Source organism: Oncorhynchus mykiss, chromosome 29 (genome assembly GCF_057628025.1).
Source record: "Oncorhynchus mykiss isolate SJ-2025 chromosome 29, ASM5762802v1, whole genome shotgun sequence".
NCBI lineage: Eukaryota > Metazoa > Chordata > Actinopteri > Salmoniformes > Salmonidae > Oncorhynchus > Oncorhynchus mykiss.
In genome coordinates this window covers 617778-689866 of record NC_143050.1, presented here as the reverse complement: position 1 = coordinate 689866, position 72089 = coordinate 617778, and the positions used below count along the sequence as shown (strand labels likewise).

The window sequence follows — 72089 nt, the reverse complement described above, 5'->3', positions numbered from 1 at the left end:
CACAGCTAGGATGGAATCCCAGACCCCTCTATAGCACAGCTAGGATGGAATCTCCGACACTTCTATAGCACAGCTAGGATGGAATCCCAGACCCCTCTATAGCACAGCTAGGATGGAATCCCAGACCCCTCTATAGCACAGCTAGGATGGAATCCCAGACCCCTCTATAGCACAGCTAGGATGGAATCCCAGACCCCTCTATAGCACAGCTAGGATGGAATCCCAGACCCCTCTATAGCACCTCTAGGATGGAATCCCAGACCCCTCTATAGCACAGCTAGGATGGAATCCCAGACCCCTCTATAGCACAGCTAGGATGGAATCCCAGACCCCTCTATAGCACAGCTAGGATGGAATCTCGAGCTTATTTTGTACTGTTGTTTTTATGACAGTGTGTGTTGTTCTTATGACAGTGCGTGTTGTTGTTGTTATGACAGTGTGTGTTGTTCTTATGACAGTGCGTGTTGTTGTTGTTATGACAGTGTGTGTTGTTGTTGTTATGCCAGTGTATGTTGTTGTTGTCATGACAGTTTGTACTGTTGTTGTTATGACAGTGTGTGTTGTTGTTGTTATGCCAGTGTATGTTGTTGTTGTCATGACAGTTTGTACTGTTGTTGTTATGACAGTGTGTGTTTTGTTGTTATGACAGTGTGTATTGTCGTTGGTGTTATGACAGTGTGTGTTGTTGCTATGACAATCTGTGTTGTTGTTGTTATGCCAGTGTATGTTGTTGTTGTTATGACAGTTTGTACTGTTGTTGTTATGACAGTGTGTGTTGTTGTTATGACAGTGTGGGTTTTGTTGCTATGATAGTGTGTATTGTCGTTGTTGTTATGACAGTGTGTGTTGTTGCTATGACAGTCTGTGTTGTTGCTATGACAGTGTGTTGTTGTTGTTATGACAGTGTGTCTTGTTATTGCTATGACAGTGTGTGTTGTTGTTGCTATGACAGTGTGTGTTGTTGTTATGACAGTGTGTGGTGTTGTTGTTGCTATGACAGTGTGTGTTGTTGTTATGGCAGTGTGTATTGTTGTTGTTGTTATGACAGTGTGTGTTGTTGCTATGCCAGTGTGAGTTGTTGTTGCTATGACAGTGTGTGTTGTTGTTGCTATGACGGTGTGTGTTGTTGTTATGACAGTGTGTGTTGTTGCTATCACAGTGTGTGTTATTGTTGCTATGACAGTGTGTGTTGTTGTTATGACAGCGTGTGTTGTTGCTATGACAGTGTGTGTTGTTGTTGCTATGACAGTGTGTCGTGTTGTTGCTATGACAGTGTGTCTTGTTGTTGTTATGACAGTGTGTGTTGTTGTTGTTATGACAGTGTGTGTTGTTGCTATGACAGTGTGTCTTGTTGTTATGATAGTGTGTGTTGTTGCTATGACAGTGTGTGTTGTTGCTATGACAGTGTGTCGTGTTGTTGCTATGACAGTGTGTCTTGTTGTTATGACAGTGTGTATTGTTGTTGTTATTACAGTGTGTGTTGTTGCTATGACAGTGTGTCTTGTTGTTATGATATTGTGTGTTGTTGCTATGACAGTGTGTGTTGTTGCTATGACAGTGTTTGTTGTTGTTATGACAGTGTGTGTTGTTGTTATGGCAGTGTTTGTTGTTGTTATGACAGTGTGTGTTGTTATTACGACAGTGTGTGTTGTTGTTATGACAGTGTTTGTTGTTGTTATGACAGTGTGTGTTGTTGCAATGATAGTGTTTGTTGTTGTTATGACAGTGTGTGTTGTTGCTATGACAGTGTGTGTTGTTGCTATGACAGTGTTTGTTGTTGTTATGACAGTGTGTGTTGTTGTTATGACAGTGTGTGTTGTTGTTATGACAGTGTGTGTTGTTGCTATGACAGTGTGTGTTGTTGCTATGACAGTGTGTGTTGTTGCTATGACAGTGCGTTGTTGCTATGACAGTGTGTCTTGTTGTCCAGGCTACAGAGACACTGTTGGCCCACTCTACCATCCTACAAGAGAAAGACCAGGAGATAGACACACTGAGAGAAAAGGTGAGTTAATACACACACACATGTAAAGGACATCACTCTGCTTGTATAGCGAGTACCACTTCCCCCTCTTTCGGCTCATGCCTTACACACCGCCCACCTTGACAACATTCCAACGGGTTGAGACTCCCAAAAGCTACCTCTTGCTATATACTAAGGTATTGGAAATTGTTTTAAAAAGGTCCTATCAGAGATAATTTTGCTATTTGATTTTGAAGACCACTACATGGAGCAACAGATAGTACTCCTAAAGGAAGTTTATTCTGTCTGTCCTTTATCAGAGCGATATAAGAAAGATCAGAAAACATATAGTTTTTTTTAGATGTATTTAACCCCTAATTTTTTGTTACTAAAGTCTCAATATATACTGTACTTCCATTAGTTCTTTCAACTGGTACCTGGGGACATTCAAGCCTGTGGGCATCCTAGAGCAAAACAACCAATATGTACGTGTTTGTGAGAGTCTCACCTTTCCACAGTAGTTCATATTTTAATAGTTTGTAGGACAAACCGTTCAGAAGGTAAAAATAATTTTGTGAGAAGACCGATTTTCGGGATGTCTAATGGTCTGACAAACATCGCTCTAGCTCTGTCACCTTTCACCACAGATGTCTCATGGTCTGACAACCACCCTTCTAGCTCTGTCACCTTTCACCACAGATGTCTCATGGTCTGACAAACATCGCTCTAGCTGTCACCTTTCACCACAGATGTCTCATGGTCTGTCAGACATCGCTCTAGCTTTTTCACCACAGATGTCTCATGGTCTGACAGACATCGCTCTAGCTCTTTCACCACAGATGTCTCATGGTCTGACAAACATCGCTCTAGCTGTCACCTTTCACCACAGATGTCTCATGGTCTGACAAACATCGCTCTAGCTGTCACCTTTCACCACAGATGTCTCATGGTCTGACAGACATCGCTCTAGCTGTCACCTTTCACCACAGATGTCTCATGGTCTGACAGACATCGCTCTAGCTCTTTCACCACAGATGCGGAAGTGTGACATAGGCGGATATGGTGGATTGAGTCACATCCAATGAAAAATAACAGATACTGTGTCTCTATCTTAAATTGAGAGATTTTAATGGGGATTTTTGTTATTATACTAATTAGATTTCCGAGGACATCAACCTTAGGGGATTAATGGAAGCTTCTCTAATGTCAAACATGGAAAGTGTGGTGTACCACAGGGCAGCTCTCTAGGCCCTCTACTATTTTCTATTTTTACCAATGATCTGCCACTGGCATTAAAAAAAGCATGTGGGTTCATGTATGCTGATGATGCCACTAAGCACAAACCAGATGGGATGGCATATCACTGCAGGAATGCTGTGGTATCCATGCTGGTTAAGTGTGCCTAGATGGACTGTCGTTTCTCTTTGCTTATTTAAGCTTATTTAAGTGTGTAATGCTGTCATCATGGCAAAGGGTGGCTACTTTGAAGAATCTCAAATATAAATTATGTTTTTATTTGTTTAACACTTTTTACATGATTCCATGTGTTATTTCATAGTTTTGAAGTCTTCGCTATTATTCTACAATGTAGAAAATAGTAAAACATTTAAAACAGAAAAACACTTGAATGAGTAGGTGTGTCCAAACTTTTGACTGGCACTGTATGTAAATTGTAGTCTTTTGTCTGTAATGTATTTTTAGTTTAATGTTGGAGCCAGGTAAGACTCGCTGTCGCCATTGGCGACGACTATTGAGGATCTTAATAAATCAAATAAAAAACACACTAACCTCCAACACACCTCTCTCAAACACACTAACCTCTCTCTAACACACTAACCTCTCTCGAACCTCTCTCGAACCTCTCTTGACCCTCTCTCTATAACACACTAACCTCTCTCTAATCTCTCTCTAATACACTAACCTCTCTCTAACACACTAACTTCTCTCTAACCTCTCTCTAACACACTAACCTCTCTCTAACACACAAACCTCTCTCTAACCTCTCTCTAACACACTAACCTCTCCCTAACCTCTCTCTAACACACAAACCTCTCTCTAACCTCTCTCTAACACACTAACCTCTCTCTAACCTCTCTCTAACACACTAACCTCTCTCTAACACACTAACTTCTCTCTAACCTCTCTCTAACACACAAACCTCTCTCTAACCTCTCTCTAACACACTAACCTCTCTCTACCTCTCTCTAACACACAAATCTCTCTCTAACACACTAACCTCTCGCTAACCTTTCTCTAACACACAAACCTCTCTGTAACACACTAACCTCTCTCTAACCTCTCTCTAACTTATAACCTCTCTCTAACCTCTCTCTAACCTCTCTCTAACACACTAACCTCTCTCTAACACACTAACCTCTCTCTAAACTCTCTCTAACACACAAACCTCTCTCTAACACACTAACCTCTCGCTAACCTCTCTCTAACAAACTAACCTCTCTCTAACCTCTCTCTAACACACTAACCTCTCTCTAACACACTAACTTCTCTCTAACCTCTCTCTAACACACTAACCTCTCTCTAACCTCTCTCTAACACACAAACCTCTCTCTAACCTCTCTCTAACACACTAACCTCTCTCTACCTCTCTCTAACACACAAATCTCTCTCTAACACACTAACCTCTCGCTAACCTTTCTCTAACACACAAACCTCTCTGTAACACACTAACCTCTCTCTAACCTCTCTCTAACTTATAACCTCTCTCTAACCTCTCTCTAACCTCTCTCTAACACACTAACCTCTCTCTAACACACTAACCTCTCTCTAAACTCTCTCTAACACACAAACCTCTCTCTAACACACTAACCTCTCGCTAACCTCTCTCTAACAAACTAACCTCTCTCTAACCTCTCTCTAACACACTAACCTCTCTCTAACCTCTCTCTAACACACTAACCTCTCTCTAACCTCTCTCTAACCTCTCTCTCTTGTTCTCCTCAGCTATGCTCCAGAGAGGCGGAGCTTGATTCTCTGAGGGAGGAGCTACAGCCATTCAGGAGCTGTCAAGGAAAACCCAGCTACAGGTACACCCGTATGCACTCACACACACTTACACACACACACACACACACACACACACACACACACTCACACACTCACACACACTTACACGCACTCACACACACACACTCACACTCACACTCACACACACACACTCACACTCAGGCTGGTAATGTGAGCCATTACCAGCCTTTCAAAGGACTTCATGTCTACAGACGTGAGTGCTACGGGTCGGTAGTCATTTAGGCAGGTTACCTTGGTGTTCTTGGGCACAGGGTTGGTATTACAGACTCAAACAGGGACAGGTTGGTATTACAGACTCAGACAGGGACAGGTTGGTATTACAGACAGGGACAGGTTGGTACTACAGACTCAGACAGGGACAGATTGATATTACAGACTCAGACAGGGACAGGTTGGTACTACAGACTCAGACAGGGACAGGTTGGTACTACAGACAGGGTCAGGTTGGTATTACAGACTCAGAAAGGGACAGATTGGTACTACAGACTCAGACAGGGACAGGTTGGTATTACAGACTCAGACAGGGACAGGTTGGTACTGCAGACAGGGACAGGTTGGTACTACAGACTCAGACAGGGACAGGTTGGTACTACAGACTCAGACAGGGACAGGTTGGTATTACAGACTCAGACAGGGACAGATTGGTACTACAGACTCAGACAGGGACAGGTTGGTATTACAGACTCAGACAGGGACAGGTTGGTATTACAGACTCAGACAGGGACAGGTTGGTACTGCAGACAGGGACAGGTTGGTACTACAGACTCAGACAGGGACAGGTTGGTACTACAGACTCAGACAGGGACAAATTGGTACTACAGACTCAGACAGGGACAGGTTGGTACTACATACTCAGACAGGGACAGGTTGGTACTACAGACTCAGACAGGGACAGGTTGGTATTACAGACTCAGACAGGGACAGGTTGGTACTACAGACATGGACAGGTTGGTACTACAGACTCAGACAGGGACAGGTTGGTACTACAGACAGGGACAGGTTGGTACTACAGACTCAGACAGGGACAGGTTGGTACTACATACTCAAACAGGGACAGGTTGGTACTACAGACTCAGACAGGGACAGGTTGGTACTACAGACTCAAACAGGGACAGGTTGGTATTACAGACTCAGACAGGGACAGGTTGGTACTACAGACAGGGACAGGTTGGTACTACAGACATGGACAGGTTGGTACTACAGACTCAGACAGGGACAGGTTGGTACTACAGACAGGGACAGGTTGGTACTACAGACTCAGACAGGGACAGGTTGGTACTACATACTCAAACAGGGACAGGTTGGTACTACAGACTCAGACAGGGACAGGTTGGTACTACAGACTCAGACAGGGACAGGTTGGTATTACAGACTCAGACAGGGACAGGTTGGTACTACAGACTCAAACAGGGACAGGTTGGTATTACAGACTCAGACAGGGACAGGTTGGTACTACAGACAGGGACAGGTTGGTACTACAGACATGGACAGGTTGGTACTACAGACTCAGACAGGGACAGGTTGGTACTACAGACAGGGACAGGTTGGTACTACAGACTCAGACAGGGACAGGTTGGTACTACATACTCAAACAGGGACAGGTTGGTACTACAGACTCAGACAGGGACAGGTTGGTACTACAGACTCAGACAGGGACAGGTTGGTATTACAGACTCAGACAGGGACAGGTTGGTACTACAGACTCAGACAGGGACAGGTTGATATTACAGACTCAGACAGGGACAGGTTGATATTACAGACTCAGACAGGGACAGGTTGGTATTACAGACTCAGACAGGGACAGGTTGGTATTACAGACTCAAACAGGGACAGGTTGATATTACAGACTCAGACAGGGACAGGTTGGTATTACAGACTCAGACAGGGACAGGTTGGTACTACAGACAGGGACAGGTTGGTATTACAGACAGGGACAGGTTGGTACTACAGACTCAGACAGGGATAGGTTGGTATTACAGACAGGGACAGGTTGAAAATGTCAGTGAAGACACCTGCCAGATGGTCAACGTGCTCTCAGTTCGTGTCCTGGTCATCCGTCTTGTTCTGTGGTCTTGTGAACGTTGACGTTCCTCACATCGGCTACGGAGAGCGTGACCACACAGTTGTCTAGAATACACACAACCTGTTATTTACCTTACCTCCTCACGCCATTTGCACACACTGTATATAGACTTTCTTTTATTCTACTGTATTATAGACTGTACGCTTGTTTATTCCATGTGTAACTCTGTGTTGTTGTTTGTGTTGCGCTGCTTTGCTTTATCTTGACCAGGTCACAGTTGTAAAATGAGAACTTGTTCTCAACTGGCCTACCAGGTTAAATAATGGGTAAATAAAATTAAATACCGTAGGCCTACTGTAATCATATAAAACACATACTGTAGTCCTATTGTATTTCCTACTGTAATCATATAGAACACATACTGTAGGCCTACTGTAATCATATAAAACACATACTGTAGTCCTATTGTAGTCATAAAACCCATGCTGTTGTCCTACTGTAATTATATAGAATGCATACTGTATTTCCTTCTGTAATCATATAGAACACATACTGTAGGCCTACTGTAATCATATAAAACACATACTGTAGTCCTATTGTAGTCATAAAACCCATGCTGTTGTCCTACTGTAATTATATAGAATGCATACTGTATTTCCTACTGTAATCATATAAAACAAATACTGTAGGCCTACTGTAATCTTATAGAACACATACTGTCAGCCTACTGTAATCATATAGAACACATACTGTAGGCCTAGTGTAATCATATAAAACACATACTGTAGTCCTACTGTATTTCCTACTGTAATCATGTAAAACACATACTGTAGTCCTACTGTAATCATGTAAAACACATACTGTAGTCCTACTGTAATCATGTAAAACACATACTGTTGGCCTACTGTAATCATATAAAACACATACTATAGTCCTAGTGTAATCATATAAAACACATACTGTAGTCCCACTGTAATCACGTAAAACACATACTGTAGGCCTACTGTAATCATATAGAACACATACTGTAATCATATAGAACACATACTGTAGGCCTACTGTAATCATATATAAACACATACTGTAGTCCTACTGTAATCATATAGAACACATACTGTAGTCCTACTGTAATCATATAAACACATACTGTAGTCATACTGTAATCATATAGAACACATACTGTAGTCCTACTGTAATCATATAGAACACATACTGTAGTCCTACTGTAATCATATAAACACATACTGTAGTCCTACTGTAAACATTTAGAACACATACTGTAATCATATAGAACACATACTGTAGTCCTACTGTAATCATATAGAACACATACTGTAGTCCTACTGTAATCATATAAACACATACTGTAGTCCTACTGTAAACATTTAGAACACATACTGTAATCATATAGAACACATACTGTAGTCCTACTGTAATCTTCTAGAACACATACTATAATCATATAAAACACATACTATAGTCCTACTGTAATCTTCTAGAACACATACCGTAGTCCTACTGTAATCTTCTAGTACACATACAGTAATCATATAGAACACATACTGTAGGCCTACTGTAAGTCCAGAGATATGAGACTAGAGACGATGAGGAACCGGTAGTGGCTCCAGACAGTGCTTTGAAAGGCTGGTTGATCTCCCCCTCCAGGATGGAGAAGCTGTCTTGGTTAAAGTACAGGGATTCTAGTGGGGGGATATTGGTGGCACACAGGAGGACATTTGTCTCTGTTGTCCAGGGATTCTAGTGGGGGGATATTGGTAGCACACAGGAGGACATTTGTCTCTGTTGTCCAGGGATTCTAGTGGGGGGATATTGGTAGCACACAGGAGGACATTTGTCTCTGTTGTCCAGGGATTATAGTGGGGGGATATTGGTAGCACACAGGAGGACATTTTTCTCTGTTGTACAGGGATTCTAGTGGGGGGATAGAGGTAGCACACAGGAGGACATTTGTCTCTGTTGAACAGGGATTCTAGTGGGGGGATATAGGTAGCACACAGGAGGACATTTTTCTCTGTTGAACAGGGATTCTAGTGGGGGGATATTGGTAGCACACAGGAGGACATTTGTCTCTGTTGTGATCATTTCATTTGGAATTTCTAGCCAAATATAAACTGTTCCTGTTTTGATTAATTTAATAGAGTGAGTTATGTATGCTCTATACCAAATTACCATTCCCCCTGAGTCCCTTCCCTGTTTCACACCTGGTAGTTTAGTGGATGGGACTACCAGCTCTCTGTAACCTAGAGGGTAACCAGTGTGTCCATCTCCTCTATACCATGTTTCACACCTGGTAGTGTGGTGGATTTGACTACCAGCTCTCTGTAACCTAGAGGGCAACCAGTGGGTCCATCTCCTCTATACCATTTTTCACACCTGGTAGTTTGGTGGATGGGACTACCAGCTCTCTGTAACCTAGAGGGCAACCAGTGGGTCCATCTCCTCTATACCACCCACCTGGTAGTGTGGTGGATGGGACTATCAGCTCTCTGTAGCCTAGAGGACAACCAGTGGGTCCATCTTCTCTATACCATTTTTCACACCTGGTAGTTTGGTGGATGGGACTACCAGCTCTCTGTAACCTAGAGGGCAACCAGTGGGTCCATCTCTTCTATACCACCCACCTGGTAGTGTGGTGGATGGGACTACCAGCTCTCTGTCACCTAGAGGGTAACCAGTGGGTCCATCTCCTCTATACCACCCACCTGGTAGTGTGGTGGATGGGACTACCAGCTCTCTGTAACCTAGAGGGCAACCAGTGGGTCTGTCTCCTCTATACCACCCACCTGGTAGTGTGGTGGATGGGACTACCAGCTCTCTGTAACCTAGAGGACAACCAGTGGGTCCATCTCCTCTATACCATTTTTCACACCTGGTAGTGTGGTGGATGGGACTACCAGCTCTCTGTAACCTAGAGGGTAAACAGTGGATCCATCTCCTCTATACCACCCACCTGGTAGTGTGGTTGATGGGACTACCAGCTCTCTGTAACCTAGAGGACAACCAGTGGGTCCATCTCCTCTATACCACCCACCTGGTAGTGTGGTGGATGGGACTACCAGCTCTCTGTAACCTAGAGGGTAACCAGTGGGTCCATCTCCTCTATACCACCCACCTGGTAGTGTGGTGGATGGGACTACCAGCTCTCTGTAACCTAGGGGGAAACCAGTGGGTTTGTCTCCTCTATACCATGTTTCACACCTGGTAGTGTGGTGGATGGGACTACCAGCTCTCTGTAACTAGGGGGAAACCAGTGGGTTCGTCTCCTCTATACCATGTTTCACACCTGGTAGTGTGGTGGATGGGACTACCAGCTCTCTGTAACTAGGGGGAAACCAGTGGGTCCATCTCCTCTATACCACCCACCTGGTAACCTGTTTGCCCTCTCACTACCTGGGCATATGTGTGACTTCCATGTTGGGGCCCTCTTTGCTGGGGAGGGGTGCATGGGGTGGGCAGGAGGGGCATAGGTCTGATCTGAGGGTGCATAAATGGGGTGTGGGCATGGTTGACTTGGGGGATTGTTGATTGTTTGGGGTGGGGGTGTGCATGTGGCTGATGGTGTTGTGGTCTGGATGTGAGTCCTCTCGGCGTGGGTCCTCTATGTGTAGGTCCAGGGGGGGGTCCCGCAGGTCTGGGAGAGTGTCTCGCTGGTCTGGGCGGGGTGTTTATTGATCTGTTTCTCCTGTGTGAAGTGTTGGGGCTACGTTTGAGAGCGATGTCCTTTAGAGTCCGGGCAAAGGTGGGCACTGCTGCCTTGTAGAGGTGGACCTGGTCATAGAGGCTGTTCAAGTTCAGGGTGGAGTGGTGGGCCAGGAAAACATTTGGTTTTGAAGATCTCTCTCTCTCTCTGTGTGTGTGTAGCTCCCTGGAGAGCGAGGTGTGTACGGTGCGAGCGGAGAGAGACAGTCTGACCCAGCAGCTGCTGAACACCATTCAACACAAGGTGGTGCTGTCGCAGGAGGTCGACGCATGGCAGGTGGGTCTGGGGGGTGACGGTGGACTTGTTTTCTCAGACTGACAGTTACAGTACAAAGAAGAAAACATTTCAATTTACTATTTTATTTTATCGACCCACTTTCAACCCCTTCTATCGCTCTCTCTCGCTCTCTCCCCTCCTTCTCCCACTCCCTCCCTCTCTCCTCCCTCTCTCTCTCCCTACCTCTCTCTCCCCCCTCCCTCTCGCTCTCTCCTACACTCTCGCTCTCTTCCCCCCCTCTTGGCCTCTTCCCCCTCACTCTCCTCTCCCCCTCTCGCTCTCTCCACTCCACTCTGCTCTCTCTCCCTTCTCTCTCTCTCCTCTCCCCTTGCTCTCCCCCTTCTCTCTCTCCCGCTCCCCCCTCTCTCTCTCTTTCTTTCAGGAGGACATGCGGCTGCTGATAAGTCAGCAGGTGCAACAGCAGGCAGAGGAGAAAGAGAGAGAAAAGGAACGAGAGAAAGAGAGCAAGAGGAAGGGGCTGCAGAGAACCCGGTCCATGAGAGTCAGAGGAGAGAGAGGGAAAGGAGGATTCTTCTCTTCTCTCTTTAAAGGGGATGAATAGAGAGATGGAGGGACAGAGAAATGGGGGAGAGGGGGAAAGAGAGGACAGGTATTTGATGTAAATATCGAAATATAGATCACATGGTTAAACATTAAGATATTTAGTTTATACTGTAATGTTTTACACATTCGAAAGTCTCTCAGTCTCTCACAATGTTATGCAAATTAGTTCCTGTATGTGAGGATACTGGGGGTAGTTTTTGGTGAGGCGTTTGTGCAGCGGGTCAATGCTGGTGTGCACTGTCTGTGTTCATCCAAATAAATTATAACTTGATTATTTTATGGGAAATCAGTGTCCTAGACTGTTTACGCTAGTCAACAAACTACATGCGCTTGTCGGTGGCCTTACAGGCTCATTACAATACTATACCACGCCCATGTAATGTTGAGAATGTTCTACTGTGTATATTTAGAATGTTCTCCTGTGCATATTTAGAATGTTCTACTGTGTATATTTAGAATGTTCTACTGTGTATATTTAGAATGTTCTACTGTGTATATTTAGAATGTTCTACTGTGTATATTTAGAATGTTCTACTGTGTATATTTAGAATGTTCTACTGTGTATATTTAGAATGTTCTACTGTGTATATTTAGAATGTTCTACTGTGTATATACAGTGCCTTGCAAAATGATTCAGCCCTTTATGGATTTATGACAATGAAATACATTTTTTCATCCCACATTTTCATAACACAATCAAATATGAAGGGGTCTGAAAACATTATGCAAGGAGCTGTATATACAGTATATTCATGATACTATTGTGTTTATATACAGTATATTCATGATACTATTGTGTTTATATACAGTATATTCATGATACTATTGTGTTTATATACAGTATATTCATGATACTATTGTGTTTATAAACAGTATATTCATGATACTATTATGTTTATATACAGTATATACATTCATGATACTATTGTGTTTATATACAGTATATTCATGATACTATTGTGTTTATATACAGTATATACATTCATGATACTACTGTGTTTATATACAGTATATTCATGATACTATTGTGTTTATATACAGTATATTCATGATACTGTAATTATATACAGTATATTCATGATACTATTGTGTTTATATACAGTATATACATTCATGATACTATTGTGTTTATATACATATATACACTACCATTCAAAAGTCACTTAGAAATGACCTTGTTTTTGAAAGAAAATAAAAAAAATTGTCCATTAAAATAACATCAAATTGATCAGAAATACAGTGTAGACATTGTTAATGTTGTCAGTGACTATTTAAATGGAAACAGCTGATTTTTAATGGAATATCTATATTGGCGTACAGAGGCCCATTATCAGCAACCATCACTCCTGTGTACAGCTGAAAACTGTTAAACTGTAAAGAAGAGATTAAACTGGCCTTTAGACTAGTTGAGTATCTGGAGCATCAGCATTTTTGTGTTCGATTACAGAAACAAAACAAAGACCTTTCTTCTGAAACTCATCAGTCTATTCTTGTTCTGAGAAATGAAGGCAATTCCATGTGAGAAATTGCTAAGAAACTGAAGATCTCGTACAACGCTGTGTACTACTCCCTTCACAGAACAGCGCAAACTGGCCCTAACCAGAATAGAAAGAGGAGTGGGAGGCCCCGGTGCACAACTGAGCAGGAGGACAAGTACATTAAATAGTACCCGCAAAACACCAGTCTCAACACCAACAGTTCCTCTGTTGACGTTGAGGCTGGTGTTTTGAGGGTACTATTCCTTTGTCCAGTGTCTGTGTTCTTTTGCCCATCTTAATCTTTTCTTTTTATTGGCCAGTCTGAGATGTGGCTTTTTCTTTGCAACTCTGCCTAGAAGGCCAGCCTCCCTTCACTGTTGACGTTGAGACCCCAGAGAAGCTTAAATTATCTAACCATATGGACACCGTGGTGAAGAAGGCATGACAGCGACTCTTCATCCTCTCAGGTTGCCGAAGAAATTCGGCATGTCCCGAGGGCCCTCACAGTGTTCTTCGAGAGCATGTGGTCGGGCTGCATCACAGATTGGTACGGCAAATCCCCCGCCGTGGACTGCAAGGTGCTTCAGAGGGTGATACGTGCAGCCGAACGCACCATTGAGTACGCACTGCCTGCCCTCCAGTACAGCTACACCACCAGGTGTCGCAGGAAGGCCAAGAAGATCATCAGGGACCCCATTCTTCTTTACAATATCGACCTACCCTGGCCAAACCCGGACGACGCTGGGCCAATTGTACGCCGCCGTATGGGACTCCCCATCACGGCCGGATGTGATACAGCCTGGATATTAAACACTGTACCCTGCAGTCACACCTCAACCCTGTACATGTGACTATTGAACACTCTGAACATGAATCTGATTTGTTTATTTTTTAATAGAAACATGGTAGAGAACATCTGATTGGTTTATTTTGAATAAAAACATTGTACAGAGAACCGACAACAGAGTACAAAAACACATGACAGCAACAACACTTATTTCCAACTGAAGTGACTGACACGTCAGATCGAGGAAAGGGGTTCCCATGCTCATTCCAAAGGACAAGTTCTGGGTGTGTGCCTTTATTAGTCAATCATAAATGTAAGATTTGGGCCCCAACACCAATTGGTCCTTGGTGGGAAAGACAGGCAGGACTAAAACAATCAACTCAAAATAAACAGGTAAATATGTGCATCAGAAATACAAGTAGCCCTGCCATCCTTAACCATACATAGTTAGGAGTCAGGGGTTAGAGGTCAGGGTAGGTTTAGGGTTGGGTCAGGACGAGGTTCATATGTACTGAAGGAGCATAGACTAGCTCCGGGAGAATGCACATCTAAGCACGACCCCTGACCCCTGACCTCTAACTCGGGAGAATACAGTTTACAGTCAGATAGTCTATCCTGAGACTGCTGGGACCTCCTGTCCCATCTGTCAGTTGTTCCGTCTGTCGTTCTGTCAGTAGTTATGTCAGTAGTTCTGTCAGTAGTTCTGTCAGTTGTTCTGTCAGTAGTTCTGTCAGTAGTTCTGTCAGTAGTTCTGTCAGTTGTTCTGTCAGTAGTTCTGTCAGTAGTTCTGTCAGTAGTTCTGTCAGTAGTTATGTCAGTAGTTCTGTCAGTAGTTATGTCAGTAGTTATGTCAGTAGTTCTGTCAGTAGTTATGTCAGTAGTTCTGTCAGTAGTTATGTCAGTAGTTATGTCCGTAGTTATGTCAGTAGTTCTGTCAGTAGTTATGTCAGTAGTTCTGTCAGTAGTTATGTCAGTAGTTATGTCAGTTGTTATGTCAGTAGTTCTGTCAGTAGTTCTGTCAGTAGTTATGTCAGTAGTTATGTCAGTTGTTCTGTCAGTAGTTCCGTCTGCAGTTCTGTCGGCGGTTCTGTCAGTAGTTATGTCAGTAGTTCTGTCTGTGTGTGTCTCTGTGTCGCTCTGGCTGGATACACTGTCCCAGGCCAGAGCATAGCCAGAGGAGAGAGTGGAGGAGGGAGAGGAGAGAGGGGGGGAGAGAGACGAGGAAGACAAGGGAGAGGGGGAGGTAGACAGGGATAGTAGGGTGTGAGGTGAAGTTGCCCCTAGACGCTGATCTTGGGTCCATTTTGTATTTCCTCCACTAATGGTTAAGGTAAAGACTGTGAGAGGGGAAGCTGATCCTATATCTGTATGTAGGGAACAGGGCAGGAGGGTCTCTGTCTCCAGGTGGTCGTCAAGTGAACAGGGTAGGAGTGTCTCTGTCTCCAGGTGGTTGTCAAGGGAACAGGGAAGGAGAGTCTCTGTCTCCAGGCGGATGTCAAGGTGAAAAGTCATGACAGCTCTCAGGTAACCAGAGGGGGCAGTCCCACACATCACTGGGTGACACACCACCTGTTCCGGAGTCACCATGCACCCTGCTGAACGCACACACACAGACTGCACACACACACACCGAGACAGAGTTAACACCCAAACACACACAAGCACACACCAGGGAGATCACTAAATTTGGACTTCAATATTAGATGTTTGTCCATGTTCCCCAAACATTAAAAACTGATCTATTTTGCACTCACCCCAAAAATGAAGAAAGACTTCTGAACACTGGGGTCAAACCCACAAACCTCAGAGCCATAGGCAACAGCTTACTGCTTAGCACTGGGGTCAAACCCACGAACCTCAGAGCCATAGGCAACAGCTTACTGCTTAGCACTGGGGTCAAACCCACGAACCTCAGAGCCATAGGCAACAGCTTACTGCTTAGCACTGGGGTCAAACCCACGAACTGCAGAGCCATAGGCAACAGCTTACTGCTTAGCACTGGGGTCAAACCCACGGACCTCAGAGCCATAGGCAACAGCTTACTGCTTAGCACTAGGGTCAAACCCACAAACCTCAGAGCCATAGGCAACAGCTTACTGCTTAGCACTGGGGTCAAACCCACAAACCTCAGAGCCATAGGCAACAGCTTACTGCTTAGCACTGGGGTCAAACCCACGAACCTCAGAGCCATAGGCAACAGCTTACTGCTTAGCACTGGGGTCAAACCCACGAACCTCAGAGCCATAGGCAACAGCTTACTGCTTAGCACTGGGGTCAAACCCACGAACCTCAGAGCCATAGGCAACAGCTTACTGCTTAGCACTGGGGTCAAACCCACGAACCTCAGAGCCATAGGCAACAGCTTACTGCTTAGCACTGGGGTCAAACCCACGAACCTCAGAGCCATAGGCAACAGCTTACTGCTTAGCACTGGGGTCAAACCCACGAACCTCAGAGCCATAGGCAACAGCTTACTGCTTAGCACTGGGGTCAAACCCACGAACCTCAGAGCCATAGGCAACAGCTTACTGCTTAGCACTGGGGTCAAACCCACGAACCTCAGAGCCATAGGCAACAGCTTACTGCTTAGCACTGGGGTCAAACCCACGAACCTCAGAGCCATAGGCAACAGCTTACTGCTTAGCACTGGGGTCAAACCCACGAACCTCAGAGCCATAGGCAACAGCTTACTGCTTAGCACTGGGGTCAAACCCACGAACTGCAGAGCCATAGGCAACAGCTTACTGCTTAGCACTGGGGTCAAACCCACGAACCTCAGAGCCATAGGCAACAGCTTACTCCACGAAGCTATCACCATAATATATATATATATTTAACATCATCACAAACCTTAGTCATATTCTTAACCAGTCTGAATGAATGTCTTAACTGTTACCTGTCAAGGTGTTTCTGATTCAACCCTGTTGTAAAACCTCTAAACACATGGAATGAAAGCAGTCCTAAACAGGTTCAAAAAAATGACTTTTGTCAATAATGCGTCACCTTCACAGTGATCTTGTTGCAAACACACATATATTATTATTATTGTTATTATTATGATTATTATTATGGTTTAGTGGGTGGGTACCAGAGCTGTGGGGGTGGGGTCTGTGCTCTTCAGGACATAGCGTGTCACAGCGATCAGACCAATTAGAACAGCCAGAAGCAGGAACACGCCCACAGCCATGCCCACCAATCTCTGATGACCTGGAAAGACACACACACACACACACACACAAACACACATACACACAAAGTAAAAAGGATCTATCTAACCTGTAACAGAAACAAGGAAGGAAACAGTTGGATCTAATGAAGCTCTGTTCAGTCTGAAACAGTTGGATCTAATGAAGCTCTGTTCAGTCTGAAACAGTTGGATCTAATGAAGCTCTGTTCAGTCTGAAACAGTTGGATCTAATGAAGCTCTGTTCAGTCTGAAACAGTTGGATCTAATGAAGCTCTGTTCAGTCTGAAACAGTTGGATCTAATGAAGCTCTGTTCAGTCTGAAACAGTTGGATCTAATGGGCCTGAGTAACAGGCAGTTTACTTTGGACATGCATTTCATCCGGAGGTGAAAATAGTGCCCCCTACCCTAATGAAGTTAATCAGACTTTGCAAAGCAATGTCAGAGACCAGTAGTACTGTGAAGAGTGCAAAGAGAGTAATGCAACAAGGTCCCTGAGAGGCAGTACTAAGATGTGGTCGGGTGGATATGGCTAGTCCCGTGCCACAGAGTTCAGCAGGGTTACAGTAGCTGGAAAGAAACTGTTCTTGAGCCTGCTAGTGAGGGAACGTAAAGACCTGCACCGCCTGCCTGATGGTAGGAGGGCAAACAGTTTGTGGCATGGATGTGAAGGGTTCCTGATGATGCCGCGCCCTACGCAGACAACGCTTGCGCTGGAGGTTTACGACGGCACCAGTGATGTGCTGGGTGGTTTTCACCACCTGTTGCAGGGCCTTCCGGTCGGCCACGGAGCATCCGCCAAACCACACAGTGGGCAGTTAGTCAGAATGCTCTCGACCGTGCAGCATTAACCTCTTTGGGATATGTGCTAGCGTCCCACCTGGCCAAAAGCCAGGGAAAATGCAGTGCGCCAAATTCAAATAAATTACTATAAAAATCTAACTTTCATTAAATCACACATGCAAGATAGCAAATTAAAGCTACACTTGTTGGGAATCCAGCCAACGTGTCAGATTTCAAAATGACTTTTCGGCGAAAGCAAACAATGGTATTATCTGAGGATAGCACCTCCGTAAACAAAGAGAGAATAGCATATTTCAACCCTGCAGATGCGACACAAAACGTAGAAATAAAAATATAATTTATGCCTTACCTTTGACGAGCTTCTTTTGTTGGCACTCCAATATGTCCCATAAACATCACAAATGGTCCTTTTGTTCGATTAATTCCGTCCATATATATCCAAAATGTCCATGTATTTGGTGAGTTTGATCCAGAAAAACACCGGTTCCAACTTGCGCAACGTGACAAAATATCTCAAAAGTTACAGTGCCTTGCGAAAGTATTCGGCCCCCTTGAACTTTGCGACCTTTTGCCACATTTCAGGCTTCAAACATAAAGATATAAAACTGTATTTTTTTGTGAAGAATCAACAACAAGTGGGACACAATCATGAAGTGGAACGACATTTATTGGATATTTCAAACTTTTTTAACAAATCAAAAACTGAAAAATTGGGCGTGCAAAATTATTCGGCCCCTTTACTTTCAGTGCAGCAAACTCTCTCCAGAAGTTCAGTGAGGATCTCTGAATTATCCAATGTTGACCTAAATGACTAATGATGATAAATACAATCCACCTGTGTGTAATCAAGTCTCTGTATAAATGCACCTGCACTGTGATAGTCTCAGAGGTCCGTTAAAAGCGCAGAGAGCATCATGAAGAACAAGGAACACACCAGGCAGGTCCGAGATACTGTTGTGAAGAAGTTTAAAGCCGGATTTGGATACAAAAAGATTTCCCAAGCTTTAAACATCCCAAGGAGCACTGTGCAAGCGATAATATTGAAATGGAAGGAGTATCAGACCACTGCAAATCTACCAAGACCTGGCCGTCCCTCTAAACTTTCAGCTCATACAAGGAGAAGACTGATCAGAGATGCAGCCAAGAGGCCCATGATCACTCTGGATGAACTGCAGAGATCTACAGCTGAGGTGGGAGACTCTGTCCATAGGACAACAATCAGTCGTATATTGCACAAATCTGGCCTTTATGGCAGAGTGGCAAAAAGAAAGCCATTTCTTAAAGATATCCATAAAAAGTGTTGTTTAAAGTTTGCCACAAGCCACCTGGGAGACACACCAAACATGTGGAAGAAGGTGCTCTGGTCAGATGAAACCAAAATTGAACTTTTTGGCAACAATGCAAAACGATATGTTTGGCGTAAAAGCAACACAGCTGAACACACCATCCCCACTGTCAAACATGGTGGTGGCAGCATCATGGTTTGGGCCTGCTTTTCTTCAGCAGGGACAGGGAAGATGGTTAAAATTGATGGGAAGATGGATGGAGCCAAATACAGGACCATTCTGGAAGAAAACCTGATGGAGTCTGCAAAAGACCTGAGACTGGGATGGAGATTTGTCTTCCAACAAGACAATGATCCAAAACATAAAGCAAAATCTACAATGGAATGGTTCAAAAATAAACATATCCAGGTGTTAGAATGGCCAAGTCAAAGTCCAGACCTGAATCCAATCGAGAATCTGTGGAAAGAACTGAAAACTGCTGTTCACAAATGCTCTCCATCCAACCTCACTGAGCTCGAGCTGTTTTGCAAGGAGGAATGGGAAAAAATTTCAGTCTCTCGATGTGCAAAACTGATAGAGACATACCCCAAGCGACTTACAGCTGTAATCGCAGCAAAAGGTGGCGCTACAAAGTATTAACTTAAGGGGGCTGAATAATTTTGCACGCCCAATTTTTCAGTTTTTGATTTGTTAAAAAAGTTTGAAATATCCAATAAATGTCGTTCCACTTCATGATTGTGTCCCACTTGTTGTTGATTCTTCACAAAAAAATACAGTTTTATATCTTTATGTTTGAAGCCTGAAATGTGGCAAAAGGTCGCAAAGTTCAAGGGGGCCGAATACTTTCGCAAGGCACTGTACCTGTAAACTTTACCAAAACATTTCAAACTACTTTTGTAATACAACTTTAGGTATTTTTTAATGTAAATAATCGATGAAATTGAAGACGGGATGATCTGTTTTCAATACAGGAGGAAAACAAACTGTAGCTAGCTTTCTGGTCACACGCCTTTATCTAACAGTACACTTGAAGTGACCCTCGTTTTGAGCAGGGCTACTTCTTTATTACACAAAGGAAAAACCTCAACCAATTTATAAAGACTGGTGACATCTAGTGGAAGCGGTAGGAACTGCAAGAAGGTCCCGTAGAACTCTGGATTCCCAATGAAAACCCATTGAAAAGAGAGTGACCTCGTCGGGGTTTCGCCTGCTAAATAAGTTCTGTTATAGTCACAGACATGATTCAAACAGTTTCAGAAACGTCAGAGTGTTTTCTATCCACATCTACTAATAATATGCATATCTTATATTCTGGGGATAAGTAGCAGGCAGTTGAATCTGGGCATGCATTTCATCCGGACGTGAAAATACTGCCCCTGTCACCAAGAAGTTAAAAGTTCACCAGGATCTTGGGAGACAGGCCTTCTTCAGCCTCCTCAAAAAGGCGCTGCTGTGCCTCTTTGACCAGGGTTGACATGTTGAGGGTCCAGGAGAGGTAGTCGGAGATGTAGACACTAGGAATTTGAAGCTGGGCACACGCGCAATCTCAGAGCCATCAATGAAAACTGGGGCGTGGCTGCAGCTTTTAGACTTCCTGTAATCCACAATGAGCTCCTTGGTTTTCTTTGTCATAGGTGAAGAGGGAGTGGAGGGGGCTCAGCACGCAGCTGGAGTTCAGGTTCAGGGTTGAGGAGGTGAAGTTGTCTGACAGACTGGGGTCCAAAGTCCAGTTACACAGAGATGATGGTCATGGAGTTTGGTGACCAGCCTAGAGGGATGCTGAGAGTGTGTGTAGAGGTGGGCTGTGTGTGTAGAGGTGGGCTGTGTGTGTGTATAGAGAGTGCTGATGGTCATGGAGTTTGGTGACCAGCCTAGAGGGATGCTGAGCTAAAGTCTATGAACAGCATTTTCACATATAGTTGAAGTCGGATCATCACTTTATTTCAGGGCTTTGTGATGGACTTTGTTGTCCTTAAGCCATTTTGCCACAACTTTGGAAGTATTGTCCATTTGGAAGGCCCATTTGCGACCAAGTTTTAACTTCCTGACTGATGTCTTGAGATGTTGCTTCAATATATCCACATAATTTTTCTACCTCATGATGCCATATATTTTGTGAAGTGCACCAGTCCCTCCTGCAGCAACGCACACCCACAACATGATGCTGCCACCCCCGTGCTTCACGGTCTGGATGGTGTTCTTCGGCTTGCAAGCGTCCCTCTTTTTCCTCCAATCATAACGATGGGCATTATGGCCAAACAGTTCTATTTTTGTTTCATCAGACCAGAGGACATTTCTCCAAAAAGTACAATCTTTGTCCCCATGTGCAGTTGCAAACCGTAGTCTTGCTTTTTTTATGGCGGTTTTGGAGCAGTGGCTTCTTCCTTGCTGAGCGGCCTTTCAGGTTATGTCGATATAGGATTTGTTTTACTGTGGATATAGATAGTTTTGTACCTGTTTCCTCCAGCATCTTCACAAGGTCCTTTGCTGTTGTTCTGGGATTGATTTGCACATTTCGCACCAAAGTATGTTCATCTCTAGGAGACAGAACGCGTCTCCTTCCTGAGCGGTATGACGGCTGCATGGTCCCATGGTGTTTATACTTGCATACTATTGTAGAGATTAACGTGGTACCTTCAGGCATTGGAAATTGCTCCCAAGGATGAACCAGACTTGTGGAGGTCTACAATTTATTTTCTGAGGTCTTGGCTGATTTCTTTTGATTTTCCCATGATGTCAAGCAAAGAGGCACTGAGTTTGAAGGTTGACCTTGAAATACATCTCCAATTGACTCAAATTCACTCAAATAGCCTATCAGAAGCTTCTAAAGCCATGACATAATTTTTGTTAACTTCTTCTTTTTTCTTTGTTAATTTCTTTTGGATCATTGGGACGCTAGCTACCTCGACAACATCCTGTGAAATTGCACAAAATTAAAAAAACAAAAGTAGTAATATTAAACATTCATAAAAATACAAGTGTTATACACCATTCTTTAGCTTAGAATCTTGGTAATCGAACCGCTTTGTCCGATTTACAATAGGCTTTACGGTGAAAGCATAGCATTTGATTGACTGAGGACAGCGCCTCACCCACTTCTGCATTAACATGAATTCATAACCTGCACAGGTGTCACAAAACTCAAAAACAGCGATAAAATGAATCACTTACCTTTGAAGATCTTCATCTTTTTGCAATCCAAAGGGTCCCAGTTACACAATGAATGGTTGTTTTGTTCGATAAAGTCCTTCTTTATATCCCAAAAATGTCAGTTTATTTGGCGCGTTTGATTCAGAATCCACCTGTTCCAACTTTCCCAACATGCCTACAAAGGAATCTAAAAAGTTGGTTCTCTCGTGCATGCTTCAGTGTTGCTTGACTCGAAGCGAGCATAAACGGCAGTAGGCTCGTGTCACTGGGCAGCTCACGCCTGGGTTTCCCTTTATAGTCTGTAGTTTTCAAGCCTCATCCAACGAGCATCAGAACCGGTGTAGTAGGATTCAACCTTAATCCTGTATTGACGCTTTGCTTGTTTGATGGTTCATCTGAGGGCAGAGCGGGATTTCTTAAAAGCATCCGGATTAGTCTCCTGCTCTTTAGCTCGATGCAGATGTTGCCTGTAACCCAAGGCTTCTGGTTGGGATATGTACGTACAGTCACTGTGGGGACAATGTTGTCAATGCACTTATTGATGAAGTCGATGACTCCTCAATGCCATTGGATGAATCCCGGAACATATTCTAGTCTGTGCTAGCAAAACAGTCCTGTAGCGTAGCACCCGCATCATCTGACCACTTCCGTATTGAGTCACCGGTACTTCCTGCTTTAGTTGTTTTTTTCTCTGGTTGCACGTGACATGCTGGTAAAAATGTTGTAAAACTGATTTAAGTTTGTCTGCATTAAAGTCCCCGGCCACTAGGAGCGCTGCTTCTAGGTGAGCATTTTCTTCTTTGCTTATGGCTTTATAGAGTTGGTCTTAGTGCTTCGTTCTGTGGTGGTAAATTTGCGACTGCTTTTGAAAAAACTTTCAAAGTTCTTGACTGACCTTCATGTCACAAAGTAATGATGGACTGTCATTTATCTTTGCTTATCTGAGCTGTTCTTGCCATAGTATGGAGGACTTGTCTTTTACCAAATAGGGCTATCTTCTGTATACCAACCCTACCTTGTCACAACTGATTGGCTCAAACGCATTAAGCCAGAAACAAAGCCCTTTCTTTGGAAACTCGTCAGTCTATTCTTGTTCTGAGAAATGAAGGCTATTCCATGCGAGAAAAGAACTCGTACAATGCTGTTTACTACTCCCTTCACTGACCACGCAAACTGTCCCTAACCAGAATAGAACGAGTGAGAGGCCCCGGTGCGCAACTGAGCACAAGGACAAGTACATTAGAGTGTCTAGTTTTAGAAACAGGCGCCTCACAAGTCCTCAACTGGCAGCTTCATTAAATAGTACCCGCAAAACACCAGTCTCAACGTCAACAGTGAAGAGGCAACTCTGGGATGCTGGCCTTCTACAAGTAACTTTTGATCACGTTGGCGTTGCATCATAACCTGTTTCTAAATTTGTGTTGTAGATCAGCTTCTTCAAATATGGCATTGAGTTCCTTTGTCTAAGGGTAGTTATGTGGTTTGGTATTGAGATCCTTTGTCTGAGGGTAGTTTGTGTCTGTGTATAGAGGTGAGCTGTGTGTGTAGAGGTGGGATGTGTGTATAGAGGTGGGCTGTGTGTAGAGGTGGGCTGTGTGTAGAGGTGGGCTGTGTGTATAGAGGTGGGCTGTGTGTATAGAGGTGGGCTGTGTGTAGAGGTGGGCTGTGTGTAGAGGTGAGCTGTGTGTAGAGGTGGGCTGTGTGTATAGAGGTGGGATGTGTGTATAGAGGTGGGCTGTGTGTATAGAGGTGAGCTGTGTGTGTAGAGGTGGGCTGTGTGTGTAGAGGTGGGCTGTGTGTAGAGATGGGCTGTGTGTATAGAGGTGGGCTGTGTGTAGAGGTGGGCTGTGTGTAGAGTTGGGCTGTGTGTAGAGGTGGGCTGTGTGTATAGAGGTGGGCTGTGTGTAGAGGTGGGCTGTGTGTAGAGGTGGGCTGTGTGTAGAGGTGGGCTGTGTGTAGAGGTGGGCTGTGTGTATAGAGGTGGGATGTGTGTATAGAGGTGGGCTGTGTGTAGAGGTGGGCTGTGTGTAGAGGTGGGATGTGTGTAGAGTTGGGCTGTGTGTAGAGGTGGGCTGTGTGTATAGAGGTGGGCTGTGTGTAGAGGTGGGCTGTGTGTAGAGGTGGGCTGTGTGTAGAGGTGGGCTGTGTGTAGAGGTGGGCTGTGTGTATAGAGGTGGGATGTGTGTATAGAGGTGGGCTGTGTGTAGAGGTGGGCTGTGTGTAGAGGTGGGATGTGTGTAAAGGTGGGCTGTGTGTAGAGGTGGGCTGTGTGTAGAGGTGGGATGTGTGTATAGAGGTGGGCTGTGTGTGTAGAGGTGGGCTGTGTGTAGAGGTGGGCTGTGTGTATAGAGTTGGGCTGTGTGTATAGAGGTGGGCTGTGTGTAGAGGTGGGCTGTGTGTAGAGGTGGGCTGTGTGTAGAGGTGGGCTGTGTGTAGAGGTGGGCTGTGTGTATAGAGGTGGGCTGTGTGTAGAGGTGGGCTGTGTGTATAGAGGTGGGCTGTGTGTAGAGGTGGGCTGTGTGTATAGAGGTGGGATGTGTGTATAGAGGTGGGCTGTGTGTAGAGGTGGGCTGTGTGTATAGAGGTGGGCTGTGTGTAGAGGTGGGCTGTGTGTATAGAGGTGGGATGTGTGTATAGAGGTGGGCTGTGTATATAGAGGTGGGCTGTGTATAGAGGTGGGCTGTGTGTAGAGGTGGGCTGTGTATAGAGGTGGGCTGTGTGTATAGAGGTGGGCTGTGTGTATAGAGGTGGGATGTGTGTATAGAGGTGGGCTGTGTGTAGAGGTGGGCTGTGTGTAGAGGTGGGATGTGTGTAAAGGTGGGCTGTGTGTAGAGGTGGGCTGTGTGTAGAGGTGGGATGTGTGTATAGAGGTGGGCTGTGTGTAGAGGTGGGCTGTGTGTAGAGGTGGGCTGTGTGTATAGAGTTGGGCTGTGTGTATAGAGGTGGGCTGTGTGTAGAGGTGGGCTGTGTGTAGAGGTGGGCTGTGTGTAGAGGTGGGCTGTGTGTATAGAGGTGGGATGTGTGTATAGAGGTGGGCTGTGTATAGAGGTGGGCTGTGTGTGGAGGTGGGCTGTGTATAGAGGTGGGCTGTGTGTATAGAGGTGGGCTGTGTGTATAGAGGTGGGATGTGTGTATAGAGGTGGGCTGTGTGTAGAGGTGGGCTGTGTGTAGAGGTGGGCTGTGTGTATAGAGGTGGGATGTGTGTATAGAGGTGGGCTGTGTGTATAGAGGTGGACTGTGTGTGTAGAGGTGGGCTGTGTGTATAGAGGTGGACTGTGTGTAGAGGTGGGATGTGTGTAAAGGTGGGCTGTGTGTAGAGGTGGGCTGTGTGTAGAGGTGGGATGTGTGTATAGAGGTGGGCTGTGTGTGTAGAGGTGGGCTGTGTGTAGAGGTGGGCTGTGTGTATAGAGTTGGGTTGTGTGTATAGAGGTGGGCTGTGTGTAGAGGTGGGCTGTGTGTAGAGTTGGGCTGTGTGTAGAGGTGGGCTGTGTGTATAGAGGTGGGATGTGTGTATAGAGGTGGGCTGTGTATATAGAGGTGGGCTGTGTATAGAGGTGGGCTGTGTGTAGAGGTAGGCTGTGTATAGAGGTGGGCTGTGTGTATAGAGGTGGGCTGTGTGTATAGAGGTGGGATGTGTGTATAGAGGTGGGCTGTGTGTAGAGGTGGGCTGTGTGTAGAGGTGGGCTGTGTGTATAGAGGTGGGATGTGTGTATAGAGATGGGCTGTGTGTATAGAGGTGGACTGTGTGTGTAGAGGTGGGCTGTGTGTATAGATGTGGACTGTGTGTGTAGAGGTGGGCTATTTTTATAGAGGTGGGCTGTGTGTATAGAGTTGGACTGTGTGCTGTACAGTACCTTGTGTATCTGGTCTGTGTCTCGTCAGGTTGACACACCCCTGAGCAGTCATGTGACGGCGTAGGCTGTAGTGATTGGCTGAGGCCAAGAGGCAGTAGGTGTGGTCTGGACTGAGATGGTAGAACACTCTCTTTGAGCCCGACTCAATGTCTGACATAACCTACAGACACAAATCAATGAGAACTCTGTTGAAAACGTGATTTTGGTGTGTGTGTGTGTGTTCTCACCGTGGCGTTGTGTTCCTGAACATTCTTCAGCAGTGTGATGTTGTATAATTTGAAGATGTTCTGAGCAGGATGGTGAAGCTGGACACATAGACTCTGGTTCTCCACCCACAACTCCAGACCTGGGGCACTCAACACTGCTGCAGAAAACACACACACACACACACACACACACACACACACACACACACACACACACACACACACACACGTTTGTGTACTGTGTCTTACTGTCTGAGTAGGGCTGTACTGTGTCTCACTGTCTGAGTAGGGCTGTACTGTGTCTTACTGTCTGAGTAGGGCTGTACTGTGTGTTACTGTCTGAGTAGGGCCGTACTGTGTCTCACTGTCTGAGTAGGGCTGTACTGTGTCTCACTGTCTGAGTAGGACTGTACTGTGTGTGTCACTGTCTGAGTAGGGCTGTACTGTGTGTTACTGTCTGAGTAGGACTGTACTGTGTGTGTCACTGTCTGAGTAGGGCTGTACTGGGTGTGTCACTGTCTGAGTAGGGCTGTACTGTGTCTCCCTGTCTGAGTAGGGCTGTACTGTGTCTCACTGTCTGAGTAGGGCTGTACTGTGTCTCACTGTCTGAGTAGGACTGTACTGTGTGTGTCACTGTCTGAGTAGGACTGTACTGTGTGTGTCACTGTCTGAGTAGGGCTGTACTGTGTGTCTCACTGTCTGAGTAGGGCTGTACTGTGTCTCACTGTCTGAGTAGGGCTGTACTGTGTCTCACTGTCTGAGTAGGGCTGTACTGTGTCTCACTGTCTGAGTAGGACTGTACTGTGTCTTACTGTCTGAGTAGGGCTGTACTGTGTGTGTCACTGTCTGAGTGGGGCTGTACTGTGTCTCACTGTCTGAGTAGGGCTGTACTGTGTGTCTCACTGTCTGAGTAGGGCTGTACTGTGTCTCACTGTCTGAGTAGGGCTGTACTGTGTCTCACTGTCTGAGTAGGGCTGTACTGTGTCTCACTGTCTGAGTAGGACTGTACTGTGTCTTACTGTCTGAGTAGGGCTGTACTGTGTGTGTCACTGTCTGAGTGGGGCTGTACTGTGTCTCACTGTCTGAGTAGGGCTGTACTGTGTTCTCCAGGTATTTCCAGTCTGACGTCTGCTCTTCCAGCTCCGCCCTCACTCTGACGTTGTAATTCTTTAAAAGGTCCTCCAGCGGAATGTCCAGGGGGCACGCCATGGCAACGGGGTTGCTGCAGTTACAGGGTTGCCACCATGACTCACTACATCACAAGAGGACACATCATCACTTCTCCCTTCTCTCTCTCTCCTTCTCTCCTTCACTCTCTCTCTTTTTCTCTCTCCTTCACTCTCTCTTTCCTTCTCTCCTTCACTCTCTCTCTCCTTCTCTCCTTCACTCTCCTTCACTCTCTCTCTCCTTCTCTCCTTCACTCTCTCTCTCCTTCTCTCCTTCACTCTCTCTCTCCTTCTCTCCTTCACTCTCCTTCACTCTCTGTCTCTTTTTCTCTCTCCTTCACTCTCTCTCTCCTTCTCTCCTTCACTCTCTCTCTCCTTCTCTCCTTCACTCTCTCTCTCCTTCTCTCCTTCACTCTCTCTCTCCTTCTCTCCTTCACTCTCGCTCTCCTTCTTTCTTTCACGCTCTCTCCCCTTCACTCTTTCTGCTTCACTCTCTTTCACACTTTCTTTCAATCCCTCCACCTCATCCTGCTTTTGCTCTCACATTCTCTTCTTATCCCTGTACCCCATCCAGCCAACCATCCATCCAGTCATCCAGCCATCCAACCATCCATCCATCCATCGATCCAACCATCCATCCATCCAGTCATCCAGCCATCCAACCATCCATCCAGTCATCCAGTCATCCAACCATCCATCCAGTCATCCAGTCATCCAGTCATCCAGTCATCCAGCCATCCAGTCATCTAGTCATCCAGTCATCCAGCCATCCAGTCATCCAGTCATCCAGCCATCCAGTCATCCAGCCATCCAGTCATCCAGTCATCCAGCCATCCTTCCAGTCATCCAGTCATCCAGTCATCCAGCCATCCATCCAGTCATCCAGTCATCCAGCCATCTAGTCATCCAGTCATCCAGCCATCTAGTCATCCAGTCATCTAGTCATCCAGTCATCCAGCCATCCAGCCATCCAGCCATCCAGCCATCCATCGAACCATCCAGTCATCCAGATATCTAGTCATCTAGTCATCCAGCCATCTAGTCATCTAGTCATCCAGTCATCCAACCATCCAACCATCCAACCATCCAGTCATCCATCCATCCAGCCATCCAGCCATCTAGTCATCTAGTCATCCAGTCATCCAACCATCCAGTCATCCAGCCATCTAGTCATCCAGTCATCCAGTCATCCAGTCATCCAGCCATCTAGTCATTCAGTCATCCAACCATCCAGTCATCCAGCCATCTAGTCATCTAGTCATCCAGTCATCCAGCCATCCAGTCATCTAGTCATCTAGTCATCTAGTAATCCAGTCATCCAGCCATCCAGATCTAGCCATCTAGTCATCCAACCATCCAGCCATCCAACCATCCAGCCATCCAGCCATCTAGTCATCTAGTCATCTAGTCATCCAGTCATCCAACCATCCAGTCATCCAGCCATCTAGTCATCCAGTCATCCAGTCATCCAGCCATCTAGTCATCCAGTCATCCAACCATGCAGTCATCCAGCCATCTAGTCATCTAGTCATCCAGTCATCCAGCCATCCAGTCATCTAGCCATCTAGTCATCCAGTCATCCAGCCATCCAGTCATCCAGTCATCCAACCATCCAGTCATCTAGTCATCCAGTCATCCAACCATCCAGTCATCCAGCCATCCAACCATCCATCATCTAGTCATCCAGTCATCCAGCCATCCAGTCATCTAGTCATCCAGCCATCCAGTCATCTAGTCATCTAGTCATCCAGTCATCCAGTCATCCAGCCATCCAGTCATCCAGCCATCTAGTCATCTAGTCATCCAGCCATCCAACCATCCAGCCATCCAGCCATCTAGTCATCTAGTCATCTAGTCATCCAGTCATCCAACCATCCAGTCATCCAGTCATCCAGTCATCCAGCCATCTAGTCATCCAGTCATCCAACCATCCAGTCATCCAGCCATCTAGTCATCTAGTCATCCAGTCATCCAGCCATCCAGTCATCTAGCCATCTAGTCATCCAGTCATCCAGCCATCCAGTCATCCAGTCATCCAACCATCCAGTCATCTAGTCATCCAGTCATCCAACCATCCAGTCATCCAGTCATCCAGCCATCCAGTCATCTAGTCATCCAGCCATCTAGTCATCTAGTCATCCAGTCATCCAGTCATCCAGCCATCCAGTCATCCAGCCATCTAGTCATCTAGTCATCCAGTCATGCAACCATCCAGTCATCTAGCCATCTAGCCATCTAGTCATCCAGTCATCCAGCCATCTAGTAATCTAGTCATCTAGTCATCCAGTCATCCATCCATCCAGCCATCCAGCCATCCTTCCAGTCATCCAGCCATCCAGTCATCCAGCCATCCATCCAGTCATCCAGCCATCTAGCCATCCATCCAGTCATCCATCCATCCAGCCATCCAGTCATCCAGCCATCCAGTCATCCAGCCATCTAGTCATCCAGGCATCCAGCCATCTAGCCATCTAGCCATCCAGCCATCCATCCAACCATCCAGTCATCCAGCCATCTTGTCATCTAGTCATCCAGCCATCTAGTCATCTAGTCATCCAGTCATCCAACCATCCAGTCATCCAGTCATCTAGTCATCCAGCCATCTAGTCATCCAGTCATCCAGTCATCCAGCCATCCAGTCATCTAGTCATCCAGTAATCCAGTCATCCAGCCATCTAGCCATCCAGTCATCCAGTCATCCAACCATCCAGTCATCTAGTCATCCAGCCATCCAGTCATCCAGCTATCTAGTCATCCAGTCATCCAGTCATCCAGCCATCCAGTCATCCAGTCATCTAGTCATCCAGCCATCCAGTCATCAGGTCATCCAGCCATCCAGTCATCTAGTCATCTAGTCATCTAGCCATCCAGTCATCCAGTCATCCAGCCATCCAGTCATTCAACGATCCAGTCATCCAACCATCCAGCCATCTAGTCATCCAGTCATCCAGTCATTCAACCATCCAGTCATCCAACCATCCAGTCATCGAGTAATCTAGTCATCCAGTCATCTAGTCATCTAGTCATCCATTCATCTAGTCATCCAGTCATCTAGTCATCCAATCATGCAGTCATCCAACCAGCCAGTCATCCAACCATCCAGTCATTTAACCATCCAGTCATCCAGTCATCTAGTCATCCAGTCATCCATTCATCCAGTCATCCAACCATCCAGTCATCCGGCCATCTTGTCATCTAGTCATCCAGTCATCCATCCATCCAGCCATCCATCCATCCAGTCATCCAGCCATCCAGTCATCCAGTCATCTAGTCATCCAGTCATCTGACCATCCAGTCATCCAGCCATCTAGTCATCCAGTCATCCAGTCATCCAACCATCCTGTCATCTAGTCATCCAGTCATCCACTCATCCAACCATCCAGTCATCCAGTCATCTAGTCATCCAGTCATCCAACCATCCAGTCATCTAGTGATCTAGTCATCCAGTCATCTAGTCATCTAGTCATCTGTCCATCCAGTCATCCAGTCATCCAACCACACGCAGAAAGGCACATACTGAACCCCCCCCACTAACCTGAGTGCTCCAATCTCTACAGAGTAGTGGGTATGGTTGGTGTTGCCAGCTCCGGCCAGCCAGTGGACTCTCCCTTGGAAGTCCAGAAACTCTACAGTCACATTCTGAGGGGGGGAGAGACACCCTGACACACACACACACACACACACACACACACACACACACACACACACACACACACACACACACACACACACACACACACACACACACACAATTAGTGAGAGTGTGAATAAGTGAGTGAATCTTTGTTAATCAGGGTGTTAATCAGGGTTCGATTAGTGTGTGTGTAGTCAGGTTTTACCTGCTGAAGGCCAGAGGAAGATCCAGAGACAGATGGAACACTGAAGCCACATCACCATGGAGACACCTCCCTCTCAATCTCACCTGGTCAATTTGTACAGCATGGACACTGCAGCCCTGTGGTGGCATAAACCCAGGATTAAGTTAAGGTTGGCCAACAGATTAACCCAGGGTTAGGTTAGGGTTGGCCAACAAATGAATTCAGGGTTAGGTTAGGGTTGGTCAACAGATTAACCCAGGGTTAGGTTAGGGTTGGCCAACATTTTCACCCAGGGTTAGCCAACAGATTTAACCCAGGGTTAGGTTAGGGTTGGCCAACCAATTAATTCAGGGTTAGGTTAGGGTTGGCCAACAGATTAACCCAGGGTTAGGATTTGCATGATGTATTGTTGTCTCTACCTTTTTGCCCCTCGTGCTGTTGTCCGTGCCTTACAATGTTTGTACCATGTTTCTGATGCTACCATGACGTGCTGATGCCATATTGTGTTGCTACCATGCTGTGTTGTCATGTTGTTGTTGTTGTCATATTGTGTTGCTACCATGCTGTGTTGTCATGTTGTCATGTTGTCATATTGTGTTGCTACCATGCTGTGTTGTCATGTTGTTGTTGTCATGTTGTCATGTTGTGTTCTTACCATGCTGTGTTGTCATGTTGTTGTTGTCATGTTGTTGTTGTCATGTTGTTGTTGTCGTCATTTTGTGTTGTCATGTTGTGTTGTTACCACGCTGTGGTCATGTTGTTGTTGTTATGTTGTGTTGTTACATGCTGTGTTGTCATGTTGTTGTTGTCATGTTGTGTTGTTACCATGCTGTGTTGTCATGTTGTGTTGCTACCATGCTGTGTTGTCATGTGTTGTTACCATGTTGTTTTTGTCATGTGTTGTTACCATGTTGTGTTGTCATGTGTTGTTACCATGCTGTGTTGTCATGTGCTGTTACCATGCTGTGTTGTCATGTGTTGTTACCATGTTGTGTTGTCATGTGTTGTTACCATGTTGTGTTGTCATGTGTTGTTACCATGTTGTGTTGTCATGTGTTGTTACCATGCTGTGTTGTCATGTGTTGTTACCATGTTGTGATGTCACGTGTTGTTACCATGCTGTGTTGTCATGTGTTGTTGTCATGTTGTTGTTGTCATGTTGTTGTTGTCGTCATGTTGTGTTGTCATGTTGTGTTGTTACCACGCTGTGGTCATGTTGTTGTTGTTATGTTGTGTTGTTACATGCTGTGCTGTCATGTTGTTGTTGTCATGTTGTGTTGTCATGTGCTCCGAATACAACAGGTGTAGTAGACCTTACAGTGAAATGCTGACTTACAGGCTCTAACCAATAGTGCAAAAAATGTATTAGGTGAACAATAGGTAAGTAAAGAAATAAAACAACAGTATAAAGACAGACTATATACAGTAGCGAGGCTATAAAAGTAGCGAGGCTCTATACAGACACCGGTTAGTCATGCTGATTGAGGTAGTAAGTACATGAATGTATAGTTAAAATGACAATGCATATATGATAAACAGAGAGTAGCAGCAGCGTAGAACGAGGGGTTGGGGGGCGGGACAATGCAAGTAGTCTGGGTAGCCATTTGATTTCCTGTTCAGGAGTCTTGTGTCTTGGGGGTAAAAACTGTTGGCTTTTGGTCCTAGACTTGGCACTCCGGTACCGCTTGCCATGCAGTAGTAGAGAAAACAGTCTATGACTGGGGTGGCTGGGGTCTTTGACAATTTTTAGGGCCTTCTTCTGACACCGCCAGCTGTAGAACCTTTTGACGATCTCAGGACCCATGCCAAATCTTTTTAGTTTCCTGGGGGGAATAGGTTTTGTCGTGCCCTCTTCACGACTGTCTTGGTGTGTTTGGACCATTCTAGTTTGATGTTGATGGTGACACCAAGGAATTTGAAGCTCTCAACCTGCTCCACTGCAGCCCCGTCGATGAGAATGGGGACGTGCTCAGTCCCCCTTTTCCTGTAGTCCACAATCATCTCCTTAGTCTTGGTGACGTGGAGGGACAGGATGGTTTTCTGGCACCACTCGGCCAGGTCTCTGACTTCCTCTCCATAGTCTGTCTCGTCGTTGTCGGTGATCAGGGGAATAGGTTTTGTCGTGCCCTCTTCACGACTGTCTTGGTGTGTTTGGACCATTCTAGTTTGATGTTGATGGTGACACCAAGGAATTTGAAGCTCTCAACCTGCTCCACTGCAGCCCCGTCGATGAGAATGGGGGCGTGCTCAGTCCCCCTTTTCCTGTAGTCCACAATCATCTCCTTAGTCTTGGTGACGTGGAGGGACAGGATGGTATTCTGGCACCACTCGGCCAGGTCTCTGACTTCCTCTCCATAGTCTGTCTCGTCGTTGTCGGTGATCAGACTCGTTGTCGGTTACCATGCTGTGTTGTCATGTGTTGTGTTACCACTGTTGTGTCGTCTGCAAACTTAATGATGGTGTTAGAATCGTGCCTGGCCATGCAGTCGTGAAGCCATTCTTGTGATTATTGTGACTTTGCCATTGTAATTGTTTGTAAACTTGTATAGTCAAATGAATCTATGATCGTATGCTGTCCATTTGTTGTTTGTATGCTGTTCTTTGTATGACATTTTAATATTTGATTATTAACCAATGATATTAGGCCACTCTTGGCCATGATTACAGACACCTGTGTCTTTTGACACTATATAAACGAGTCATCCCGCAGTGTTTGTGATTATACCCTGATGAAGACAGCTTGGCTGTCGAAACGTTGGTAATTACATTTTTGCATCTGAGCTCCTAGAGTGGGCGGCTCTCTTTTATTTTCAAGTTTAAATAGGTTTTAAACATTAGCTATGTCGACTAAGTTAACGTTATCTAGCTAGGTTCACTAGCTACTTTAATGGTAGCTAGGTTAAAAAATGTTCACGTGTAAACAAACATGCAGTGGACGGGCTATTTTGAAAATATGAATATATTAAATTAATGCACAATTCTGGGAATATTTATTTGTAGATTACAATTTTAATGGTTTGGCATTATAAGTGGTGTGAAAATATATTTAGACATTTTCCTGGATAACATTAGCATAATGTTTTCTGTTAGAGTGGAGAGGAGGAAGACTGGATAGGAAGAAGAGTGAGATAGAGGAGGAAAGATAAATGATTGCAGCGCCTGCCAATTTATTTTTCCAAACAATGTTTTTGAGATAAAGTACAAAAATGAGGCAAGCAATGGGAATCTGTTAACCAAAGTATTTTATATAATAGTGTACTATTTATTATTAAAGATTGGAGAGGAAGGAGAAGGAAAAATTAAGGGAGTAAAAAGAGTGAAGCAAGGAGAGTGTGGAAGAGTGAGGTGGAAAGGTGAAGAGAAGGAAAGGAAGACGAGTGAAGAAAAGAGGAGAAAGACTGGAGAAGAAGAAAAAGTTAAGAGAGTAAGAAGAGTGACCCAAAGAGAGTGAAGAAGAGCAAACAGAGGAGGCACAATGGCTCTTTCCCAGAAACGGAAATGCCATTTTAATGACAACATGATGAGAGAATTTCCATGTATACGCTCAGGTCAAGACGATAGAATGGTTCACTGCACCCTTTGTAATTCCTCTCTTTCAAATGGCAGAGGGGGAAGAACAGCAGTGGTAGAACATCAGCAGACAAAAACGCATAAAGCCTCTTTGATTGGCTGTGTTGGTTTGCCCTCTGTCACCACATTCTTCAAGAAGGTAGAGCCTTCCCAAGAACAATATGATTTAGCTGTGCAGGAGGGTGTCTTTGCATACCACACTATGTGACACAATCATAGTTACAGATCTATGAACTGCACAGCACAACTCACACGGAAGCTTTATGAGCCTAAGTTTACATGTGCTAGGACAAAATGTGAAGCCATAGTGAGTAACGTGTTAGCACCATGTGCTAGGACACAATGTAAAGCCATAGTCAGTAACGTGTTAGCATTATGTGCTAGGACACAATGTGAAGCCCTAGTGAGTAACGTGTTAGCATCATGTGCTAGGACACAATGTGAAGCCATAGTCAGTAACGTGTTAGCACCATGTGCTAGGACACAATGTGAAGCCATAGTGAGTAACGTGTTAGCATCATGTGCTAGGACACAATGTGAAGCCATAGTCAGTAACGTGTTAGCACCATGTGCTAGGACACAATATGACGCCATAGTGAGTAACTTGTTAGCACCATGTGCTAGGACACAATGTGAAGCCATAGTGAGTAACGTGTTAGCACCATGTGCTAGGACACAATGTGAAGCCATAGTCAGTAACGTGTTAGCACCATGTGCTAGGACACAATGTGAAGCCCTAGTGAGTAACGTGTTAGCACCATGTGCTAGGACACAATGTGAAGCCATAGTGAGTAATGTGTTAGCACCATGTGCTAGGACACAATGTGAAGCCATAGTGAGTAACGTGTTAGCACCATGTGCTAGGACACAATGTGAAGCCATAGTGAGTAACGTGTTAGCACCATGTGCTAGGACACAATGTGAAGCCCTAGTGAGTAACGTGTTAGCACCATGTGCTAGGACACAATGTGAAGCCATAGTCAGTAGCGTGTTAGCACCATGTGCTAGGACACAATGTGAAGCCATAGTCAGTAACGTGTTCGCACCATGTGCTAGGACACAATGTGAAGCCATAGTCAGTAACGTGTTCGCACCATGTGCTAGGACACAATGTGAAGCCATAGTCAGTAGCGTGTTAGCACCACGGGCAACTACTTTGGTAACACAGGACCTAGACCAGGTTGAATATGTGTCCCTGTCCATTGATGTGTCCAATCATGGACATGTAAAGCTGCTGCCAGTAGTGGTCAGATATTGTCAGATATATGGCAGAGGAGATTGCAGCTGAGGTCCTGGTGGTCATCCCAAAATGTAACCTGCAAAACAAAGTCGTGGCATTCTCTGCCGACAACACAAATACCAACTTTGGACTGAATAGGCTGGGGAGGGTCAATGTCCATACCAACCTTGGAGGACTGAATAGGCTGGGGAGGGTCAATGTCCATACCAAAGTTAAAAATGCTCTGTAGTGGGAGGTGATTGGCTGAGGTTGTCCTGCCCACATCATTCATAACACGCCCAGAACAGCTTTGGATATGATTCCCCTTGATGTTGAGTACCTGCTCACCAAGATATTTTCATATTTTCACCGTCAGAGTAGAAAGACTGAAGAGCTTTTGCGATTTTGTTGGCCAGGAGTACTGTCGTGGCTGATTCAGAATTAGTGAGGTAACATAGATAAATAAGATGTTTCATATTTTTCTTGTCATTAGAATGTCTTCTTTTGGACTATACTGTTGGCAGTTGCAGTTATTCCTTCTCAGCTCGGGCTTAGTCACTAGGGGCCCAGAGAGCTGAGAGGTTAGGCTTGTCTTCATATGTCAATGTATCTGTTAAACCATGTGATGCTATGAAGAATATCAGAAGGGGAGGAGGACAGAATGGAGGCTTGTCTTCTTATGGGAATGTGTCTGGAACTATGGTATGTCCCCTCTGAGGGGAACACTAAAATAACACATCCTAGATCTGAATGAATGAAATATTCTTATTAAATACTTTTTTCTTTACATAATTGAATGTGCTGACAACAAAAATCACACAAAAATTATCAATGGAAATCAAATGTATCAACCCATGGAGTCACACTCAAAATTAAAGTGGAAAACCACAAATTTTTGTCAGTTATCACCAACTCAGAGAGAGAGAGAGGAAGAGAGAGAGAGATAGATGGAGAGAGAGAGGAAGAGAGATGTATTTCTCAGTTTCTTTGTTTTTAGAATTTCATTTTTTAAAAACCTTTATTTAACTAGGCAAGTCAGTTAAGAACAAATTCTTATTTTCAATGACGGCCTAAGAACAGTGGGTTAACTGCCTGTTCAGGGGCAGAACGACAGATTTGTACCTTGTCAGCTCGGGGATATGAACTTGGAACCTTTTGGTTACTAGTCCAACGCTCTAACCACTAGGCTACCCTGCCGCCCCGAATGAGATAAACACAAGAATCTAAAAAGAATAGATGAAAAAGTAACTTTTCACCTCAAATTAAGAGGTGACAAAGTTTAGATTAAGTTTTGACTCTCGCTAGCTAGCTACACAAGGAAAACCTAGCAAGCGGGCTAACAAGCTAGCCAGAAAAATTGAGCTAGAACAAACCTACTAGCAAGGGGAGTTAATAAAACGACATCAAACGACCAAACTGAGTGAGTAAACCAGAAAGGAGCAGAGACTCTAATGTTGAACATATCTTCAGTTTTTTGTGTGAAGATTTTTCACTCTTTTTGCTGTTTTTTTTGTGCTAAATTAGAGCTAGCTAGCATTAGCAGCAGACAAACATAAACAGTTGCTATGATAACGGTGCAGCAGCACCATGTCCCCACTCCCCCTTGGCGCTGACTCCATTCTCTACCCTCCAGAGGCCCAAAATAACACAAAGAGGAAAGCTTTTAAACAGAAACTACTAAAGGGGAGGCCAGAACCCCTTTTTGCAGACCTCTACAAATACGGTGACGTGAGTAATCTCATCTTCCTCACTGACCAGCCAAATGCCTGGCGCTCAGCAGTCTGCTCTCACTACCCATCCATAAAGAAATAGGGAATCTGTAATGGGTGGAAGCTGAAAGTCAAATAGACAGATTACAGCACCATGATAACAATCAACCTCTACAAGACTGGGACTGTCAGGGTGTAAGGTAACAGACTGGGACTGTCATGGTGTCAGGTAACAGACGGGGACTGTCATGGTGTTAGGTAACAGACTGTTTATAACAGACTGGGACTGTCATGGTGTAAGGTAACAGACTGTTTATAACAGACTGGGACTGTCATGGTGTCAGGTAACAGACGGGGACTGTCATGGTGTTAGGTAACAGACTGGGACTGTCATGGTGTCAGGTAACAGACTGGGACTGTCATGGTGTAAGGTAACAGACTGTTTATAACAGACTGGGACTGTCATGGTGTAAGGTAACAGACTGTTTATAACAGACTGGGACTGTCATGGTGTCAGGTAACAGACTGTTTATAACAGACTGGGACTGTCAGGGTGTAAGGTAACAGACTGGGACTGTCATGGTGTAAGGTAACAGACTGTTTATAACAGACTGGGACTGTCATGGTGTCAGGTAACAGACTGTTGATAACAGACTGGGACTGTCATGGTGTCAGGTAATAGACTGGGACTGTCAGGGTGTAAGGTAACAGACTGGGACTGTCATGGTGTAAGGTAACAGACTGTTTATAACAGACTGGGACTGTCATGGTGTCAGGTAACAGACTGTTTATAACAGACTGGGACTGTCAGGGTGTAAGGTAACAGACTGGGACTGTCATTGTGTCAGGTAACAGACTGTTTATAACAAACTGGGACTGTCATGGTGTCAGGTAACAGGCTGGGACTGTCAGGGTGTAAGGTAACAGACTGTTTATAACAGACTGGGATTGTCATGGTGTCAGGTAACAGACTGTTTATAACAGACTGGGACTGTCAAGGTGTAAGGTAACAGACTGGGACTGTCATGGTGTCAGGTAACAGACTGTTTATAACAGACTGGGACTGTCAGGGTGTAAGGTAAAAGACTGGGACTGTCATGGTGTCAGGTAACAGATTGGGACTGTCAGGGTGTAAGGTAACAGACTGGGACTGTCATGGTGTAAGGTAACAGACTGTTTATAACAGACTGGGACTGTCATGGTGTAAGGTAACAGACTGGGACTGTCATGGTGTCAGGTAACAGACTGTTTATAACAGACTGGGACTGTCATGGTGTAAGGTAACAGACTGTTTATAACAGACTGGGACTGTCATGGTGTAAGGTAACAGACTGTTTATAACAGACTGGGACTGTCATGGTGTAAGGTAACAGACTGTTTATAACAGACTGGGACTGTCAGGGTGTAAGGTAACAGACTGGGACTGTCATGGTGTCAGGTAACAGACTGTTTATAACAGACTGGGACTGTCAAGGTGTAAGGTAACAGACTGGGACTGTCATGGTGTCAGGTAACAGACTGTTTATAACAGACTGGGACTGTCAGGGTGTAAGGTAAAAGACTGGGACTGTCATGTGTCAGGTAACAGACTGGGACTGTCAGGGTGTAAGGTAACAGACTGGGACTGTCATCGTGTAAGGTAACAGACTGTTTATAACAGACTGGGACTGTCATGGTGTAAGGTAACAGACTGGGACTGTCATGGTGTCAGGTAACAGACTGGGACTGTCATGGTGTCAGGTAACAGACTGTTTATAACAGACTGGGACTGTCATGGTGTCAGGTAACAGACTGTTTATAACAGACTGGGACTGTCATGGTGTAAGGTAACATACTGGGACTGTCATGGTGTAAGGTAACAGACTGTTTATAACAGACTGGGACTGTCAGGGTGTAAGGTAACAGACTGGGACTGTCATGGTGTCAGGTAACATACTGTTTATAACAGACTGGGACTGTCATGGTGTAAGGTAACAGACTGGGACTGTCATGGTGTCAGGTAACAGACTGGGACTGTCATGGTGTCAGGTAACAGACTGTTTATAACAGACTGGGACTGTCATGGTGTAAGGTAACAGACTGTTTATAACAGACTGGGACTGTCATGGTGTAAGGTAACAGACTGGGACTGTCATGGTGTAAGGTAACAGACTGTTTATAACAGACCGGGACTGTCATGGTGTCAGGTAACAGACTGGGACTGTCATGGTGTCAGGTAAAAGACTGGGACTGTCATGGTGTCAGGTAACAGACTGGGACTGTCATGGTGTCAGGTAACAGACTGTTTATAACAGACTGGGACTGTCATGGTGTAAGGTAACAGACTGTTTATAACAGACTGGGACTGTCATGTGTCAGGTAACAGACTGTTTATAACAGACTGGGACTGTCATGGTGTAAGGTAACAGACTGGGACTGTCATGGTGTAAGGTAACAGACTGTTTATAACAGACTGGGACTGTCAGGGTGTAAGGTAACAGACTGGGACTGTCATGGTGTCAGGTAACAGACTGTTTATAACAGACTGGGACTGTCATGGTGTAAGGTAACAGACTGGGACTGTCATGGTGTCAGGTAACAGACTGTTTATAACAGACTGGGACTGTCATGGTGTAAGGTAACAGACTGTTTATAACAGACTGGGACTGTCATGGTGTAAGGTAACAGACTGGGACTGTCATGGTGTAAGGTAACAGACTGTTTATAACAGACTGGGACTGTCATGGTGTAAGGTAACAGACTGTTTATAACAGACTGGGACTGTCATGGTGTAAGGTAACAGACTGGGACTGTCATGGTGTAAGGTAACAGACTGTTTATAACAGACTGGGACTGTCATGGTGTAAGGTAACAGACTGGGACTGTCATGGTGTAAGGTAACAGACTGTTTATAACAGACTGGGACTGTCAGGGTGTAAGGTAACAGACTGGGACTGTCATGGTGTCAGGTAACAGACTGTTTATAACAGACTGGGACTGTCATGGTGTAAGGTAACAGACTGGGACTGTCAGGGTGTCAGGTAACAGACTGTTTATAACAGACTGGGACTGTCATGGTGTCAGGTAACAGACTGTTTATAACAGACTGGGACTGTCATGGTGTAAGGTAACAGACTGGGACTGTCATGGTGTCAGGTAACAGACTGTTTATAACAGACTGGGACTGTCATGGTGTAAGGTAACAGACTGGGACTGTCATGGTGTAAGGTAACAGACTGGGACTGTCATGGTGCAAGGTAACATTAGGCTGTTTGAAACTGACTTTCAGACCATTAAGGAGAGAGCAGAGATAGAAGGACACCACCAGTGACATTCCCTCCCACAAGACAAACTCCACCAGCACCACCCTCACCCCTACTCTCCCCACCCAAAAAGGCACATCCTGCACCACCCTCACCCCTACTCCTCCCACCCAAAAAGGCACATCCAGCACCTCTCTTCCCACCATAGTGGAGGACACACCCCAGGAGGAGAGCAACCCCCTCAGTGCAAAGCAGGCCCTGGCCCTCCTCACCACCATGGCTGCCATGAGGGATGAGTTCACCAGACTGGAGGGGGAGGTGCATCTGCTGAGGTAATGCGTGAGCAAACTGCAACTAGATAACCACACCTTAGAGGAGCTCCTAACCAAGGTGTAAACAGCAACCAGACAACCACACCTTAGAGGAGCTCCTAACCAAGGTGTAAACAGCAACCAGACATCCACACCTTAGAGGAGCTCCTAACCAAGGTGCAAACAGCAACCAGACATCCACACCTTAGAGGAGCTCCTAACCAAGTTGCAAACAGCAACCAGACAACCACACCTTAGAGGAGTTCCTCACCAAGGTGTAAACTGCAACCAGACATCCTTAGAGGAGCTCCTAACCAAGGTGTAAACAGCAACCAGACATCCTTAGAGGAGCTCCTAACCAAGGTGTAAACAGCCACCAGACATTAGAGGAGCTCCTAACCAAGGTGTAAACAGCCACCAGACATCCTTAGAGGAGCTCCTAACCAAGGTGTAAACATCAACCAGACATCCTTAGAGAAGCTCCTAACCAAGGTGTAAACAGCCACCAGACATCCTTAGAGGAGCTCCTAATCAAGGTGTAAACAGCAACCAGACATCCTTATAGGAGCTCCTAACCAAGGTGTAAACAGCAACCAGACATCCTTAGAGGAGCTCCTAACCAAGGTGTAAACAGCAACCAGACATCCTTAGAGGAGCTCCTAACCAATGTGTAAACAGCAACCAGACATTCACACCTTAGAGGAGCTCCTAAACCAGATGTAAACAGCAACCAGACATTCACACCTTAGAGGAGCTCCTAACCAAGGTGTAAACAGCAACCAGACATCCACACCTTAGAGGAGTTCCTAACCAAGGTGTAAACAGCAACCAGACATCCTTAGAGGAGCTCCTAACCAAGGTTTAAACAGGAACCAGACATTCACACCTTAGAGGAGCTCCTAACCAAGGTGTAAACAGGAACCAGACATCCACACCTGAGAGGAGCTCCTAACCAAGGTGTAAACAGCAACCAGACATCCTTAGAGGAGCTCCTAACCAAGGTGAGGACAGAGCAGGACAGCAGCCTTGCAACACAACATCCACCAGCCCCCCCTCTACCCCCTCCAGTCCATAACTATTAGAAAGTGTTATTGGAGGGAAAACAAATTACGTTTTTAAATCAATGTACACTAAAAACAAATGTGTGGTTAACATTGGTATCAAGCCAACAGACTTCTTCTCTCAGGGACGGGGAGTGAAACAGGGCTGTCCAATAACTTAAACACTATTTAACATCTACATTAATGAATGGGCAAACACATCAGAGGAATCGGCAGCACCTGGTCTCACCCTACACAACACTGTCTACTGTATGCAGATGACCTGGTGCTACTGTCTCCCACTAAGGAGGGTATGCTGTAGACAGATGACCTGGTGCTGCTGTCTCCCACTAAGGAGGGTCTGCTGTAGACAGATGACCTGGTGCTGCTGTCTCCCACTAAGGAGGGTCTGCTGTCTCCCATTAAGGAGGGTCTGCTGTAGACAGATGACCTGGTGCTGCTGTCTCCCACTAAGGAGGGTCTACTGTCTCCCACTAAGGAGGGTCTGCTGTAGACAGATGACCTGGTGCTGCTGTCTCCCACTAAGGAGGGTCTGCTGTAGACAGATGACCTGGTGCTACTGTCTCCCACTAAGGAGGGTCTGCTGTAGACAGATTACCTGGTGGTGCTGTCAAACATGGCTGCCCAGAGAGGACAGTCTGGCTATAGAGACCGGTCGTCACAGACAAACCTGGCTGCCCAGAGAGGACAGTCTGGCTATAGAGACCGGTCGTCACAGACAAACCTGGCTGCCCAGAGAGGACAGGCTGTGCTCACTCTGCTCCAGGGGAGAGGTAGAGACAGAGCTGCATTTCCTATTACACTGTGACAAATACTGAGACATAAGAGAATCATTCAATACAACGAATTTCAAACTATAAAAGATGAACAAAAATCTGATATTTATTGGGAGAAAAGCCAAATATGTGTCCTCCTGCCGTAACCTGAGGGACAGCCAGTGAAAAGTACAATGTAATGTCAATAATATTTCCCATTTAGTTTTGTTTTGTCTTTCATACCATGTCATGTGTCTTCTCAGTCAGGTTGAGACTGGTCTACTACCAGGTCATGTGTCTTCTCAGTCAGGTTGAGACTGGTCTACTACCAGGTCATGTGTCTTCTCAGTCAGGTTGAGACTGGTCTACTACCAGGTCATGTGTCTTCTCAGTCAGGTTGAGACTGGTCTACTACCAGGTCATGTGTCTTCACAGTCATAATAAACCCCAGGAAGAGTAGCTACTGCCTTGGCAGGAACTAATGGGGATCCATAATAAACCCCAGGAAGAGTAGCTGCTGCCTTGGCAGGAACTAATGGGGATCCATAATAAACCCCAGGAAGAGTAGCTGCTGCCTTGGCAGGAACTAATGGGGATCCATAATAAACCCCAGGAAGAGTAGTTGCTGCCTTGGCAGGAACTAGTGGGGATCCATAATAAACCCCAGGAAGAGTAGCTGCTGCCTTGGCAGGAACTAATGGGGATCCATAATAAACCCCAGGAAGAGTAGCTGCTGCCTTGGCAGGAACTAATGGGGATCCATAATAAACCCCAGGAAGAGTAACTGCTGCCTTGGCAGGAACTAATGGGGATCCATAATAAACCCCAGGAAGAGTAGCTGCTGCCTTGGCAGGAACTAATGGGGATCCATAATAAACCCCAGGAAGAGTAGCTGCTGCCTTGGCAGGAACTAATGGGGTTCCATAATAAACCCCAGGAAGAGTAGCTGCTGCCTTGGCAGGAACTAATGGGGATCCATAATAAACCACAGGAAGAGTAGCTGCTGCCTTGGCAGGAACAAATGGGGATCCATAATAAACCCCAGGAAGAGTAGCTGCTGCCTTGGCAGGAACTAATGGGGATCCATAATAAACCCCAGGAAGAGTAATTGCTGCCTTGGCAGGAACTAATGGGGATCCATAATAAACCCCAGGAAGAGTAGCTGCTGCCTTGGCAGGAACTAATGGGGGTCCATAATAAACCCCAGGAAGAGTAGCTGCTGCCTTGGCAGGAACTAATGGGGATCCACAATAAACCCCAGGAAGAGTAGTTGCTGCCTTGGCAGGAACTAATGGGGATCCATAATAAGCCCCAGGAAGAGTAGCTGCTGCCTTGGCAGGAACTAATGGGGATCCATAATAAACCCCAGGAAGAGTAGCTGCTGCCTTGGCAGGAACTAATGGGGATCCAAAACAAATACCAATACAAATACAGTGTGACATCACAGCAGCAAGATTTGTGACCTGTTGCCACAAGAAAAGGTCAACAAACATCATTTTAAATACAACCCACATTTATGTTTATTTATTTTCCCTTTTGTACTTTAACTATGTGTACGTCATTACAACACTGTATATATTATTATGTATATATTTTTTACTATTTGCACATCGTTACAACACTGTATATAGACATAATATGACATTTGTAATGTCTTTATTCTTTTGGAACTTATGTGAGTGTCATGTTCACTGTAAAACGTTTTTTTACTTTGTTACTTTTGTTTAGAATCTACTTGACTTGGCAACATAAACATGTTTCCCATGCCAATAAAGCCCTTTGAATTGAAATTGAGCGAGAGAGGAAGAGAGAGGAAGAGAGATAAAGACAGAGACAAAGGTAGAGAGAGAGAGAGAGAGAGAGAGAGAGAGAGAGAGAGGGGATGCCTGAGGTGCGTTCTTCAAGTGAAATAGTTTGCAAACGTTAGCTAGCACAGTCCATGTGGTTTGTTACTCTGTCAAACTGAAGCCTTGTTGATCTCTTGTGAGGTGTGGTTGTACCTCACCTGTCTCGGAGCAGGGCAGCATCTCATTGGCCATTTCTGACCCTGTTACGGTCATAACAGGGTTGTCATGGTGATGTCATACAGGTCCCCGGAAGTACACAATGTCCATGAAGTTGATTGATTTCTAATTTTCCCAGGTCAGAAGCGTCCCAGTCCAGGTGTGTATGTTTCTCTAGTTGCTAGTGTCTGGATCTCCCAGTCCAGGTGTGTATGTTTCTCTAGTTGCTAGTGTCTGGATCTCCCAGTCCAGGTGTGTCTGTTTCTCTAGTTGCTAGTGTCTGTATCTCGCAGTCCAGGTCTGTTTCTCTGCGTTATATACTTCCTATCTTCATAACAAACCTGTCGGGCCATGTTCCTTCAGACATCCTGTTCTACCTGTTCAAGCACACGCTAACACACACACCACAAGCACTGGGTCTGACCTACCACTCTGCATTCCACAGACAAACCAGAAACCAATTCTATAGGACCCACCCACACACACACACACACACACACACACACACACACACACACACACACACACACACACACACACACACACACACACACACACACACACACACACACACACACACAGTGGGGCAAAACAGTATTTAGTCAGCCACCAATTGTGCAAGTTCTCCCACTTAAAAAAATGAGAGGGGCCTGTAATTTTAATCATAGGTACACTTCAACTATGACAGACCAAATGAGAAGAAAACAAATCCAGAAAATCACATTGTAGGACTTTTAATGAATTTATTCGCAAATTATGGTGGAAAATAAGTATAAATAACACTCTCTCTCCATCAGGTAGAGTTCCTGTATCACAACTAAAAGGTGTAATAAAAAGCATGATTCAGTAGTTACATTACATTCATAAACATTATATAACTGTATATACATCACTATTATTGTTATTACAAATAAAATAAAAGGCAGTCAAAAAGTTAAGAATGGAAATACTATAGAGAGAGAGAGACAGAGTGACAGAGAGAGAGAGAGAGAGAGAGAGAGAGACACAGACTGACAGAGAGAGAGAGAGAGAGAGAGAGAGAGAGAGAGAGAGACAGACTGACAAAGAGAGAGAGAGAACAGTAACCTTGGGAAAATCCTCTGCATTATCATTAAGCAGACTCATTCATTTCCTCAATGAAAACAATGTACTGAGCAAATGTCAAATTGGCTTTTTACCAAATTACCGTACAACAGACCATGTATTCACCCTGCACACCCTAATTGACAACCAAACAAACCAAAACAAAGGCAAAGTCTTCTCATGCTTTGTTGATTTCAAAAAAGCCTTCGACTCAATTTGGCATGAGGGTCTGCTATACAAACTGATGGAAAGTGGTGTTGGGGGTAAAACATACGACATTATAAAATCCATGTATACAAACAACAAGTGTGCAGTTAAAATTGGCAAAAAACACACACATTTCTTCACACAGGGTCGTGGGGTGAGACAGGGATGCAGCTTAAGCCCCACCCTCTTCAACATATATATTAACGAATTGGCGCGGGCACTAGAAAAGTCTGCAGCACCCGGCCTCACCCTACTAGAATCCGAAGTCAAATGTCTGCTGTTTGCTGATGATCTGGTGCTTCTGTCACCAACCAAGGAGGGCCTACAGCAGCACCTAGATCTTATGTACAGATTCTGTCAGACCTGGGCCCTGACAGTAAATCTCAGTAAGACCAAAATAATGGTGTTCCAAAAAAGGTCCAGTCGCCAGGACCACAAATACAAATTCCATCTAGACACTGTTGCCCTAGAGCACACAAAAAACTATACATGCCTTGGCCTAAACATCAGCGCCACAGGTAACTTCCACAAAGCTGTGAACGATCTGAGAGACAAGGCAAGAAGGGCATTCTATGCCATCAAAAGGAACATAAATTTCAACATACCAATTAGGATCTAGCTAAAAATACTTGAATCAGTCATAGAGCCCATTGCCCTTTACGGTTGTGAGGTCTGGGGTCCGCTCACCAACCAAGACTTCACAAAATGGGACAAACACCAAATTGAGACTCTGCATACAGAATTCTGCAAAAATATCCTCCGTGTACAACGTAAAACACCAAATAATGCATGCAGAGCAGAATTAGGCCGATACCCACTAATTATCAAAATCCAGAAAAGAGCTGTTAAATTCTACAACCACCTAAAAGGAAGCGATTCCAAAACCTTCCATAACAAAGCCATCACCTACAGAGAGATGAACCTGGAGAAGAGTCCCCTAAGCAAGCTGGTCCTGGGGCTCTGTTCACAAACACAAACACACCCCACAGAGCCCCAGGACAACAGCACAATTAGACCCAACCAAATCATGAGAAAACAAAAAGATAATTACTTGACACATTGGAAAGAATTAACAAAAAAACAGAGCAAACTAGAATGCTATTTGGCCCTAAACAGAGAGTACACAGTGGCAGAATACCTGTCCACTGTGACTGACCCAAACTTAAGGAAAGATTTGACTATGTACAGACTTAGTGAGCATAGCCTTGCTATTGAGAAAGGCCGCCGTAGACAGACCTGGCTCTCAAGAGAAGACAGGCTATGTGCACACTGCCCACAAAATGAGGTGGAAACTGAGCTGCACTTCCTAACCTCCTGTCCAACGTATGACCATATTAGAGATACATATTTCCCTCAGATTACACAGATCCACAAAAAATTTGAAAACAAATCCAATTTTGATAAACTCCCATATCTACTGGGGGAAATTCCACAGTATGCCATCACAGCAGCAAGATTTGTGACCTGTTGCCACAAGAAAAGGGCAACCAGTGAAGAACAATATTTATTATTATTATTATTTATTTATTTTCCCTTGTGTTCTTTAACCATTTGTACATCGTTGCAACACTGTATATATATATATATATATATGTATAATATGAAATTTGTAATGTTTTTATTGTTTTGAAATTTCTGTATGTGTAATGTTTACTGTAAATTTTTATTGTTTACTTCACTTTTGTATATTATCTACCTCACTTGCTTTGGCAATAACACATGTTTCCCATGCCAATAAAGCCCCTTGGATTGAATTGAATTGAGAGAGACAGACAGACAGAGAGAGAGAGAGAGAGAGAGAGAGAGAGAGACAGAGAGAGACAGAGACACAGAGAGAGAGAGACTGACTGACTGACTGAAAGAGAGAGAGAGACTGAATGACAGAGAGACAGAGAAAGAGAGAGAGAGAGAGAGAGACTGACTGACTGACTGACTGACTGACTGACTGACTGACTGACTGACTGACTGACTGACTGACTGACTGACAGACAGACAGACAGACAGAGAGAGAGAGAGAGAGAGAGAGAGAGAGACAGATACACAGAGAGAGAGAGACTGACTGACTGACTGAAAGAGAGAGAGAGAGAGACTGAATGACAGAGAGACAGAGAAAGAGAGAGAGAGAGAGAGAGACTGACTGACTGATTGACTGACTGACTGACAGAGACAGAGAGAGAGAGAGACATATAGGGGGGAGAGAGGGAGATAAACAGACATGATGAGCTCCTGCATTTTTCAGCATTTTCTTAAAAAAAGATAGATTAGGAGTTAGATAAACTTGGATTTTTTGTCAGGAACACATACTGAATTCTACCCTCTACAACATAACCCCTACTTCAAATCAAAACTTAAAACCTACAACCTGATTTTGGACGGAATTACGGAATCACCTGGAAGGTTCACAACTACCAAGATGTATTACTTTATACAGCAAACTCTCTGGAAAACAACAGAAACCTGAAAACACCATCCAACCTGGAACTGATTGAGTAATGTTTAGTCTGAAACTATATTTTATTTCCAAAAGCCAAGAAGAAAAATACACAACATTACTTTATAAGGACTGAATTCTAACATAATTCTACCAAGCTTGATACAGCTTCAACTAGCACTGACGTGTCAAGTGAGAGGTGTCAAAGCCCATTAGCCCAACAATGGCAGGAGAGTCACACAGTCTACCCCAACCAAATGGAGAGGCCTTAGAAGCTCCCTCCCGCTGTTCAGAGGTAATTAAAATACAGTACCCTGTGCATGTAAAGAATGATAAGGCAAGAAAAGATGACATAATGAAGCTTCTTATGGAAAATCAAGAGACACTTTTTGCTGACTATTACAAAAATGGGAACATCAGCAACCTTATCTTCCACACAAACCTGGCATGGCACAGTGCTATATTAGCACACTACCCCTTTGTTAAGAGAAGGGGGGTTAACGAGGGGTGGAAACTCAGAATACTTGACAACGAGGACTCTGAGTCAGCTAATATAAACCTCTATAAGTCCGAAACAGTACTTGTACAGGGTAACCCCAAACAGTTTCAGCTGGACTTTCACCAAATTAAAGAATCAGCCCAGCAGGAGAAGCTCTCCCTTGATAAAGATACCCCCACCCCGAGCGGGTCAGACCAGACTTCTTCATTATGTAACCCCACAGACGAGCAACCCCCAGCGGAGAGTCAACCTCCCAGCACAGATTACTACTCCCTCATTGAAATGAAGGATAAATTCACCCAGCTGGAGGTAAGGCAGGTGGGAGCTGGAACAGCAGGTGATTACACTTCAGTCAGCACAGACCCAGACAACAGTCCAGCACAACAACACCCCCTTAACCAGACCCGGAGAGCTGGAGGTGGACAGAGACATATCTGCACTCTGGACAGTGGTGAGACAACATCAACAGGAGAAAGAGCAGGATCAGGAGAAGAACAGAGCACTAGAGGAGAGGATCAGACTGCTGCAGACTACCAGATCCTGACCACAGCGTTGACATCACAGCAGAACAGACAAATGAAGAACCCCAAGCCCACCATGATAGCCCTCCTTCTGTCTGAGGACCAACTAGCTTCACCCAGCGCACCCTAGACCTTTTGTCTGAGAACCAACTAGCTTCACCCAGCACGCCCTAGACCTTCTGTCTGAGGACCAACTAGCTTCACCCAGCGCGCCCTAGACCTTCTGTCTGAGGACCAACTAGCTTCACCCAGCGCGCGCCCTAGACCTTCTGTCTGAGAACCAGCTAGGTTCCCCCAGCCACATAATAATACACCCAGCGTGCCCTAGACCTTCTGTCTGAGAACCAACTAGGTTCACCCAGCGTGCCCTATACATTCTGTCTGAGGACAAACAAGGTTCACCCAGCGCGCCCAATACATTTTGTCTGAGGACCAACTAGCTTCACCCAGCGCGCCCTAGACCTTCTGTCTGAGGACCAACTAGGTTCACCCAGCCACATAATAATACACACAGGCACAAACCACCCGAGAACACAGCAGGAAAGGGTGGCCACAGCAATGAAGGGAGTGACTGAAAAAGCTTCTTCTACTTTCCCCAATGCACAAGTGGCTATCTCCACCCTGCTACCACGAAAAGACTTCCACCCTGCTACCATACAACAGGTAAATGCAAGAATTTCCCGTGAAAACCAAATGTTTACCTGGCCCACCACTCCACCCTGGCCCACCACTCCACCCTGGCCCACCACTCCACCCTGGCCCACCACTCCACCCTGAACTTGACCAGCCTCTATGACCAGGTCCACCTCTACAAGGCAGCAGTGCCCACCTTCGCCCGGACTCTAAAGGACATCGCTCTCAAATGTAGCCCCTACACTTCACACAGGAGAAACAGATCAATAAACACCCCGCCCAGACCAGCGAGACACTCTCCCAGACCTGCGGGACCTCCCCCTGGACCTACACATAGAGGACCCACACCGAGAGGACTCACATCCAGACCACAACACCACCAGTCACATACACATCCCCACTCCAAACAATCAACAATCCCCCAAGTCAACCATGCCCACACCCCATTTATGCCCCCTCAGATCAGACCTATGCCCCTCCTGACCACCCCATGCACCCCTCCCCAGCAAAAAGGGCCTCAACATGGAAGTCACACATACGCCCAGGCCGTAAGCAAGCAAACAGGCCCAACCCACACCCACACATGGAATGTACCAGATGCTCAGCAGGCTCTGCTGGTCTGAGGCCAAACCACACAACCAACAACATTGGACACTTTATGGAACACAAAGCCTTCACTATCTCATCCTGGAATATCCCAGGCCTGAGGTCATCTGCCTTTGGCCTAAAGAGCAGGAACCTGGACTTCAAAGAAATACAGACATTGTCATCCTACAAGAAACCTGGTATAGAGGAGACGAACCCACTGGTTCCCCCCTAGGTTACAGAGAGCTGGTAGTCCCATCCACCACACTACCAGGTGGGTGGTATAGAGGAGACGAACCCACTGGTTTCCCCCTAGGTTACAGAGAGCTGGTAGTCCCATCCACCACACTACCAGGTGGGTGGTATAGAGGAGACGAACCCACTGGTTCCCCTCTAGGTTACAGAGAGCTGGTAGTCCCATCCACTAAACTACCAGGTGGGTGGTATAGAGGAGACGAACCCACTGGTTTCCCCCTAGGTTACAGAGAGCTGGTAGTCCCATCCACCACACTACCAGGTGGGTGGTATAGAGGAGATGGACCCACTGGTTTCCCCCTAGGTTACAGAGAGCTGGTAGTCCCATCCACCACACTACCAGGTGTGAAACAGGGAAGGGACTAATGCTAATTTGGTATAGAGCAGACCTAACTCATCTTAACAGAGAAAAAATTTCCTCCTGTGTGCTACCTATATCCCCCCACTATAATCCCCAAACTTTAATGAAGACAGCGTCTCCATCCTGGAGGAGGAAATCAATCATTTCCAGGCCCAGGGACATGTACTAGTCTGTGGCGACCTAAATGCCAGAACTGGACAAGAACCTGACACCCTCAGCACACAGGCGGACAAACACCTGCCTGGAGGTGACAGTATTCCCTCCCCCATATGCCCCCCTAGGCTCAACTATGACAACATAATCAACAAAAAACTGGTCACAACTCCTGCAGCTCTGTCGCACGCTGGGTATGTACATAGTCAAAGATAGGCTTCGAGGGAACTCCTATGGTAAGTACACCTATAGCTCATGTCTTGGCAGTAGTACTGTAGACTACTTTATCACTGACCTCAACCCAGAGTCTCTCAGAGCGTTCACAGTCAGCCCACTGACACCCCTATCAGACCACATCAAAATCACAGTCTACTTGAACAGAGCAATACTCAATCATGAGGCATCAAAGCCAAAGGAACTGAGTAACAATAAGAAATGCTATAGATGGAAGGAATGCAGTTTGGAAATCTACCAAAAAGCTATTGGGCAACAACAAATTCAATCCCTTCTAGACAATTTCCTGGACAAAATGTTCCACTGTAATTGTGAATGTGTAAACTAGGCAGTAGAAAACCTAAACAGTATATTTGAGCTTTCAGCTTCCCTATCAAATCAAAAAATCTCAAATAGAAAACTGAAGAAAATAAACAACAATGACAAATGGTTTGATGAAGAATGCAAAAACCTAAGAAAGAAATTGATAAACCTGTCCAACCAAAAACATAGAGACCCGGAAAACCTGAGTCTACGCCTTCACTATGGTGAATCACTAAAACAATACAGAAATACACTACGGAAAAAGAAGGACCAGCACGTCAGAAATCAGCTCAATGTAATTGAAGAATCCATAGACTCTAACCACTTCTGGGAAAATTGGAAAACACTAAACAAACAACAACACGAATAATTATCTATCCAAAATGGAGATGTATGGGTAAACCACTTCTCCAATCTTATTGGCTCTATAACAATGAACAACCAGCAAAAACATATACATGATCAAATACAAATCTTAGAATCAACTATTAACTGAAGACACACTGTTGTCAACATAACTGAAGACACACTGTTGTCAACATAACTGAAAACACACTGTTGTCAACATAACTGAAAACACACTGTTGTCAACATAACTGAAAACACACTGTTGTCAACATAACTGAAGACACACTGTTGTCAACATAACTGAAGACACACTGTTGTCAACATAACTGAAAACACACTGTTGTCAACATAACTGAAGACACACTGTTGTCAACATAACTGAAGACACACTGTTGTCAACATAACTGAAAACACACTGTTGTCAACATAACTGAAGACACACTGTTGTCAACATAACTGAAAACACACTGTTGTCAACATAACTGAAGACACACTGTTGTCAACATAACTGAAGACACACTGTTGTCAACATAACTGAAGACACACTGTTGTCAACATAACTGAAAACACACTGTTGTCAACATAACTGAAAACACACTGTTGTCAACATAACTGAAAACACACTGTTGTCAACATAACTGAAGACACACTGTTGTCAACATAACTGAAAACACACTGTTGTCAACATAACTGAAAACACACTGTTGTCAACATAACTGAAGACACACTGTTGTCAACATAACTGAAAACACACTGTTGTCAACATAACTGAAGACACACTGTTGTCAACATATCTGAAAACTGTGCGGTTCATATGTATAATATTGATTCAGAGGCCCGAGGACCTCTGCAAAATTGTTTTCTTTTTCACTACTTTTATTTATCTCCATGTCCAGCCCTTATATTTAGCTTCACAATTAAGTGTTTTACAATTTTCATATCAGGAAAATCAGGGCTACAAGTCGAACACAAAACATAAATAATTGACATAAACAGTTGCATTCATGAGTTTTATTGACAAATAAGGCCCGCCAAGCAAAAATCGGATAAAAAATGAATGTATAAGAATCCTGTAAGTACAGAAATAGTTTGCTCAGTGGGAAATAAATATCCAACTACCCAGTGACAACTGTGGGGAGTTTCTGACAGTAACTATGTGAGCTTATTACACTATGTCCTGGGATTTCCTGTGGTCTATGTAGAACCCCTTACAGTATTATAGACACTATGTCCTGGGATTTCCTGTGGTCTATGTAGAACCCCTTGCAGTATTATAGACACTATGTCCTGGGATTTCCTGGGGTCTATGTAGAACCCCTTACAGTATTATAGACACTATGTCCTGGGATTTCCTGGGGTCTATGTAGAACCCCTTACAGTATTATAGACACTATGACCTGGGATTTCCTGTGGTCTATGTAGAACCCCTTACAGTATTATAGACACTATGACCTGGGATTTCCTGGGGTCTATGTAGAACCCCTTACAGTATTATAGACACTATGTCCTGGGATTTCCTGTGGTCTATGTAGAACCCCTTACAGTATTATAGACACTGTGACCTGGGATTTTCTGTGGTCTATGTAGAACCCCTTACAGTATTATAGACACTATGACCTGGGATTTCCTGGGGTCTATGTAGAACCCCTTACAGTATTATAGACACTATGTCCTGGGATTTCCTGTGGTCTATGTAGAACCCCTTACAGTATTATAGACACTATGTCCTGGGATTTCCTGGGGTCTATGTGCCTTCCATCTTCTCCTGCCTGGCTTGTGAGCGTCATAGAGCAAAACAGATTGCATGTACAGTTGAAGTCGGAAGTTAACATACACTTAGGTTGGAGTCATTAAAACACGTTTTTCAACCACTCCACAAATGTCTTGATAACAAACTACAGCTTTGGCAAGTCGGGTAGGACATCTACTTTGTGCAGGACACAAGTAATTTTACCAACAATTGTTTACAGACAGATTATTTAACTTATAATTCACTGTATCACAATTCCAGTGGGTCAGAAGTTTACATACACTAAGTTGACTGTGCCTTTAAACAGTTTGGAAAATTCCAGAAAATGATGTCATGGCTTTAGAAGCTTCTTATAGGCTAATTGACATCATTTGAGTCAATTGGAGGTGAACCTGTGGATGTATTTCAAAGCCTACTTTCAAACTCAGTGCCTCTTTGCTTGACATCATGGGAAAATCAAAATAAATCAGCCAAGACCTCAGAAAACAAATTGTAGACCTCCACAAGTCTGGTTCATCCTCGGGAGCAATTTCCAAACGCCTGAAGGTACCACATTCATCTGTACAAACAATAGTATGCAAGTATAAACACCATGGGACCACGCAGCCGTCATACCGCTCAGGAAGGAGGCGCGTTCTGTCTCCTAGAGATGAACGTACTTTGGTGTGAAAAGTGCAAATCAATCCCAGAACAACAGCAAAGGACCTTGTGAAGATGCTAGAGGAAACGGGTACAAAAGTATCTATATCCACAGTAAAACGAGTCCTATATCAACATAACCTGAAAGGCCACTCAGCAAGGAAGAAGCCACTGCTCCAAAACTGCCATAAAAAAGCCAGACTACGGTTTGCAACTGCACATGGGGACAAATATCGTACTTTTTGGAGAAATGTCCTCTGGTCTGATGAAACAAAAATAGAACTGTTTGGCAATAATGACCATCGTTGTGTTTGGAGGATAAAGGGGGACGCTTGCAAGCCGAAGAACACCATCCCAACCGTGAAGCACGGGGGTGGCAGCATCATGTTGTGGGGGTGCTTTGCTGCAGGAGGGACTGGTGCACTTCGCAAAATAGATGGTACCATGAGGATGGAAAATGATGTGGATATATTGAAGAAACATCTCAAGACATCAGTCAGGAAGTTAAAGCTTGGTCTTCCAAATGGACAATGACCCCAAGCATACTTCCAAAGTTGTGGCAAAATGGCTTAAGGACAACCAAGTCAAGGTATTGGAGTGGCCATCACAAAGCCCTGACCTCAATCCTATAGAAAATGTGGGCAGAACTGAAAAAGCGTGTGCAAGCAAGGAGGCCTACAAACCTGACTCAGTTACACCAGCTCTGTCAGGAGGAATGGGCCAAAATTCACCCAACTTATTGTGGAAAGGAGGGAAGGCTACCCGAAACATTTGACCCAAGTTAAACAATTTAAAGGCAATGTTACGAAACACTAATTGACTGTATGTAAACTTCTGACCCACTGTGAATGTGATGAAAGAAATAAAAGCTGAAATAAATAATTATCTCTACTATTATTCTGACATTTCACATTATTAAAATAAAGTGGTGAACCTAACTGACCTAAGACAGGGAATTTTTACCAAGATTAAATGTCAGGAATTTTGTTTAAATGTATTTGGCTAAGGTGTATCTAAACTTCAGCCGTCAACTGTACATGGTCATGGGTGTCTCAGCTTTGATGCATATATCTTAAACGGAGCCCCAACATGTATTATTTTGAACATTAAGTATAAATACATTATGGTATTACAGTATATAGTATAAATACAGTAAATTATGGGGAATGGAAGGTGTGGTGCATTACAGGGGGTGGAATGGGAGGTGCATTTTAGGGGATGGGAGGTGCATTTTAGGGGATGGGAGAGGCATTTTAGGGGATGGGAGGTGCATTTTAGGGGTTGGGAGGTGCATTTTAGGGGATGGGAGATGCATTTTGGGGGATAGAAGGTGCATTATGGGGATGGGAGGTGCATTATGGGGATGGGAGGTGAATTTTAGGGGATGGGAGGTGCATTTTAGGGGATGGGAGATGCATTATGGGGATGGGAGGTGCATTATGGGGGAGGTGAGCTGCATTATGGGGATGGGAGGTGCATTATGGGGATGGGAGGTGCATTATGGGGGAGGTGAGCTGCATTATGGGGATGGGAGGTGCATTATGGGGATGGGAGGTGCATTTTAGGGGATGGGAGGTGCATTATGGGGATGGGAGGTGCATTATGGGGGAGGTGAGATGCATTATGGGGGAGGTGAGATGCATTATGGGGGATGGGAGATGCATTATGGGGATGGGAGGTGCATTATGGGGATGGGAGATGCATTATGGGGATGGGAGGTGCATTATGGGGGATGGAAGATGCATTATGGGGATGGGAGATGCATTATGGGGATGGGAGGTGCATTTTAGGGGATGGGAGGTGCATTATGGGGATGGGAGGTGCATTTTAGGGGATGGGAGGTGCATTTTAGGGGATGGGAGGTGCATTTTAGGGGATGGAAGGTGCATTTTAGGGGATGGGAGGTGCATTATGGGGATGGGAGGTGCATTATGGGGGATGGGAGGTGAGGTGCATTATGGGGATGGGAGATGCATTATGGGGATGGGAGGTGCATTATGGGGGAGGTGAGCTGCATTATGGGGGAGGTTAATTTTGGGAGCTGGGAGGTGCATTATGGGGGAGGTGAGCTGCATTATGGGGGAGGTGAGCTGCATTATGGGGGAGGTTCATTTTGGGAGCTGGGAGGTGCATTGTGGGGGAGGTGAGCTGCATTATGGGGGAGGTGCATTATGGGGATGGGAGGTGCATTATGCATCAAGATATTTTATATTTTACCCCCAACAATATCTTGAAATAAGATAAATCACTTGTATTATTCATGTTGGGGGGTTAAAATAAGACAAAACGTTCTGCCAATGAGGTTAGCCAATTTATCTTGGTAAGAAAACAAAACACATTTGAAGTGATTTATCCCTCAATATAAGGAAAAAACCTTGATGCAAGATATTTAGGCTTGATTAGAAATCACTTTTTGCAGTGTAACTTCAATGTTTTTGAGGTTTTTACATGGCATTGCAGATTTTAGCTGTATATATATGTGATGTATTTGTAGACAAAACATCGTGGACAAAACATTAACAAAACATTAAGAACACCTGCTCTTTTCCATGACAAACTGACCAGGTGAATCCAGGTGAACGCTATGATTCCCTTATTGATGTCACTTGTTAAATCCACTTCAATCAGTGTAAATGAAGGGGAGGAGACAGGTTAAAGGAGGATTTTTAAGCCTCGAGTCAACTGAGACATTCAGAGGGTGAATGGGCAAGACAAAATATTTAAGTGCCTTTGAACAGAGTTTGGTAGTAGGTGTCAGGCGCACCGACTTGTTTCAAGAATTGCAAAGATGCTGGGTTTTTAAAGCTCAACAGTTTCCAGTGTGTATCAATAATGTTCCACTACCCAAAGGATATCCAGCCAACTTGACATAACTGGGAATTATTTGAATCAACATTGGCCAGCATCCATTGGAATGCTTTTGACACCTTAAGTCCATGCCCCAACGAATTGAGGCTCTTATTACTCAATATTAGGAAGGTGTTCTTAATATTTGGTACATTCAGTGTATAATATAGTAATATCTCCTGCTCCTGGGCTTGTGGAGGATGAGATCATTCTGTCTGGCCGTTATCTCTAGAGATCATACTGTCTGGCCGTTATCTCTAGAGATCATTCTGTCTGGCCGATATCTCTAGAGATCATTCTGTCTGGCCGTTATCTCTAGAGATCATTCTGTCTGGCCGATATCTCTAGAGATCATACTGCCTGGCCGTTATCTCTAGAGATCATTCTGTCTGGCCGTTATCTCTAGAGATCATTCTGTCTGGCCGTTATCTCTAGAGATCATTCTGTCTGGCCGTTATCTTTAGAGATCATACTGTCTGGCCGTTATCTTTAGAGATCATACTGTCTGGCCGTTATCTCTAGAGACCATTCTGGCGGGCCGTTATCTCTAGAGACCATTCTGTCTGGCCGTTATCTCTAGAGATCATACTGTCTGGCCGTTATCTCTAGAGATCATTCTGTCTGGCCGTTATCTCGAGACCATTCTGTCTGGCCGTTATTTCTAGAGATCATTCTGTCTGGGTGCTATCTCTAAAGATAATTCTGTCTGGCCGTTAACTCAAGAGGACCCCACAGTCTCAACATCAGTTTAATCTCTAGAGGGTCCCAGTCTCAACATCAATTTAATCTCTAGAGGGTCCCAGTCTCAACATCTGTTTAATCTCTAGATGGTCCCAGTCTCAACATCTGTATAATCTCTAGAGGGTCCCAGTCACAACATCAGTTTAATCTCTAGAGGGGCCCAGTCTCAACATCTGTATAATCTCTAGAGGGGCCCAGTCTCAACATCAGTTTAATCTCTAGATGGTCCCAGTCTCAACATCAGTTTAATCTCTAGAGGGTCCCACATAGAGTACAAATATATTATGATATTACAATATATAGTATACATAGAGTACGTTATGTGGGAAGGGAGGTGCATTATGGGTGATGGAGTGTGAGATACATTATGGGGGATGGGAGGTGAGGTGCATTATGGGTGATGAAGGGTCAGGTGCCTTATGGGGGGTGGGAGGTGGGGTGCATTGTGGGTGATGGAGGGTGAAGTGCATTATGGGGGATGTGAGGTGCATTATGGCGGAGGTGAGGTGCATTATGGGGGAGGTGAGGTGCATCATGGGGGAGGTGAGATGCATTATGGGGGATGGGAGGTGAGGTGCATTATGGGGGATGGGAGGTGAGGTGCCTTATGGGGAATGGGAGGTGAGGTGCATTATGGGGGATGTGAGGTGAGCACAGGAGGTTGGTGGTACCTTACTTGGGGAGGATGGGTTCGTGGTAATGGCTGGAGCGGAATCATTGGAATGGTATCAAACACATGGTTTGATTCCAGCTATTACTATGAGCTGTCCATTATGCATTATGAGGTGTGGGGGAGTCATAGAGAATGATAGAGACCTCTAGTGGCCAAAAGGCTATATTAGCATGGACAGCGCCATTGATGGATTCCACCATTTTAATGTAGTCAACTGGGTGGGACTTCCAACTTTATTGGCTGATCCTTCCTGATGAACCTATTGGAGCCATGTTTAACTGAGTCATCAAGATTGATCAGCCAATCGTTTAAGAAGAGAATGTACTACTTCAAAATGCCCATGCTGTGTCAGATGATATAATGTCACAGATACTAAATTTAGTCCTCTATCGCTCTCCATGTGTGGAGCTGACATCTCGTGAGTCTGTCCAGTTCAGGTTTTTCAACAGGAAGTGATGTAACAGTTGCCATGTGGTCGCTAGGGGGGGAATTCTTGCTGCACCATTTTCTTCCTCCAAAAACAGGAACGCCGTTTCCCACGAGGCCACAAGGCTGGGGGAGGGGCATGTGAGGGAGTCCCTTCTGTAGAGGGTTGTGGGTGTTGTAGTCTAGCCCACATTGATTCCCAGCCCCACCTGCACACAGATACGCTACGGTAAGTACACACTACCACCACCGCCATAACCAAAACAACAACACCATCCCCCACCTGCAGTTTGTCACCACGGTGATTAACGAAGGCTCCCATCAGCAGTGTAGCAGGGAGAGGAGACAGACTCTTCTCCAGTACTCCTCCAATTATACACCTACTGTTAACCATGCCTACACACACACACACACACACACACACACACACACACACACACACACACACACACACACAGGCTGCAGTCAACATTTGTCATCAGGAATACATATTTGCCAGTGGAGGCTGCTGAGGGGAGGAGAGCTTATAATACTGTCTGGAACAAAACGAATGGAATGGCATCAAGTATTTGATACCTTTCCACTCATTCTGCTCATTACAACGAGACCGTCCTCCCCAATTAAGGTACCACCAACCTCCTGTGATATTTACATAATAACCCCACCACCCCTCCACACCTCTGAACACCATGTTAGCCTCAGGTAGTTCCATCTGGTACCCGAAGGAGGCCGTCGTCTCCTGAGTCCTGGTACTGGCCTCAAACTCTACCCCCACCTGGATCTATATACACACATATATATATATATACATACACACACACACACACACACACACACACACACACAAGTTGTTGGACGGTATTGACAACAGCCCCTCCTAGTGGTAGTCTGGTAGAAATGGTCTGGTCTGGTGTAGTGGGGTCTGGTCTGGTGTAGTGGGGTCTGGTCTGGTGTAGTGGGGTCTGGTCTGGTGTAGTGGGGTCTGGTCTGGTGTAGTGGGGTCTGGTCTGGTGTAGTGGGGTCTAGTCTGGTGTAGTGGGGTCTGGTCTGGTGTAGTGGAGTCTGGTCTGGTGTAGTGGGGTCTGGTCTGGTGTAGTGGGGTCTGGTCTGGTGTAGTGGGGTCTGGTCTGGTGTAATGTAGTCTGGTGTAGTGGGGTCTGGTCTGGTGTAGTGTAGTCTGGTGTAGTGGGGTCTGGTCTGGTCTGGTGTAGTGGGGTCTGGTCTGGTGTAGTGGGGTCTGGTCTGGTGTAATGGGGTCTGGTGTAGTAGGGTCTGGTTTGGTGTGTTGAGTGTTTCTAGTGTGTGTGTGAGTGAGTGTGTATTGTGTTTGTCAATGTGTACCTGTTTGTTAGCTCTATGGTAGTAGCTGGCGTGAGCTCCTCCTTTCCCAGCATTCAGTGTCGCCACCCAGTTAGGACCTGACGTAGAATCACAAAGAATCTACTAGATCAGACTGATGTAGAATAACACAGGATAAACTAGATCATACCGTCTGACGTAGAATAACACAGCATAAACTAGATCATACCGTCTGACGTAGAATCCCAGAGAATATATTAGATTAGACATTCTGACGTAGAATCACAGAGAATATACTGTGTATATATAAAATGTGTATATATATATATATATATATATATAACATGTGTATATATAATGTGTATATATATATATATAATGTGCATATATAATGTGTGTATATATAATGTGTGTATATATATAATGTGTGTATATATATATATATGTGTGTATATATATAATGTGTGTATATACAGTGCCTTGCGAAAGTATTCGGCCCCCTTGAACTTTGCGACCTTTTGCCACATTTCAGGCTTCAAACATAAAGATATAAAACTGTATTTTTTTGTGAAGAATCAACAACAAGTGGGACACAATCATGAAGTGGAAGGACATTTATTGGATATTTCAAAGTTTTTTAACAAATCAAAAACTGAAAAATTGGGCGTGCAAAATTATTCAGCCCCCTTAAGTTAATACTTTGTAGCGCCACCTTTTGCTGCTATTACAGCTGTAAGTCGCTTGGGGTATGTCTCTATCAGTTTTGCACATCGAGAGACTGACATTTTTTCCCATTCCTCCTTGCAAAACAGCTCGAGCTCAGTGAGGTTGGATGGAGAGCATTTGTGAACAGCAGTTTTCAGTTCTTTCCACAGATTCTCGATTGGATTCAGGTCTGGACTTTGACTTGGACATTCTAACACCTGGATATGTTTATTTTTGAACCATTCCATTGTAGATTTTGCTTTATGTTTTGGATCATTGTCTTGTTGGAAGACAAATCTCCGTCCCAGTCTCAGGTCTTTTGCAGACTCCATCAGGTTTTCTTCCAGAATGGTCCTGTATTTGGCTCCAGCCATCTTCCCATCAATTTTAACCATCTTCCCTGTCCCTGCTGAAGAAAAGCAGGCCCAAACCATGATGCTGCCACCACCATGTTTGACAGTGGGGATGGTGTGTTCAGCTGTGTTGCTTTTACGCCAAACATAACGTTTTGCATTGTTGCCAAAAAGTTAAATTTTGGTTTCATCTGACCAGAGCACCTTCTTCCACATGTTTGGTGTGTCTCCCAGGTGGCTTGTGGCAAACTTTAAACGACACTTTTTATGGATATCTTTAAGAAATGGCTTTCTTCTTGCCACTCTTCCATAAAGGCCAGATTTGTGCAATATACGACTGATTGTTGTCCTATGGACAGAGTCTCCCACCTCAGCTGTAGATCTCTGCAGTTCATCCAGAGTGATCATGGGCCTCTTGGCTGCATCTCTGATCAGTCTTCTCCTTGTATGAGCTGAAAGTTTAGAGGGACGGCCAGGTCTTGGTAGATTTGCAGTGGTCTGATATTCCTTCCATTTCAATATTATCGCTTGCACAGTGCTCCTTGGGATGTTTAAAGCTTGGGAAATCTTTTTGTATCCAAATCCGGCTTTAAACTTCTTCACAGCAGTATCTTGGACCTGCCTGGTGTGTTCCTTGTTCTTCATGATGCTCTCTGCGCTTTTGACGGACCTCTGAGACTATCACAGTGCAGGTGCATTTATACGGAGACTTGATTACACACAGGTGGATTGTATTTATCATCATTAGTCATTTAGGTCAACATTGGATCATTCAGAGATCCTCACTGAACTTCTGGAGAGAGTTTGCTGCACTGAAAGTAAAGGGGCTGAATAATTTTGCACGCCCAATTTTTCAGTTTTTGATTTGTTAAAAAAGTTTGAAATATCCAATAAATGTCGTTCCACTTCATGATTGTGTCCCACTTGTTGTTGATTCTCCACAAAAAAATACAGTTTTATATCTTTATGTTTGAAGCCTGAAATGTGGCAAAAGGTCGCAAAGTTCAAGGGGGCCGAATACTTTCGCAAGGCACTGTATATAATGTGTGTATATATATATAATGTGTGTATATATATGTGTATATATATAATGTGTGTATATATATATGTGTGTATATATATAATGTGTGTATATATATATAATGTGTGTATATATATGTGTATATATATAATGTGTGTATATATATATGTGTGTATATATATAATGTGTGTATATATATGTGTGTATATATAACGTGTGTATATATAATATGTGTGTATATATATAATGTGTATATTTATAATGTGTGTATATATATAATGTGTGTATATACAGTACCTGTCAAAAGTTCGGACACACCTAATTTATTTTTTACATTGTAGAATAATAGTGAAGACATCAAAACTATGATATAACACATATTGAATCATGTTGCAACCAAAAAAATGTTAAACAAATCAAAATATATTTTATATTTCAGATTCTTCAAAATAGCCACCATTTGCCTTGACGACAGCCTTGCACACTCTTGGCATTCTCTCACCAGCTTCACCTGGAATGCTTTTCCAACAGTTTGAAGGAGTTCCCACATATGCTGAGCACTAGTAGGCTGCTTTTCCTTCACTCTGCGGTCCAACTCATCCCAAACCATCTCAATTGGGTTGAGGATGGGTGATTGTGGAGGCCAGGTCATCTGATGCAGCACTCCATCACTCTCCTTCTTGGTCAAATAGCCATTACACAGCCTGGAGGTGTGTTGGGTCATTGTCCTGTTGAAAAACAAATGATAGTCCCACTAAGCGCAAACCAGATGGGACGGCGTATTTCTGCAGAATGCTATGGTAACCATACTGCTTAAGTGTGCCTTGATTTAAAAAAAAACCACTAACAGTGTCACCAGCAAAGCGCCCCCACACCATCAAACCTCCTCTTCCATGCTTCACGGTGGGAACCACACATGCGGAGATCATATGTTCACCTACTCTGCGTCTCACAAAGACATAGTGGTTGGAACCAAACATCTCAAACTTGGACTCATCAGACCAAAGGACAGATTTCCACCAGTCTAATATTTATTATTTTATTAGGATCCCCATTAGATAACGCCGTAACGCTAGCTGATCTTCCTGGGGTCCAACACCAATTAACAAGACATTACAAACAACCACAATCAAGCCTTCACAAACATTCAACAAGTAGACAATATTGATCACTAAAATACCTGACAGGAAACATTTAACATTCAGTTGATACTTTCTATTTCCTGTCCAGTCATATGGTCTATCCCATTAGATGTTCTTTCTATTTCCTGTCCAGTCATATGGTCTATCCCATTAGATGTTCTTTCTATTTCCTGTCCAGTCATATGGTCTATCCCATTAGATGTTCTTTCTATTTCCTGTCCAGTCATATGGTCTATCCCATTAGATGTTCTTTCTATTTCCTGTCCAGTCATATGGTCTATCTCATTAGATGTTCTTTCTATTTCCTGTCCAGTCATATGGTCTATCACATTAGATGCTATTTTAGTTTTTTCTTGAAGGTGGATTTACTTTTTGCCTGAGAGATATGGATTGGTAAAGAGATCCATTCAGCTGAGAGATATGGATTGGTAAAGAGATCCATTCAGCTGAGAGATATGGATTGGTAAAGAGTTCCATTCAGCTGAGAGATATGGATTGGTAAAGAGTTCCATTCAACTGAGAGATATGGATTGGTAAAGAGATCCATTCAGCTGAGAGATATGGATTGGTAAAGAGATCCATTCAGCTGAGAGATATGGATTGGTAAAGAGATCCATTCAGCTGAGAGATATGGATTGGTAAAGAGATATATGGATTGGTAAAGAGATCCATTCAGCTGAGAGATATGGATTGGTAAAGAGTTCCATTCAGCTGAGAGATATGGATTAGTAAAGAGTTCCATTCAGCTGAGAGATATGGATTGGTAAAGAGTTCCATTCAGCTGAGAGATATGGATTGGTAAAGAGATCCATTCAGCTGAGAGATATGGATTGGTAAAGAGATCCATTCAGCTGAGAGATATGGATTGGTAAAGAGATCCATTCAGCTGAGAGATATGGATTGGTAAAGAGTTCCATTCAGCTGAGAGATATGGATTGGTAAAGAGATCCATTCAGCTGAGAGATATGGATTGGTAAAGAGATCCATTCAGCTGAGAGATATGGATTGGTAAAGAGATCCATTCAGCTGAGAGATATGGATTGGTAAAGAGATCCATTCAGCTATGGCTCTGTATAAAACTGTAGATTCAAGGTGATTTGTCCTTGGCTTGGGTTGTCTTCAGCTGCCATGAATTTACCTGTCTGGTTTGGTGGTTATGCGGTGTTGCTAGTATGTACTAACTGGCCTGAAAAAATACTGAGTGTTTTTTATTTTAAATATAACATTCCTAAAGAAAATCAGAAGACTGGATAGACATTTGTTTTTAACGTGAAGCCATGAGAGATTCTGATGCATTTGGATAATATTCATACGGTTAGAACAATGAAGAGCTAATCTGGTAGCCCTGTTTAGAACAATGAAGAGTTAATCTGGTAGCCCTGTTTAGAACAATGAAGAGTTAATCTGGCAGCCCTGTTTAGAACAATGAAGAGCTAATCTGGTAGCCCTGTTTAGAACAATGAAGAGCTAATCTGGTAGCCCTGTTTAGAACAATGAAGAGCTAATCTGGTAGCCCTGTTTAGAACAATGAAGAGCTAATCTGGTAGCCCTGTTTAGAACAATGGAGAGCTAATCTGGTAGCCCTGTTTAGAACAATGAAGAGCTAATCTGGTAGCCCTGTTTAGAACAATGAAGAGCTAATCTGGTAGCCCTGTTTAGAACAATGGAGAGCTAATCTGGTAGCCCTGTTTAGAACAATGAAGAGCTAATCTGGTAGCCCTGTTTTGAGACATTTGGATATTTTTTATATACATCATTGCTGCAGATGACCATATAACCAGACAGTACTCTAAGTGTGGTAGGATCAGGGATTGACCATATAACTGGACAGTCCTCTAAGTGTGATAGGACCAGGGATTGACCATATAACTGGACAGTACTCTAAGTGTGATAGGACCAGGGATTGAATCACCTGATTCAGTGTGCCAGATGTTACATACTCTGAGCATTTTCTTGTAACATCAATTTGTTCATATCAACCGACTCAGACACTATTCTATTACTACTACCATTCACCATACTATTCTTAGTTCACTGCTCACTACATCTGTTAGCTCATTAACATTCTGATGCTGCGCTCTACATTGTAGAGTCATCAGCATACATGACCACTGTTGCTTTGTTCATTACTGAAGGTAAATCATTAGTAAAGATCGAGTGGAGAAGTGGTCCTAGGCAACTTCCTTGAGGAACACCACAGTGTATATCTTTACTGCTTGAAAAGCTACCATTAAAGAACATGTCTTGCCTTCTCCTGGATTGATAGCTTTCCATCCAGGATAGAGCTGCAGACTTAAAACCATAACATTTGACTTTACCTAGTAACAGTTCATGATCAATTACAGTGGGGCAAAAAAGTATTTAGTCAGCCACCAATTGTGCAAGTTCCCCCAGTTAAAAAGATGAGAGTGGCCTGTAATTCTCATCATAGGTCCACTTCAACTATGACAGACAAAATGAGAAAAAAAAATCCAGAAATCACATTGTAGGATTTTGAATGAATTTATTTGCAAATTATGGTGGAAAATGAGTATTTGGTCAATAACAAAAGTATATCTCAATACTTTGTCATTGCCAACAAAGGGTATATAACAGAGGTCAAACGTTTTCTGTAAGTCTTCACAAGGTTTTCACACACTGTTGCTGGTATTTTGGCCCATTCCTCCATGCAGATCTCCTCTAGAGCAGTGATGTTTTGGGGCTGTTGCTTGGCAACACGGACTTTCAACTCCCTCCAAAGATTTTCTATGGGGTTGAGATCTGGAGACTGGTTAGGCCACTCCAGGACCTTGAAATGCTTCTTACAAAGCCACTCCTTCGTTGCCCGGGCGGTGTGTTTGGGATCATTGTCATGCTGAAAGACCCAGCCACGTTTCATCTTCTATGCCCTTGCTGATGGAAGGAGGTTTTCACTCAAAATCTCACGATACATGGCCCCATTCATTCTTTCCTTTACAAGGATCAGTCGTCCTGGTCCCTTTGCAGAAAAACAGCCCCAAAGCATGATGTTTCCACCCCCATGCTTCACAGTAGGTATGGTGTTCTTTGGATGCAACTCAGCATTCTTTGTCCTCCAAACACAACGAGTTTTTACCAAAAAGTTATATTTTGGTTTCATCTGACCATATGACATTCTCCCAATCTTCTTCTGGATCATCCAAATTCTCTCTAGCAAACTTCAGACGGGCCTGGACATGTACTGGCTTAAGCAGGGGGACACGTCTGGCACTGCAGGATTTGAGTCGCTGGCGGCATAGTGCGTTACTGATGGTAGGCTTTGTTACTTTGGTCCCAGCTCTCTGCAGGTCATTCACTAGGTCCCCACGTGTGGTTCTGAGATTTTTGCTCACCGTTCTTGTGATCATTTTGACCCTACCACGGGTGAGATCTTGCGTGGAGCCCCAGATCGAGGGAGATTATCAGTGGTCTTGTATGTCTTCCATTTCCTAATAATTGCTCCCACAGTTGATTTCTGCAAACCAAGCTGCTTACCTATTGCAAATTCAGTCTTCCCAGTCTGGTGCAGGTCTACAATTTTGTTCCTGGTGTCCTTTGACAGCTCTTTGGTCTTGGCCATAGCGGAGTTTGGAGTGTGACTGTTTGAGGTTGAGGACAGGTGTCTTTTATACTGATAACAAGTTCAAACATGTGCCATTAATACAGGTAACGAGTGGAGGACAGAGGAGCCTCTTAAAGAAGAAGTTACAGGTCTGTGAGAGCCAGAAATCTTGCTTGTTTGTAAGTGACTGTGGCAAACCTCTTCAAGGTTAGGAGCGTTTGTCACAAATTAAGTGGTAAACTGTCACCAAATCACCCAAGAATGAGAGTTCTTTCGAACAGTTTGTTTGTTTCTCCGTCCTGGTCCACCCAGGCCGTAGGCGAGGTCAAGGATAGCAGGGTTCGGTACACAAATCGTGTTCTCGGTAGGTCCAGGTCCAAACGCCAACAGGTAAATCCAAAACAATCCAGCTCATACGGTAAATCCAGCCAATCTCTATTGTCTTTTTCTCTATTGTTCATAGATCCTTCCAGCACTCTCTCTTCCTCTTCCTCGTTTTTCTTGACCCTTTATCTGTGGGTCGGCTCCACCTTCTGAGGGTTCCCCTTGTTTCTGGGACTTGTAGTTTTGGTGGTCGGCCATTTTGTGATCTGTAGTTCTCACAGGGGTGGCCATTTTAGTGATCGGGCAGAGTCCGTTTATTAGTTCTGCTCTCACATATCTGCCATTTATCACTCGACCCCCTTCTTTGCCACAGTGACCAAATACTTATTTTCCACCATAATTTGCAAATAAATTCATTAAAAATCCTACAATATGATTTTCTGGATTTTTTTTCTCATTTTGTCTGTCATAGTTGAAGTGTACCTATGATGAAAATGACAGGCCTCTCTCATCTTTTTAAGTGGGTGAACTTGCACAATTGGTTGCTGACTAAATACTTTTTTGCCCCACTGTATATCAAAAGCAGACAACGACAACATGACAACAGCATAATTTCTACCTCTTCCCTTTCTACTTGATGAAATTCAAACAATCTTTTAAGGGTATAATGACATGGAGCCATCAGTTGGAATCATAGCATTCCTCAACTTGTCCACTTTGCCTGTAAAATATTAATTAAAGTAGTTTGCGATGTCGTGTGGTTTGTATTTAATATACCCTCTGATTCAACAAAAGAGGTGGACATGTTTGAATTCCTACCCATAATAGTGTTCAACGTTCTCCACAGCTTTTCCCATCATCCTTCACTTCATCAATGTTGTATTGATAGAATCCCTTCTTCTTTCCTTTGTTTAGTTTGGTCACAAGATGTATTAATTTACAATAACTTTGCTTACCAAACAGAGTGGCAGATTTATCTGCTACTTTGTTTTGGCATCATGACATTTCTCAGCTCATCATCAATCCACGGGGCACTGTTTGACCTCACAGTGCATTTTCTTAAAGGGGCTTATCAGCTATACTCCTAAATAAATTCATAAACAAACTTAGTGTCATTTCAGGATCATCCTTACTGCACACTTCTAATCATTGCACATTCTTATTCTCATCCACAAACGAGTCCTGATTGAACCCTCTGTAGGACCTGTGGTAGATTACCTTAGGGCCAGGTATTGTAGTGTTCCTAGTGAGTGAGTCCTGATTGAACCCTCTGTAGGACCTGTGGTAGATTACCTTAGGGCCAGCCTCTGGTATTTTAGTGTTCCTAGTAAGTGAGTCCTGATTGAACCCTCTATAGGATCTTGGCCAGGTCGCAATTGTAAATGAGAACTTGTTCTCAACTTGCCTACCTGGTTAAATAAAAAAATAAATAAAAAACTGCAACTCCACCCCTATATCTATTTCTGTCCCTCCTGAACATATTGTATCCATGTATAGAGATCTCAGCTTCCTCAATAGAAGAGTCCAAGGGAGTCTCTGATATTGCCAATACATTAATATTGTTTGACTGCACCAGACAGTGTATTTCATGAATTTTGTTCCTTAAACTGCATATATTCAAGTGAGCAATGAACAGACCTTTCTCTGCTAGAATAACAGTATTTATACGTCCAAACATGAATCAGCAGTTGGAATGTGAGAGAGAGATACTCAGTCAGTGTGTGTGTGGCTGGAATGACTTGTGTCTGTCGCTCCTCCTAACTCCTTGGGAGGGAGGGTGAACAATCAGTTTGTCATACCTCAGGTATGCTATGTCTGTCACACCCTGATCTGTTTCACCTGTCTTCGTTATTGTCTCCACCTGCCTCCAGGTGTAGCCCATCTTCCCCATTATCCCCTGTGGACTTATACTGGTGTTCTCTGTTTGTCTGTTTCCAGTTCGTCTTGTTTGTTCTAGCCTACCAGCGGTTTGTCTTAGCGCCTGCTTTCCCCCAGTCTCTCTTTCTTGCCCTCCTGGTTTTGACCCTTGCCTGGCCTGCTGTCCTGTACCTTTCCCCTACTTCTCTGGACTATTGACCTCTGCCTGACCCTGACCTGACCCTGTGGGACTATTAAACTATTGGTTATCCGATGTGGTCTGCATCTGGGTTTTACCTTCATATCTGATAATGTCACCTCGTTCTCTTGCAGCCTTCATATCTGATAATGTCACCTCGTTCTCTTGCAGCCTTCATATCTGATAATGTCACCTCATTCTCTTGCAGCCTTCATATCTGATAATGTAATCTCGTTCTCTTGCAGCCTTCATATCTGATAATGTCACCTCGTTCTCTTGCAGCCTTCATATCTGATAATGTCACCTCGTTCTCCTGCAGCCTTCATATCTGGTAATGTCACCTCGTTCTCTTGCAGCCTTCATAGCTGGTAATGTCACCTCGTTCTCTTGCAGCCTTCATATCTGGTAATGTCACCTCGTTCTCTTGCAGCCTTCATTTCTGGTAATGTCACCTCGTTCTCTTGCAGCCTTCATATCTGATAATGTCACCTCGTTCTCTTGCAGCCTTCATATCTGATAATGTCACCTCGTTCTCTTGCAGCCTTCATATCTGATAATGTCACCTCGTTCTCTTGCAGCCTTCATATCTGGTATTAGTTCCTTTCTTCTTTGATGGACTGAATCTGATAAATCCTCATTGATGAAGATGAAAGACCCTTTAAGGCATCTGGCTTTTTCAAGGACTGAAAGATGATCCTTGAACCTGCGGAATTTCACTACAATTGGCCTGGGTCTGGTTCCATTCTCACCCCTAGTGACCCCTGTTTTCCCAGACCGGTGTCTGGTTCCATTCTCACCCATAGTGACCCCTGGTTTCCCAGACCGGTGTCTGGTTCCATTCTCACCCCTAGTGACCCCTGGTTTCCCAGACCGGTGTCTGGTTCCATTCTCACCCCTAGTGTCCCCTGGTTTCCCAGACCGGTGTCTGGTTCCATTCTCACCCCTAGTGACCCCTGGTTTCCCAGACCGGTGAGCACATTCCAGATCTACCTGTTGATCCAGTTGTAGCTCCTCAGAAAACAGCTTTTGAACTTTGTCCTCTGATTCAGCCCACGTCTCACTTTGGCTCTCCTGGATACCATCTATTACAAGATTATTTCTCCTCGATTGTCCATCCAGGTAATCAGCCTCCCAGACTGTGGTGATTTCATTCTGCCTTCCCAGACATGTTCTGGAGGCCCTCCCAGACTGTGGGGATTTCATTCTGCCTTCCCAGACATGTTGTGGAGGCCCTCCCTGACTGTGGGGATTTCATTCTGCCTTCCCAGACATGTTCTGGAGGCCTTCCCTGACTGTGGGGATTTCATTCTGCCTTCCCAGACATGTTCTGGAGGTCCTCCCTGACTGTGGGGATTTCATTCTGCCTTCCCAGACATGTTCTGGAGGCCCTCCCTGACTGTGGGGATTTCATTCTGACTTCCCATACATGTTCTGGAGGCCCTCCCTGACTGTGGGGATTTCATTCTGCCTTCCCAGACATGTTCTGGAGGCGCTCCCTGACTGTGGGGATTTCATTCTGCCTTCCCATACACCTTCTGGAGGTCCTCCCTGACTGTGGGGATTTCATTCTGCCTTCCCAGACATGTGCTGGAGGCCCTCCCTGACTGTGGGGATTTCATTCTGCCTTCCCATACACGTTCTAGCTTCATAGCTAGCAGCTAGGCTAGCTGCTTTGCCAATGTATTACCACCTTGTTTGAGCACGGTTCCCTGGACATATATTAGCGTTCCAGCGTTAACACTAAC

At 44.5% G+C, this 72089-nt stretch overlaps 3 protein-coding genes across 17 annotated transcripts in view; 1 reads left to right on the top strand and 2 right to left on the bottom strand.

Annotated features, from left to right (window-relative positions):
* The window catches only part of bicdl2 (BICD family like cargo adaptor 2), a 23100-nt gene extending 11222 nt beyond the window's left edge, over positions 1–11878 (top strand). For all 4 annotated transcript variants that reach the window (XM_036968077.2, XM_090226288.1, XM_036968079.2 and 1 more), the window contains 4 exons: positions 1931–2005; positions 4925–5007; positions 10914–11028; positions 11411–11878. In XM_036968077.2, the coding sequence (XP_036823972.2) occupies positions 1931–2005; positions 4925–5007; positions 10914–11028; positions 11411–11590 (453 nt within the window). In that variant the 3' untranslated portion in view covers positions 11591–11878. The remainder of the gene's footprint in view (positions 1–1930; positions 2006–4924; positions 5008–10913; positions 11029–11410) is intronic.
* A 2068-nt stretch (positions 11879–13946) lies between these two features.
* Positions 13947–45617, bottom strand: crfb12 (cytokine receptor family member B12). Of its 10 annotated transcripts, NM_001124415.1 has the most exon segments (9): positions 13947–14790; positions 14851–15471; positions 16946–17064; positions 26137–26296; positions 26364–26500; positions 27422–27594; positions 31044–31167; positions 31348–31463; positions 45199–45484. In NM_001124415.1, coding segments are annotated over 8 exon segments (1857 nt in total). In that variant the 5' UTR covers positions 31406–31463; positions 45199–45484; the 3' UTR covers positions 13947–14325.
* Positions 45618–57496: 11879 nt separating this feature from the next.
* LOC110519737 (mitochondrial import receptor subunit TOM40B) overlaps positions 57497–72089 on the bottom strand; it is a 46501-nt gene continuing 31908 nt past the window's right edge. For 2 of the 3 annotated variants that reach the window (XM_090226284.1, XM_090226285.1), the window contains exons 8-11: positions 61227–61303; positions 60564–60666; positions 60169–60281; positions 57497–60094 (exon numbers count right to left, since the gene is read on the bottom strand). In XM_090226284.1, coding sequence (XP_090082410.1) covers positions 60068–60094; positions 60169–60281; positions 60564–60666; positions 61227–61303 — 320 coding nt within the window. In that variant the 3' untranslated portion in view covers positions 57497–60067. Of the gene's footprint in view, positions 60095–60168; positions 60282–60563; positions 60667–61226; positions 61304–63566; positions 63992–72089 lie in introns of those variants that run through there. The other variant, XM_090226286.1, reaches the window with a different exon arrangement.

Coding starts and splice junctions, on each gene's coding strand:
- crfb12 (XM_090226187.1), bottom strand. CDS start 31,405: ATGGTGATGTGGCTTCAGTGTTCCATCTGTCTCTGGATCTTCCTCTGG. Junction 31,168..31,347: donor CTTCCTCTGGCCTTCAGCAG/GTAAAACCTGAC, acceptor TGTGTGTGTCAG/GGTGTCTCTCCCCCCCTCAG. Junction 17,065..26,136: donor ACACAGACCAGATACACAAG/GTACTGTACAGC, acceptor GTGTCTTTCCAG/GTCATCAGAGATTGGTGGGC.